This window comes from Streptopelia decaocto, assembly GCF_964273445.1.
Source record: "Streptopelia decaocto genome assembly, chromosome: 8".
NCBI classification, from domain to species: domain Eukaryota; kingdom Metazoa; phylum Chordata; class Aves; order Columbiformes; family Columbidae; genus Streptopelia; species Streptopelia decaocto.
In genome coordinates, this window is record NC_138662.1 from 5,179,267 (window position 1) to 5,249,480 (window position 70,214).

The 70,214-nt window shown below is 49.7% G+C and overlaps 1 protein-coding gene across 1 annotated transcript; it reads left to right on the plus strand.

Moving 5' to 3' along the window:
• Window positions 1-28,645: 28,645 nt before the first annotated feature.
• On the plus strand, window positions 28,646-36,994 carry DUSP7 (dual specificity phosphatase 7). The gene is made up of 3 exons (XM_082059849.1): window positions 28,646-29,265; window positions 31,583-32,011; window positions 34,575-36,994. The coding sequence occupies exons 1-3, from the start codon at window positions 28,854-28,856 to the stop codon at window positions 34,880-34,882; spliced, it is 1,149 nt and encodes a 382-aa protein (XP_081915975.1). The 5' UTR covers window positions 28,646-28,853; the 3' UTR covers window positions 34,883-36,994.
• The last annotated feature ends 33,220 nt before the right edge of the window (window positions 36,995-70,214 follow it).

A 70,214-nucleotide genomic window follows, 5' to 3' on the forward strand; every position in this document is an offset into this window, starting at 1 on the left:
TCCTCCCCATCTCCAGCTCAACCAAACGACTGAGAGTTATAAACCCAAGGGATACTTTTCAGCCTGTTATTGGACCCTGACAGCATGAAAGTGAACATAAAAAGGTAAAAATGCCATCAAACGCACTTAATTTAAAATCAGTTCTTGGCTATTTCCACTGCTGATCTGGTTCCAGTGCTACTATATAGTCTTCAAGTATCAGTAAGTTTTGGCAACTTCTTCAGAGCACGAGGATGTCTGGAATCCAGCTTTTTTCCTGAATCTTCTCAAGAAGTTTCCCCCTTCTTCTAAATTTCACGAGTAAGAAGGTAAAGAGCGAAGATGCAAAACAAATCTTGTGCTGTAGTTGAGAAACAGAAGTTTCTTCCCTTTTGTAAATGATTTCCAATGGTTTCAACTTTTTTTTTCCCACTGAAAAAAAAAAAATGAAAGGAAAAAAGGGGGAGAAGCAACGAAAAGGCCAAATGTTTCATTTTCTGGTTAATCTCTTAAGAATTTTAAAGAGTAAAGAAGTGGTTCATGCTGATTTCTGGAAAAAGGAAGAGAAATTCCATTTCTGCATGTGATTCCTCCCCCATCCCTTGAAATAATTCATCCTGCCTTAAATTAAAACATTTTATTTGGAGTCTGGAGCAGAAGGTGAGTGTTTGTGGGTGTGTTGGCAGGGGCATCCTGAGTGGATAAAAGCTTTTGGAGGAGCAGCGTGAGCCCCAGCGCTGCAGAGTGAGCCATACTGGGACTCGCTGTGGGTAAAACCACAGCGGGTGTTGCTGGGGTGGACAAGGAGGTGAAGATGCCAGCCCAGAAAATCTTTAAATGCTTCCAATGCAGGAGCAGCCCCACTCCTGTTAATGTGGGGGCTCATCCCAGCTGCTCTCACTGGGGCTGCGGGATCCCCTGCTCCCCAGGTCAGTGGTCCAGGCACCCAGTATCCCCTGGGATGGCTCCCTGCCCTCTCTGCCTGGGTGTCTTGCTGGGCATTGAAGGGGCTGGAGGGAAAACCAGGTTGTAATGAGGAGTGTGTGCCCTCCTGCCCTGCCAGAGCCCCTCCAGAAGACGTTCATCACTTTTCACCGTTCTCTCATTCAGATGAAGGCTGATGTCTCCACTCGCATCCCTGCTCAGGACCATGCAGGTCTCCCCTGTGAGACCTTGGTGTCAGGGCTGATGGAGGCTTTGCTGAGCCCGTGAACTCCTGGTTTTCCATGGCATGAGGGTGCTCCCAAGCCAGGCTCAACAAGAGGGCCTGAGCAGGGTCAGCTTTTTCCTTCCTGCCTTTTCTGAGCCTTTTCCCACCAGTGTCACCCAGCTTACCAAACATCAGCCATCTGGTGCTGCTTCTTCACAGCACTTTACTTGGAGCAAAGGTGTGGGATGCCCGCAAGCTCTGTGTGCAGCGAGGTATCATTTGCTTGCACGTTGAGAAGCAAATCCTGCAGCAGGGGACTGCTGCTGTGCCTGCTTTCCCCAGCTGATGATGTTGGGGAGGAGAAGGCACATCGGGAGAGAATGACTTCATGGAGCTACTCCGGGAATCGGTCACCCCCTCCTCGCGCGAGGGCTGCTGGACAGGAGCCCAGGCGAAGCGCTGCCAATGGTGTCTTCATCCTCGTACCCCGTTACAGGCAGTGTTTGCAAATGCTGAGGCGATGCTCTCCATTGAGGAGCCAGCTTGGCTTTTGGTGGCTCTGCTCAAAGCCCTGAGAGCCTCACAGTGTGTTTTGGCTGGTGGGTCACAACGCTGGGTTTGCATGGCTCTGGCAGAGTTGAAGAGGTAAAAGCTGGCAGTTTGACTGATTTCCCTGAAGTAAGTGAACTGCCTGAATGATGAAGCTTGTACGGCTGTTTCTGGACCCCACAGCTCTACAAGATGAGGTTTTCCTCATTTACAGATGTAGTGATGTTCTCCAGCTGCACCTGAAGCACAGTGGGGATCTCATGCAGCTCATCTCCCTTGGGCTGAATTGATCGCTGGCAGGACATACCCAGATCTCGGCACGCTGTGAGATATCCCTGCAACCCATGGGCACAACAGAGGGGTGTTGCAGAAACACTTCAGTCCTGGTGCAAGGGCTGCGTGTGGCCAGAACCCTTCTGCTGGGCATTGTGCAGAGAGAAGCCCCATCCCCTGCAGCACGGGGCTGTTTTTGCAAGGGCAAGAAGTAGCTTTGTCAAAAGGCATCTCCACTGGAGTGCTAAAAATGCTTTTAAATGATCTGGTTTGCATTGGGAACGGGGAGAAATGCGGAATGGCTGGTTCCTGTAAGCTGTTTCATGTGAAACACCACAGGATGGGAGGAATTAATTCATCTCACTGTCTTCATTGGACGGGTGCAGGCCACAGCCCTGGGAAGTGATTGATGGGGCTGTGGAAGGCGATTGCCTCCCTTGCTTTGATCCAAACCAGGGCGAGGATCCATGCTGGCTGTCCGGAGACCTGGGGTCACACTGGCATCCTGCAGTGCCAGAGCCTGAGATGAGAGACGGCTTCTCTTTGAAGTCAGGATCAATAATCCTCCTCTCTGCTCCTCTGTTGGGGAAGATGTGGCAAAGCCTTTGCTAAGTTCAGGTTAGCACTTTAAGAACAGTGATGATTTCTAGCAGCCTGTCTTCTAGGTAAGGAACCTGTTTCAAGCCTGTGGTTAATTATATTAAAAAACTGAGATTTAGTCCATTTACCCTGCACTTTTTCATGCCCTGAGTGACCACGTCATGTCAAGCACAAGACAAAGCAATTAGGGGAGGTGGATTCCATGCCCAGCACCACTGCTGGGACATCACTGTGCCTTGGACCTGCACCAGCTCCTCTGCTCGATGACGGAGTGCTCAGAGGTGTCGAGGGTTATGCTGGCCACATGCTGAGCATCTCAAGCAGGAGGTAACACAGCGGTAGCATCCGGGGTGCTCTGGGAGCCCTGGGAAGCTCTGGTGTGTGGCCGGGAGCTGTTGCATCTTGCTGTGTAATGAAACCCTGCCGCACCTGTGCAAATATCCCCGTAGCCTGGGGCTTGGGTGGAAATGTGTTGGATCATTAAATCAAGCTACTTAAGAGCTACTTGAAGATGGAAGATGTGAAATCAGGCATATAAAATGGCAATCGTGTCTAGACGATTCCCCGAGCATCTGCCTGCCTCAAAACAGAGCTGTTGTTCACAGTGACTCTGGGTCTTGGCTTCTGCCCCTGGGGTGACAGGCAGAGCTTGCTCACATGGAAAGCCCAGCTAAGCTTCCGCTCAGTCTTTGCAGAGCGGTTGGGGCTCGCCTGAAAAGGCCAGCATGTCACCTCGCATTGGGGAACCAGCCAGTGAGTTCAGGTTGATGATGCCTGTTAGGACAGGTTCTAAGGGACATCGAGGAGAGGTGTGCGAATCTGGGATGCAGGGTCTTGAGGGAGAATTGGTCCTACTTTGTGGAAACATTCATGCTGCTTTTAGAAAGGCTCTGCTTTAGCTCTCTGCATTTGTGCTTCCTCCTGGTCTCCTCCTTCCCCTGGACTGAAATCCCAAGGAACTGGGAAGAAAGCTGGGTAGGAAGAGAAGCCTTTTAATGCAAAAGGAGCCACAGGGTGAACTGACACGTGCCCTGGCCTCCTGTATTTGGGAACTTCCTTAGAGTGGTGCTGCACACCACCCAGAAGGCCGTTCCGAGCATCTCGCTGCCTGTGTGCGTCCCTGGGGCGTTCTGTGTTGCTCCCTCACCTTTGCTTCCCAGGGCACGAGAACTCCTGATAGCCAGGGACCCTGCACTGGGGTTTAGTAACACAACAGCTTCTCCTTTGGTAGTCAAGACTGCAGGGCAGCAAGCTCCTTGCAGGGGGGATTTCATGCTGCATATTCATCCTACAGCTCCTCCGTGGAGAATGACATATCTTGCCTCGAGGCAAGGGGATGGATCAGATCCTGGGAGCAACAGTTTTCCCTTGGAGACTTGTGCAGAGCCGGAGCAGCTCCTGAGCTTGATGCCTGCGCCACACCAGGCCACACTGGTGCAGGGGTGATGGGGCACCCAGATTTTGGCTGGCAGGAGCAGCCAGCCCACCGGTGCCATGGAGGCTGCAGGATCCTGCTACGAGTCCTGCTCAACTGCTTCTTTCAGAGGAGCTGTGTGCTCTGGTGCAGGACAGGGCCGGAGACCATTTACTGGTGAGGAGCAGAGGAATGGGTTCAAAAGTGAATGTTTTGGGAGTGATTTAGCCGCAGAACATCTCTTTGGGATAGCTGTGGGGACAAGCTGTTGGTACCTTGATGGGTACAGTATCCCCAGCCCATGAGCATGTTTCATAAGGCTGTTTCTTTTGGTGCTGCCTGTTCCCTCCATGCAGCTTATTGCTAATGAGTCTCCACATCCTTCCTAGGAGACAGAGCTGATGCTGATGAGGCTTCAGCCAGCACTTGGGTGCCTGGTGGAAGGACTGTCATGCTGTGTCTGAAACCCAAGCGCAATTACGTGGCACCTGCTACGCTGCGAGGAGCTGCCTGGGTCAGGCGCAGGCTGCTTCCCTGCCCGCAGAAGATACCAGCAGCAGCCAGTAATCAGTTACTTCTTATTGCTGAAGCATCACTGATTTTTACCAGCAGGCTCTTCTGTCTGTGACTGTGGCACCGAGGCGCTCGGTGCGTGCTGGGCTGGGCAGAGGGAAGGGCAGCCGGCACGGTGAGGTGGGATGGAAGGGCAGCGGTTTTCAATGTGGACAAACAGGACATGGGAAACTTGTTTCCCTCCAGTTTCGCTGCTGGTTTTCTTCCGTCCCTGTGTGGTGAGATGTCAGGCTGGGATGTTCCCTTTGCCTCTGTTTGCACGGCACCAGGTTGGTCTGTAAATCCCTGACCCCTGCATTGGGACAGATGCAAACACTTTGTCACCTATTGGCTCTCCAGGTGACATTTGGCACACGCTTCCCTACGCTCCTGTCATCTCCTCACAGTTGTAGCTCAGAAGCTCCTCTAGGGCTGTAGCATCTGCTGTCTTTAGCTTTTAGCTCTGAAACGTGCATCAGCTTTATCACGTGTTTTAGCGCTGCTGACTGTGGAATGTACCTGGGTATTAAGTAACTTCCCAAGCTGTGTCTAGCTCAGACTGATGTGATTTAGGACTGTTTCTTTCCACTTAGGTCATGGAGAGCATTTGCATACGTAATTAGAAGAGACGCTACCCTCTGCAGCCTGCTGGTGGGAGAGGCAATAGCAGGAGGGACTTGTGGAGGTTTGCTTGAAGAAAGATAAAGTGCAAGTCTACGGCATATGTTTCACTGGGCCTGAAGATACCTTAAATATTTTGAAGACGACCAAAACTGATGCCAGGTAGTTGCCCATCACTGCCAGAGGGGGTATTTGGAAACCAAATGCCCAACTCTAGAGCTTGGTGTTTTTTATTGTCTCTTTCTTAGGCACATGGGACCTGTCGCTCCTCCACAGGACAGGGGCTGGACAGCCAACGGGGTGAATAACACGATGGCTGTACCCCCTGTCCAAAGTGGCCTTGGGCAGCTCCCATTAGATCACTTTAAATCCAGCCCCGCTTGGCCTCTGTGTCCGATTTAAACAGCATGACTGAATACTTGCCGATGGGGAAGCCTTGTTTGATTGTGGAGGTAATAAGATGATTCGAACACAAGAGCTGATAGTTTCAAGTAACTGGAACTTAACCTCGCCGTATAAAGCGTTATTGTCCTGCCACAGAAATCCTCTGTCTGGGAGAGCACAGCTGCAGGGAAAATAAATGCTGCTCTTCTTTTTTTCTTTCTTTCTTTCTATTTTTGCTGCTTGTTTGTTTAAAGCCCAGGGACCTCGGGCTGGTTTGCTCTTGTTGGCTGTGGTGGAGCGGTAGTGGGATGCGGGCGCTGAGCTTTGCCCTGGGAGCTGGGGCTCACCGGGGGACTGCGGGGTGAATTCCCTTTAATCCAGAGAATTAAATCCCAATCAAAGCCATTGTCAGTCGTGGATTTAGTCGAGATACAGGCCAAATCCTGGCCCCGCTGAAGTTGAATGGCAGCTTTAGCTGCTGATTTCAGAGGGGTCAGGGCTGGGACCCGCTGCCAGATGTGAAGCACATCTGTCCTATTGACCCCAGTGGGACAGGCTGCCCTGGCCAGGGTGAGCACACGGCTGGGATCCTGTTCCCCAGGCGGTGCAATGTTTGCAGAGCAGTAGGGATGGCAGCAGGTGCCCTGGTTGTTCTCTCCTTCCTTGTGCAGGTTCTGGCTCTAAAGCACGGCTGCCTGTGAAATCTCACCAAGTGGCAGCTGCTAATTCTTCATCTGTCTTCTCAAAACCATCTCCTGATACAGAAACAGCTCATTGCTGAGTGTAACCAGCAGGAATGCCAGGTCCTGCCAGCATCTGGTTTGGGTGTTGAGACAAATGGCTCTGGGATGACCTTATCTGTGGCTGGCAAACCACCACCACCACCACCAGTATTGCGCCAGGGCTGCTGTTCACCTGCTGCTGTCATGCCATGGAGCCAGGACAAGCCCTCCCAGACAGGCTGACCATCCTAGGTGTGTTATAAATGGGGTAAAAATAGATATATATTTGAATATGTATATGTGAGTGGCTGTTTTGGGCAGAAGCTGCAGGTCACCAGGTACTGAGAGCCTCGGAGGCAGCTGCTTCCATCAGTACTCCTGCCTCCCCAGATGCTTGGGGCTGGAGAAACCTCACCCAGCAGCTGTATTGCACAATTCACACAGCCGTGTTGCTTTTCAAGCAGTTTAGTCTGTGTTTATGAAGGTAAGAGGGTTTTTGTTGTTGTTGTTTAGTAGTTTTGTTGTTGTTGTTGTTTAGTTTTGCTTTTTAAAAACTTATTTTATCAAATTCTTTGCCCACACAAGTCAGTGGGGTGGATAGGCAGGGTCTTAGGCCAGTTGGGTTTGGGCATGCTCAGTAATCCCCACGGGGATTTTTTTTTCTGGCAGGGCTGGGATACTCTCTTCCCGCTCATAGCTACCATAAAAACATTTCCTCTGATTAAGTTGCGCTTATTTATTTGTCTGAACACACAGCAGCCCAAGCCTGTATTTGTGTGTGTGCTCAAATGTCTTCCAAAAGCCACTCCTACCACCCCTGCAAAATAGTTGGAGGGTGATACAAGAATGATGAATATCTGGCCAAGGGGAATGCTTTGGAGTGAATGAACGGGAGTTGTGAATGGGAACGGCTCTGTCCACAGAGCACCGTGGCAGTGGTGACTTCACCCCGCGTGAGACCGAAATAGCCGCGGCAATGACCTTGTGTCCCAGGAGAGAGGCAAAGACCCCGAGTGCCCGGCTCAGGAAAGTCCCTCACGCAAGAAAGAGGCTTCAAGAGATGCTGCATCCAAGCTTTTATCCTGGGCTTGATCGAGGTCTGGGTTTGTGCTTTATGGTTCACACTGAAATCCATGCTTAACTTGACATTGGCTCGCAAAGGGGAAGCAGTGATTCGTAATCTGTTGCGGGAATCAGCTGTCCTGTTATCAAAGCTTACAGCAGAGTCACAGGATATTTGTCGAAAGTGTTGTAAGAAATTCTGCTGCCTGGGACTGAAATAACGTCACTTTATTCTTAATATCCAGGGAAAGCCTTGGAGATTGTGTCCTTACTGAATGCTGCTTCATGTGCTAGTAAAATCCTGCTGGTGTGAGTATGTTTGTAGACAACTATGATTTTTTAAAATTTGCTTTTGGGAGCTAACAAAGTTTTATTATTTTTTATTATTTTTCAAGTGTCACCCCTGCAAGCTACTCAAACTTCTCCAACGGAATATCTTCGCTGTTACTACTAAGTAGGTGCTTTTTAAAAGGATTCGAAAGATGAAGGCTGAAATGAAATCCAGGAATAACCAAATCACGCCGTTCTGAAATTGGTTCTAAACGCAAACCTTTTTGGAGAAATTTCTGTTTGAAACATCGTGAGGCTTGTGTATCGACCCTTCTGACTCAGAGTCCAGCCACAAATCATTTGTGATTTGGATGAGAAACATGTGCAGCTTCGGTGGGGGTTGAATTTCCATCAGTGGAGACATTCTGGCAGGTGAAGGTATTACCTTTCTGCCCAACATTGGGTTCTTGGGCAGGGATTGTTCCCACTCAGTATTCCTGCTGCTGTCACCCTGGTGATGCTCAGGCTGCCCCTTCCCTCCAAATGATTTTTCATGGGGACGTCAGCTTTCCTCATTGACGTATCCCCAGCTCTGCCAAAAGCCTTTCTGCCAGTGGGATGAATTGGGTGATGGGGTCACTGGGTATGCTGTACCCCAGTATGCACCATCCAGCAGTGGAAGCGGGAGGGGACACCAGGTCCTGAGCCCTGGGCTCACCTTCTCCTGTCTGGTGGTGCCACCCCTCCCAAGAGCACAGGACACCCAAAACCATGAGCTGCTTTGCATCCTCTTAAGTTATTTTCTCTGGTTTGTGGGCATTTTCCTTGGTCTTTTTTGAATACTTGGTTTTTTGCTTAAAACCATTGCAATAATGGGAAGTGGTTTTGACAGAAGATCCAGCCCTTTTTCTTGCATGTCCTCAGCACAGAGGCAGCAACTGTTGGAAGAAAACCCTGAATATTTTCCAGATGACACGCTTCTCATCTGTCCCCATCATGGGCACTGGGGAGATGCAGGAGTGCTTCCCAACACCCATTGCAGACTTTGCTCTGCCGGTAGGACCCTGAATCTGCCACTTGCTCTTCTTTCCCAGGGCAGCAGAAACTGAGTCTCCAAGCTTGACAGAAGTTTTATGGTCCAGTTTTCAGGCCCACACTGCCCAGAGCCCAGCCTGGCTCTGCGCCTTCGAGGAGCTGACAGCGTCGGGTCCAGGGACCAGGTGGCCCCTGCACCTTGCGTCTCCCCTAGTCCCCATCTACACCACATTTGTGTCTCCCTCAGGAACTGCTGATGTCCCAGTACCCCACCACTCCTTTAACCTGAAGTTCTGGCCCTTCTGTGCTTCTGTTCTTCTCTCTGCTGCCCATAATTAGGGGTAGATCTTGAGAAACAGACCTGTGCAGGAGTGGGAGCGGTGGTTGATGTGGCTCAGGCTGGCTAAGGAGGGCCTCAGTAATGGACTCAAATCCACAAGGACCAGGGTAGCTTTACTCCAGGATGGGTGTGATCTCCTCAAAGGCCTCCTTAAGTGCCCACCTTCTCAACTTGGAGTCCTTCAGCATGTACCAGACTCTGATCCCAAGAAGCTCCAAGTCACGTGTCACTTCTGCAAAGCCTTGACCTGCCCATCTCAAGCCAGATGAAAGCTCCTGTTACCTTCCACAGGGGTCCAGAGCAGGGACCCTGGTTCTGCTTGTGTCTCCCCAGGTAGAGGTGGCTCCAGTTGCCAGCCTGACATTGCTCTTCTCCACCAGAAACACACAGACAGGGAAACTAGACCAAAGCATAGACTTATATCTGCTTTGTCTCTTGAGAAATCTCTTTTTCTTCTTTTGTTTGGTGACCCATGCCTTAGCCCAGATGGAGAAGAACTATTTTATGACACATGGCTGGAAAAGAGAGGCTGAATCAGAGAGTTTTGGCTGTGGCAGGGCTGAAGGTGTGGTTTGAACATGGGAGCTGGGAAACCTGGAACAGCCCCCCAGGAGCTTCCCCAGCTGTTCCCAAACCATCTGCACCTCTGCTCGAGGCAACCCTGCTCCGACATCTGGATTTCTCTGCATGTGCCTTGATCCTGGGAGGGTTGCATGGAAACAGCCTAATATGAGAATCCGTTCTTTGCACTGAAGGGGTTAAAGTCTGCTCCCTCCTTCTAGGCTGACCATGGAAAATGCCGCTCATGCCAGGGACTAAATGCAGGATAGAAACTAGGGCTCCTAGGATACAATAATACAAATAATACTATTTGTTCCATGAACAGCGGAAACCAGAAAAGCCTTGTTTCCCATGGGTTTGTGTCGTGGCGCAAAGGGTGCATGTGGACTCTCACCAGCTGGTAAAAGCTGAACGTACACTCATCATCTCAGCAGCCGCCAAACTTCACAGAATTTACATTCCTGTAATAACTGGGAGCCCCTCTACAGTGTGACTGAAAGTGTCCAAACGAAGGAGAGGAGGGGTGCATGGATGGTATGGCTGCATAAACCTAGTTTCCATAAAAATCAGGTTGTAAAATGAAGGATGCAGGCAGCGCATCTTCTCAGGAAGTTTAATGATGTTTCCACCAGTTTTTGCCCCAAACTACGCATCTGCTTTGTGATGTTGCTCATTTTGCTGGAGCCTCAAAAGGCAGAGGTGCTGGGTGACACAGCAACCAGGCTGGGGTGCTTTGAGTCCTCCTTTATCCACAGGTGAGTGGAGGTGTCCTTCTGTTTAGCAGTCTGGCTTTTGGCCTTCAAACAGGAGAAATCTGTGTCTGACTTCCCATTTCAGCCTGGACTTGGCGTTTTCAGCACTGATTGCCCCTGTGGCTTGGACCCAGGGATGTCTTGGGGTTGGTGGATGCTAGAAGCAGAGCCCTGCTGCCTTCTGCACCAGGCATGGAGTAACTCTCTGAGCTGTATCCAACACCGGGAATATGCAGCTATCACATAACCAGCTTCTGGTGGACAGGTAAAGAAAACAAAGAGGTGGTGGATACGCCATCCCTGGAGAGATCCCAGGCCAGGCTGGATGGGGCTCTGAGTAATCTGATCTGGGTGAAGATGTCCCTGCACTTGGCAGGGGGTTTGACTAGTTGAGCTTTGAAGGTCCCTTCCAACCCAAACTATTCTATGACTCTATGAAATGCTCTCGTCAGGTCCCTGGGGTGGCCAGGAGGCTGCTCCACGTTACTAGGAGGCCAGACCTGAGCTGTGCAGCTGCAGGAGGATGACACAGGCTGACACGACTCATTGCTGAAAACGCATTAGTTGTCACTGGGGTGTTCTGTAACATTAATGGGAAGGGAGGAGAGGGTCTTAAGGTAAACAGAGCGAAGCTGGCAGATCTGCGCCATCTATGCGCAACCTCGTCTAAGCCTATTTATATAAATCATGTGAAACCCAAATTAGAACTTCACCCATCTGCCGTGCTGTAAGTCGCTCTTCTACCAGCACAGCAAGCCAAGAAAATGCTCTCAACTCTGTAAGATCTGCCTCAAGCGTGAGAAAGATTCATATAAAGCCCCAGAGCTGGCGGGAGGCCTGAGATGCTGCATGTTGCAGTGTTCTGCAAGGCTGCAGGACAGGTTGTAACCAGTTCCTCCAGTAGACAGCAGTATCTTGACATCAAGGACAAGCCGGGAAGAGATGTGGATGTTCAATGAGAAGCCTCCAAGACTCCTCACCATGTGTAGGAGGACAAAGGCTCACCTCTGCCTCATGCGTGACATAACCATGGGTGAAAGTGTTGGGCAAGACCAGCACTGCCCTGCTGCTGATCCTAAAGACAGTGCCCAACACTGAGTTGAACTTGTAGTGGTTTAGCACAATGAAGAAGGTTGGAAAATGCCCCCTGTCCTTTCCCGTGTTTCCTACAGGTAACAAAGGTGGATTTTTCAGCCTTTCCCTTGGGGAGGCTGTTACCCACTCATTTGCTTTGCAGATGTGCAGCCTCTGCTTGGGGCAGCTCCTTGGGGGAGTTACACTACAGGCAAATGTGACCACAGGTCCTCACCTGCCTTCATCCGTGGTTGCTAAACTTGCTGGGAGCGCATGAACCACAGGAGCATCCCGCGGGCTGGTGACAGGGCCGGGCTGGTGACAGGGCCAGGCAGCTGCTGCCCCGGCAGTCAGCAAGTGTGGCCCCGCTGCTGCAGCAGAGTCACTCCTGGGAAGCACATCTGCCTGCACGCTCGGAAGGTCCTTGATGAAGATGGTGACTCACCAAGGGACCTTTCGACCTCTCTACTCAGCAGTGTTGCAATCTGGCTTTCTTGGCATCTAGTGCTTTTCCTGTTATTAAAAATAAAAACCTTTTTTTTTTTTTTTTTTGTTTCCCCCTCACTGAATTGAGGATTTCAGCAAACAGTTTGGGGGTAAACAAGTGAAGATGATGCTGTGGAGGAACAGTTGGTCAAGTTTGCAAGAGATAGAGCCAGATCTAAATACGGCACAGCCTTGCTGGTACAGAGCAGAAGGAAGGTGGCATATGTGTCTGAGCAGTTGGATTGCTGCACGCTGTTAGGTTTCCTTAACATCAAGTGCATCTCTTCCCATTTTCTTTCCTTTTTAGCAAAAAAAAAGGAGAAGCAGCTCACTAAAAATGTCCTTGGATGGAAATAACGGAAGAGCCATAAGGAGGTGATGGACCCTTCGTGTCCCCACTGGCTCAGCTGGCAGGTGGAGGCAGATGCATCTGGACAAAATGATTCTCTGCAAGGATGAGACCAGGAGACAGTGGCCACCTCCAGCCAGTCTGTCTCCTTGCTGCTTGTGCTCACACAGAAATTTGGCCTGGCAAAAAAACATTTCCCAGGTGACCTCCATGCTGCTATCGCTGGAGGAGATGCTGCATAGCATCAGCCTTCCAGCTGGGCCTCTGCACACCAGGAGCAACCACCAGCAAGCCGCCTTTCCCAGGTGCTCTGGACTGGGTACTTGAACTGAGAGCCTTCTCTGATGTCACAGGGCGCTTCATTGGCCCAGAAAAGCCACTTGCCTATAGCAGTTCCACCTGGGAGTTGTATCCTCACACCCCATGCTGGTTGCATCCAACAAGTTTTTGAGTCCTTTTGTCCGCTGACAAAAAGCCTGCAGAGAAATCAGGATACCCCTGGGCTGTGTTCACTGCTGGAAAGAACTGAACAAGGATTTCGCTCTCCCTCTGCAGCTGACTCGAGAGAGAGCTGGAGGCCAAGCTGCACGGGGAGCAACACGCTCCTCGTGTGGCTCCTGCCCATGCTGGAGGGAAACCTGCAACCCCTGTGCTGGGGGGTGTAGCTTTCTTGCCCGCAGGATGCTCTTGCTGGGCTCTCACGTTCCTGGGAAAGGCAGGGAGCTGGGGAGGCGAAGCCAAGGGCAATGCTGCTGCAAGCAACTTCAGTTGGGACTTGACTCTTAAGCCTTCCTTCCAGTTACAGGGTTAGTTGTGGAGCTCTCTCCATCCCGGCGGAAGAAATACTGACTTGACTGTGAAGCTGTGCATTGGAGTCTCGTGTCGCTATGCTTGACCATTTAAACCAAGGCTTCCTCACAGCTTTTCAGCAAGGAGGGCTGACGTGGCTGAGGAGTGAAGAATTTAGCACAGATATAGTGGGTGGGTGACTTGTCTGACCATCGCCAGCAAGGGCAGGGCCATGCATGTGATGGATGGGAAGGAATGTGCAGTGTCCTGGACCTGAAGAAAACAGAAGCTGGGGTAAAACTTGGGGGAATGGGGACTTGTTCAATGGTTGCTGCTGCTGAGCATCTTCCCCTGCAAATGGCCTCACCCTGGCTCAGCACTAGTGCAAGGAGCAACCAGCTCCATCACCGGCAAAATTGGGCTTGGACCTTTCTGTAGGTGTTTCAGGTCTGGTTGGCCCAGGGTCCTGCCCAGGAGCTGGGGAGCGTCTCCCCAACCTGCTGCAAGCACCATGCACCCCCTGGCTCTCCCACACTGGGCAGATGTGCAGCCAGACCACGCAGAATGTGTCCCCCACTAAAATGTTAGTATTTTACAGCAAGTAATGTATGTTTTTTTTCTTTGGTTTAATTGCCTCAGATTCAGTCTCCATTTTAGATCAAAGACCCCAAAATCTTCAGCACAGTGGGAAGAGCTACAGAGAAAGAACAAGACAAAGGTCCTAGAGCAGCGGTTATGCCGCCTGGTGTGTTGCAGCAGTGTCTGCTGCCTTGGACACAGGTTTGTGTTTGCTCCTTCTTCTGCCCTTTGCAGACTCATGTGGAAATGACTCAGAAACAAAGTGCCCAGCCTGCTACTGGAAGAGCGAAAGGCTGTTGGTGGAGCATTGCTTGAATGGAGAGACTGAGGATGGTGCCGACTTTCTGCATTCAGATCCTGAGAAAACGGGTGGAGAACGACCGTGGATTGGTTGTCCATTGCTGAGCTAGTTCCTAATGCTGAACGTGTGAGTAAAAAAAAAATTACTAAACAGAAGTTTAAGAGCTTTAGTTACACAAAATGGATATGGCCACAGTGTTTGTGTAAGGGGATGTTTCATATGCCCTTTTGCAAGTGCTAAGATTCATCTTATTTCAAGGAGTAGAAACAGAAGAATATAAAAGCAGGATCTCCTGTGATGCAAAACTTCCGCTGGTTTCATGGTTTTCCTTAATTCATTTTTATGAACAGGTTTTTAATTCAGTTTAACTCAGCATCTTTTCTCCCCCTGCTCCCCCTATGCAATGCAAGCCCATTTGTGTCTAGGCTACTGGCAACCAGTATACCAAGCTCTAGCCAAGCATGTATTAAAATAAAGCTGCAATCTGCTGAAAAACAGGTTTTAAAATGGAAACAAATAATTAGAAACACACAAATTAGCCTACGTCCAACAACAGGTTGAGCTCTGCATGAATTGAAACAAAGCTGTAATGGCAGGATAGGAGCGATCCAAACCGGTGGCAGTGGCTGAGTGTTGACTTTTACAGGTCAACTGTAAAAGATGTTGGGAAGGAGCAAACGCGGGTGGGTTTGGGTAGAGCTGAGCACCCAGACCTGTGAGATCAAACAGCAACACTCAGGGCTTTGCATAACTCATGGGCTTTCAAGCACCGAGGCCTTGGATGAAGCACGAGCTTTTGGCTGGTGTGAGCGCGCTGCCGCTCAAGCACCTTGCCAGCGGCACTGGTGCTTCCCCTCTGCCGGCTGCCCGCACTGGTGCACGTTTGCTGGGCAGTGGTGGGGCACCAGAAAGCTGCTTCGGTGGGGAAGGTGTGGAAGTGCTTTCTGTGGTTTTGTACGTTTGGTGTCGGGTGTTTTTATGCACATAGGCTCAAGCAGTCTGGCAATAGCCTGGAGCCAGGCTGCCTCCCCGGGGCGAGGTGAGCCTGTCCCGCAGCCCTGGGCTGGGTGATGGACAGCAGGTCCCCTGGGAGCTTTCTAGCAGCTATCAAGAGCAAGTCTGTTAAATACTCTTTCACTGCCGAAATTGCAGACTGCCCATTCCTTGGTGTGCATGTGGGTGAGCAAGGCACACCAGCAGTATGGATAGTTCTTCTGTGACCATTGTTATGGAAATTGCTTTAGAGACAGTTGCCTCAATGTACATTTTTAGAAGCACAAGTGAGCTGTGCAGCAGGAAAACCGCTCTGAGAGGAGGAAAACCACCCGCCAGGCTCCCAGCTCCCATTGTCCAGCGGCACGGTGGAGCACTGACGGCTCTCTCGGTAGGGATGTGATTTAGGGTGTTTCTTTGCCTGATAAGGCAGAGAGAAGGAGCCTCTGCAGGAGAAGCCCCTTCTGCGTCAGTCTCCAAGGAAACCCTTGGGACTGCGTGGCTCAGCCTTTGCTGCGCGCCCAGAGTTTGGGCCGCGGCTCACGTGTCCCAAACTGGTGCCTGAATCATGCTGCCGTCTGCCAGTGGCGTTTTGCTAGTGCGAATGGTCCCATTTTAGGCGAATTGTGGGGTTTTCCTACCCCTAGATGCAACTTTATCCCAAAGATACTAATGGCTGGATTGGTGTGCAGGAGAAGTGATGTCCTTCTGTGAGATGGAGTGAAACTAGCTCTGTCTCTGTTTCGATTGTACATTCCTCATGGTTGAGTCTGAAAGGAGAAGCCTTTTAATGCTCCCACACCTCCCAGCTTCTTGAGAGCAAGCCTGGGAGCTGCGGTGGTTACGGGGAAGCTCGGGCAGCAGGTGCTTCCAGGTCTGGTTGCAGTGCCCGAACCAGAGCGAGTCACCCCGAGCTGCCGGGGATCGGGGCTGTGCCCACTGCCTGAGGAGGGTGAGCAAGTTGGTGTCTCGGAGGTTTCCAACACACCCTTAGGCTCAGGGCTGGCCAGGTGCACAGGCAGTTTCACCGCTCACCTCCTATTTGCACTGAAACATCCAGACGTCTCATCCCAGTTTTGAATGAAAAAATCAGATCTTCTCGCCTCAGTTAATCACAAACATGGGCAAGGTTTTGCTTCTCTTGGGCTTTGCTGGTGCTCATTGCTGCTGCCTGCTCCAGAGCAAGACCAAACCTCCAGCCTGTGCCCAGCAGCTTTGTGCAGCCCCAGCTGATGAACGAGAGAGGCACAGATCCAGTGACCTTTGTTTGCATAACTGCTGCCTGCAGCCCCGGCTTGACATTTGAGGAGCAAATGTAAGTGCTGGGGGAGTGCATGGTGATGGGGGTGCTGGGCAAAGCAGATGAACCTCATCCTTGCTGGCCAAGTATCAGGCTGAGCTGTGGTCTGTCCTTTCTCTCACTGGAAGTCCCAGTTGACTTGCACAGTGGTGTCTCGCCAGAAACCAAGGACAAGAAACCTGCCTGCAGCTCCTCTCTGGCCAGGCAGAGAGTTTGGCCACAGTTTGTCTATGCCCAAGACTGTTTTGCTGCCTACAGCAGCAATGGAGCTGGAGCTGGGTGGAGTGTTAGGCTCTGTGGGGTGGTGCGTCTGTCAGTGACAGTGCCGTGGGGTGAGATGGAGCTCGCAGGCTGGAGATTGGAGGGGACCTTGTCGTGAAAACAGGGATGCTGGGTGGGAGTCACAAGGTGGTGACAAGTTGCCACTCAACAGCTTGACCCATGCTGGTCTGGTGGGTCTCCAGCTTCAGCCCCGTCTGCTCTGCTGCCTGGGGCTGCTGCAGCAGTGGTGGGGAGGGACAGCTGTCCCACACCTGCCTCCTTTGGCTTGTGCAGTCGGGCTGCTCTCGGTGTCCCCAGGCTCTTTGGGCAGCGCAGTGCTCCATGCAGGACCAAGGTCTTGGGCGCAGTGGGTGTATTTGAAGGTGCTGAGCATCCTGACCTTTGCGCTGGCAACTTGTCCAGCTTCACAACCAGTACAGATGAAAAGGCATTTCTCCCCAAACCTGGGAGACTCTATCACAAGGTCTCTTGTGTTGCTCACACCAAAAGCTCAGAAACATAATATTGGTACAAGCCCCCAGCTGAGTTTCTTTTGATAAAGAAAATTTTGGAGGAGGATTGGGAAGGGTAATTCTTTGTATTTTATGTTCTGAGCCATTTAAGCTTATTTTACTTTCCTTGCTACAATATCTGCTGGCTGGGATCTCCCTTTTATTCTGTTTTGTTTGCTTTTAATGTAAAACCAGAGATTTTTGGGGCAGGTAGCCGAGGTTTGGCTATAGGAGATGACAGCCCTGGGCCATGCCTGGCTGTAAAAGTCAGGTGTCTTCGCTGGAGGTCTGGCTGCTTTCGCGACAGATAGCGGGGAAGCGCACTTAAGTATTTATCCTGAGCTAAAGAAAAGAACTAGAACGGAGAAAAATACACAAAGTAGGCCATGAAAACAGGGTTTATGAGTATCTGAGATCCGATTCTAATTAATAGCAGTTCCCATCCCAGAAATCATACCATTCAGCAAAAGTTAATCATCTTTGCTCATACATACAATACACTTGAAGGGAGAATGACTCACCCTCATTGAAATGTCTAATGTTATGAAATCCAGTGTGACTGATGTAACAGACCCAGCTAAGCTCTCCAAATTTGCCAGGAGCACCAGCAGCGAAGCAAAGCCCATGTGTAAGTTGACCTCATTGAGTTCTGCTCGTTTGTACTCAGGCTGGATTTCACCTTTAGTTACTAAAACAGACTTGCAGGGAAGGGGCCTAGAAGGATGTGGGTGGGCAGGGGAGCGGGGCGGGAGGGCTTGGCATGGCCAAGCCTGGTGGTCCTCAGCTCCTGGCCTGGACCTGCCCATCCCCACCTTTGGGAGCCCACAGAGCAGCTCTGCACAGAGACCCCGCTCCTGCAAATGTTTTGACACACATGTAATTCACAGCTCTATTGAGGTGCCTGGGACCAGCACTTCAATCACATCACTCTGCGTGTTCAACCATTTGCAGCCCCAGCGATTTATTCTTTATTTTTCAGTTCAGACAGGAATGTAGGTTAAATTCAGCATTAAGATTCTTCCTTGATATCAGCTGTTCCCTCTTAAATTAAATATTATTACCTGCAAACATTTCCTTTTAGCACTGGGAGCCGTTTGCTTGGTGTAGTTTGTTTAAATGTCACCATATGAATTACTGAAAGTAATTTAAATATTTAAAGACATATACTGCAAGTCTAATTTTATTTTGAAATACTGAGCCAGACTAACAGCTGATGCAGCAGATAGCAGCTCAGCCTGGCACCTCTGGTTCCTGTCCCAGTTCTTTAAATTAATAATTTGCATTTCCAACACCTTTCACCCGATGAGTCTGAGCCCTGAGATATATATACATATATATATAGATATATATAATTTTTTTAGTCAGATAATCTTCTCTCTTTGAGGCCTTGCAGCCCCTCTAGGATGGGTGTGAATCCCTTGGTGGGCTCCTCTCCCATCCATCCTTGGCTGCCCTTCTGGGTCATCTGCCCCATAGGGCAAACCCTGGAGAGATAACATCAGAAATGCCAGGGCCCCAGCAGAAAAGACAACAGTGCTCTCATATTTGATGTTTTCCAACTAGAGAAGATCCCCCTTCTGACACAACCTTTTCATCTCTTGTTATCTTTATGAATAGCTTAAAAAAAAAGTATCATTTCTGGCATGCTGGCCACACTGCTGAAGAGCTGTTCCTCTTCCACCTCCTTCTTCACCCACTCAGATGAAAAGCTACAGGTAATGCTGGGGAGTAAATGAAAGGCTTTTCATGAGGAAATGAGCTAAAATAGTAAATAAAAGGCTAACTTGTAGAAATAAAACAGCTGAAGATGTCACCAGGAAAAAATGGTGATGAAACACACCTGGTCCTCGGAAATTACCTTCCATGCTGTTGGAAATTACCTTCTGACTCAGCCGGCTCAGTGCATCTGATGCCACTTTGCTAAGAGCTTTTACTTGACCTGAATACCCATGGTTTTCAAGGAAATAATGTTCCCTGTGAAAAATGCAACCACTCAGACCCAAGCCTTCCCTCACTTTACCGAGAAAAGCCTGGGCGAGGTGGATGCTGTCATTTCTCTGGCTGCTGGTGCACTGTGCTCCCACCACCACATCCCGTGGCCAGCCGGGGTGCGGGGCTGAGCGTGGGGGCACCCAGAGCCCACCCGGCTTTGAACTCCACCTGCCACCTCAGGTGGGTCTCCTAACACAAGGTCAAAGTTGCCTTTAATCATGCTGTGGGCATCTCCCCAGAGCGTTGGTCTTGCCTGGTGCCCTGCCTGCCCCTCTCCCTGCAGAGATGAGTCTGGCTTCTTGTGCAAAGCCGGTGACTCATCCCCTGGGATGTGTTTGCTTAAAAGTTGCCTGGTCACCTCTTTCTCTGATCACTGCCTCATCGCTTTTCAAACTGGGGGTGAAGAAATGGTGACACACAGGCAGAATGCATGTGCGTGCTGAAATAGCACAAGCTGCTTGCAGGCTAACCCTTTCCTTATGCCCTATGTGTTCCCACCTGTTGCGGTCAGTGGTCAGATGTAGAGAAGCATATGTCTCAAAGCCCACCCTGTTCTCCCTGCCCCGCCACTTGAGCTATTAAATGATGGGAGCTTTCCCTGTCCCTCAGCTTCACAGTGTCCTTGGGGCCATCCCAGCTGCAGCAGCTGCCTGTGAAAGACAGGCTGTTATTGCAGTTGGGAAGGTTTCCCCCAAGTCTCCTTTGGCCACCAAAGCTGGCCCCTCCAAGCCACCCTTGAACAAGCTCCAGACGTTGAGAACCTTTCAGAAATGATGCTGCCAGCAGGCACAGCAATGTACATGGTGTTTTGGGCAGGATCTAGCAAGTGCCTTCGATGACAACTGGTTGTGCATTGGTTCCCTGCACCAACATCATCCAGCATCTTGTTCACTGTGTTTGCTGGAGCTATTGGCTGGGGTGAGGGTCCAGCAAAGCTTCCAGGCCCTGACTGTTGTGAAATAGATAAATTGCTTGATGCTGCACCAAGAGGCTTTGAGGACATCTGGGGAAATTGTGTTATCCCCAACGGTCATCACTGGGCCCATTATCGTTTAGCTTCTTTATTAATGACCTGAATGATGGGACTGAGTGCACCAGCTTTTAGAAGATACAAAACTGGGAGGAGAAGCCATTCAGAGGGACCTCAATGGGCAGAGAGGAGCTTCATGAAGTCCAACCAAAGACAGTATGAAGTCCTGCTGGTGGGGAGGAATAACCCTGCACACAAGTACACACTGGGGCCAACCAGCTGGAAAGCAACTTTTCAGGTGAAGACCTGGAGGTTCCTGGTGTAAAACAAGTTGCCCACAAGCCAGCAATATCAGGGGCTGCACTAAAAATAGCATTGCCAGGAGGCCAAGGGAAAAGGAGGAAGGTTTTGATTCCTGCTTCGTCACCAAGTGCTGCTGCCACTGGTGGAAGCTGGACTTGAACTTGATATTTCTTGCCAACTCTTATGTCCAGCCAAGTGCTGCACAAAGGGGCTTTAACCCCATTTCAAGGACGGGGAAGCAGGACACAGACAGAAGGACACAGACCTGCCTGGCATCACACAATTAGGTCAGTGGTGAGCTGGGAAGGGACCGGCCTCTTCATCCAGTTCCCTCTGTGCTGGGTCGTGTTCTTGCAGGGCGTATATGTGTATCCGAAGGCTGCGAGCGTACCCAAGGACATCAAACGGGCTCGACCGGTGACTGGCAGGGATTTCTGAACAAGTTCACAGAAAATTGGAATTTTGTGAAATACATTAAATTTTAAAAAATTGCAAGTGAAACAGATATTGTCCCAGGAAACACTTTGTGTTCAAAATAAAGCTTTGTCTCCTGGAAACTAAACTTTCAGGGGAAAAAAAGTGGGGTTTAGCTGAATATTACTAACAACTGGGAGGAAAAGAGACGTAATTTTCCTGTGCTGTGAAAGGGGAACCAGCCCCTTGCTCGCTAAACGCTTCACGGAAGTGGCTTCTTGGGTTTTGTTCAGTTTTATTTTAATCTCAACGAGGGGTTGCAAAACCGGAGGACTTGGTGCAAGAGAAAAACCTCAAGAACCAGATCATCTTCACAGATGGCTGGCAAAACTTCTCAATGAAAAAGCAGTGTTGTCAAAGCACAGGTGGTGAGACCTCGAAGTGGGGCAGGAGCCTGAGTTGCTCGTCCATTAGTATCCACCAAATACATTCAAACCAGAACTATGTGAATGAAAAGCTGAGTTGCAGGGGGACATGCACTGGCTGGGACACCTGCCCTGCTCATTGGAATAAAAGGATATGAACAATAATTGACTTTGAAGCTATGCACAGTAAGAAGTGGCAGCACGGTGCAATCGCCTCCCCCAGTATCTCTGCATCAGCTTATGGGCTTAATTGGTGAGGTTTGGGGTTTTGTTGATAGGCAGAGATGCAGAGCACCAACACATTGCTGAGTCTGCCTCTGATCTTGTCATGGTGTAAATCCCAGATAGTGCTGCTGAAACCATCTGATCCGCCACAGCAGAGCCCAGCTGGGCTGCCTCACCCTTCCAGCCGCAGGAGAAGTCCTGGCAGGGTTTGCATTTCAGAGGAGCACCCAGAAGCCATGGTGCCTCGCAGGAGCAGACTGAGGAGCAGTGACCCTCAGCTCGGCAGGGAAGAAAAGCCTTTCATGGTATTAGGTGGCCCTGTTTGCAAACAGACGCAGCAATGTAGGGAGAAGGAGACCTGCAAAGGCTGGTGAGCCGAAGCCTGGCAAAGTCATCGCGGCTTCTCTCAGCTTCTCCCACTGGAGGGACCGGCTGGGACATGGGGCCACAGGCACCTTGCCCCGAAGGTTCCACACTGCCTGCACCCATCTCAAGTTGTCCCCACCCCTCTGCTTCCCCTGCCCCAAGCCAGCATCCCAGCAGCAGTTTGATAATGGTGGGCGAGGGGCACAAAACTCACCCCATGGGCATGTACGGGGGAAGCTGGGTTAGGGATGCGGAGCTGGGTGCCGCCTGCACCCACCCTGCTTGTGTACAGCCCTTCCTGGTGGGTGGTGAAGCTGCTTTCGCAATTGTTTCCTGTGAAAAGCCCTCACCAGGAAGCTCGCCACTTAGCCTCCTTGAAAAAGAACTATTTCTCTGCAGGAAATTGCTGCTTGAAAACAGCCCGGCCGCCTGGGAGAAGCTGCCAAGGAGCTGACGTGTGTGCGGGGCGGGCGGCCGAGGATGCTGAAGCTGCAGAGCCGGGCAGTGATGGAGATGTGAGCGGATCGGAGGGCAGGCGCTCAGGTGGCACCAATAGGTCCTGCGCTCCCTGTCCTGGGCCGTTCCTCTCTTGCCTGTTTTCTAAGGAGGAAGGTCTTTTTATTTGGCATACAAAAGGAGAAATGATTATAAATGGGGTATGTAGATATGTATTAAACTACACAATGTTCAGTCTGTGTCTAATACATGCATGAGACAAGCTTGAGAGTAGGTGTTACTGGCTTTTTAAGTCCCATAGATATCCTGTCCTGCTCTATCACTGCAGTGAGAGCCTGTGGAGGGTCTAATGCCACAGGGAGCATCAGAGCTGCCCTCTCTACTAGTCCTCCACAGGGAAGGATTTTTGTAAAGGTGGTGGCACATGGTTTCCATACCTGCTCATTTAGAGCCATTGCTAAAAGGATAAATAATCTTAAATGTGCTCCATTTCTTCCTCCAGAAGGAGCCTGGAGCCCAGGAAGCAGAGGCAAGGAAGAAGGGAACTGGCCATTGCTCAACGATGTTTTCTCAGTTTAGTTAGTTTGGAGCTGCCCTCCATTGCTGGTGGAGCCCATGGGGGCTCTTGGCTCCTGCTTAAACACAACCCCGCTTTCTCTCCTGGATTTCAAAGCAAGCGTGGGGACCTCTCCAGTTTTTGTGTAACCAGCTACGCCAGCCAAAGCATCATGAAAAAAGCTGGGCCAGTATTTCCCAGAAAAATTACTTTTTGGCTCTGCAGATTGGATTTTTTTGCACTCAGGCAGAAGCACAACCCTTTCTGTAAAAATGCAGGTTTCCTCAAACCCCAGATACGGAACCAGACTTTTCTTGGGTGCCCAGTGAAAGGCTGAGAGGCAATGCGAACAAACTGAAGCATGGGACATGATGGTTAAGCATAATAAAAGACTTTTTCACTGTGACGGTAGTCAAACACTGCAACATTTTGCCCAGAGCTGTGGAGTCTCTGACCTTGGAGATACTGGGATTCCCAACTGGGATGCAGTACCTGCTCTAACAGATGCTGCTGTGAGACGCGGGTTGGACTGGACACTCCTCAGAGCTACCTCCAGCCTCAGCCCTTCTGGGCTTCTGTGACCACTTAGAGATGATCACAGAAAACAGAAAAATGGGCTTCTTGGAGCCTTGATTTTTGCTGCAGAAATGTTTAAAGTGAATGTTTGCATTCCCCAGGGCCTGCAGCACTCTGCAAACAGCTTTGCTCCTCTCTGGTTGCCACAGAACTTCTAGATCTACCTGGAGACCTGCATGGTGGAAAGGTGAGAATGTTGATGTGAAAGTCTCCAGCTCTGCAGCAAAAGTGCATCTCGGAGAGGCAAATGATGCTTTGCCCATTTAATAGAGGAAAAATAGCACCACCCAAGGACCTGGCAGAGCAGGTTGCATGTACTTGTGGCTGCCTCATGCTACACAAGATGCTCCACAGAGGTTTCTTGTTTCTCCTTGTGGCGGTTGTTCCCCAGCCTACATCCACCTGCCTTTACTGGGGCAGACCAGGGAAGATGCTTCCCAGGGCTCAGCTTCCTCGCAGGATGGAGCACACCGGAGACTTTGCCCTGAAGCGGGGCTGCGTTGGGAAGGGGGATCTGTTCCCATCGCGGAGCTGGATGCCTGCAGGGCCAGAGCGGGTGCTCCACGGGGACAGCTTGCTGCAGAAAGGAGAGCACTGCACTTAGATCCCCCTGTTGAGTATTTGTGGGTGAAGCGCTTCACCGGGCCAAAGTCATCTGACATTTTTTGTGGGGGCGGGTGAAGCTAATGAATCCAGATTAGGCAGTGCGGAGGCTGGGAAGCTAGAATTCTGCTGAATATATATGAAGACAAATGTAAATTCTAAACTTTCTAGGGAGTATTTTTACCCTGGCTCAGTGTTAACATTGATAAAAATAGTCACAAATAAGTGCAGGAGTAGAAAGAAAATTTGGGGCTTTCTTTTTTTTTTTTTTTTTTAATGTTAAAACCATGCATCTATTTCTCTACCAGGAGTTAACCTCTTACATGCATGAATGAAACACAGAGTAAACCATCAACAAGTGACCTTCCCTCACAGAATAACTCCTATCTCAATCCAGCCCGCCTGGCTTGCTCCCTGGCACCCAAAAGCTTGCAAAGGTGTGGGGGGACACCAGCCCCATTCTGTGGATGAGAATAGTGCCGTATAGAAAACTGTGGTTTTGCTCAATGTGACGGAACAAACCAGAGGCCACCTCAGGAGCCCAGGTCACCCGAGCAAATTCCCAGCTCACAAAATACTGCTTCGAGTTGCCAGTCCAGCGTTAAACTTCCAGGGAGGAGCGTCCTCTCTCAGCACTGATGGATATTTGACCATAGGCGCCTGAAACAGGTGAAGACTCCTGCTAGAAGGAACTTAATAGCTTTATGGATTGATATCTGGGCCATAATTCATACCTGATACCTGGTATTAGATGTTGCAAACAGCTGACTGAGCAATGAGAAGACAAGTCCTAGGAAGGTTTAGCTGCTACAGCCCAGAGTCATTGTGGGGAGGGCTGTTTTGACAGCTGAGACTGGAAGGAAAACCCTTTTACAGTGCATTGTTGTTGAGAAAATGCATGTTAAAAAGAAAAACAGAGACATGCTTTTCAGATGTTCATTTTTAAGAAGAAAATGTGGTTTAATTTCTGACCAGCTTCTGACTGCAGATACTTTTGCTTTACTCTCCAAATCCTTGGGAACCCTAGCTCGCCCCTAAGCTGTAGTTAGTGCCATGGGTCCCCTCGTGGCTGGACATCATCTGCCCTTTCCTGAGACTTTGGCTGCTCCCTTGGCTCAAATTAGTGTCTGTCACATCCTGGGGAGCAATTCTACTGCAGGGGCTAAGTTGGGACCCGGAGTGAATTTTGGGTAGACATCTGCTAACAATGCAATTACCTTGTGTTCTGCCATGATTCATGGTTATGGTCTTTGTTTCTAAAACAGAAGACAAAGAGCCGGGTGGAAAAGAGACATCAAAACACAGCCTGCGGGTTTGGCAGTCAGAGAACTTGGGAAAAGAGAGGTGGTGGTGATGGGAATGAGGAACAGGAGATGGCAGCTGCTTTGGCGTCACGGAAGATAGACCAGGACAGACGAGGACAAAAGCAATCTGAAGCCAAGCCAGCAAGACGTGACTGTGGGCACGGGGAAGTTGCTGGTCACCGTGCTGGGCATTGAGTAGAAAGATTATTGGAGAGAGCCCTTTCCACAGCAGAACAACAACCAGAAAGACACACACAACCCTGTGCGTTAGAAACCTGAGGCCAGTGGCGGTGTACAGCACAGAGACAATGACCATCCACATGTAGAGGAGCTATCGCTTTTTGCTCTTCTTGTCGGAAGCACTTGGGACTCTGTGGAATTGAGACAAAACATGCTAGTTTCTGGAGACATTCTGATCTTCTAGCTGCCAGCAAAGCCACATACATAGCGAGACAAACACCACCAAGACCCCTGAGTCCTGGCCAGTGCTGTTTTGCTGGAGGAGGTGCTGGCACGCAGCATCCTGGCTCCAGCCTCCGTGCTTCTGTCTGCCACATTTTGGGAAACCTCCTGGGTGTGAGGTCCCACCTCCTTGGGAGGCCATTTGAGGAGGGTGCCCACGGCTCCCTGCGGAGCAGAGATTTCCTCTCTCGCGGAAGAAATTCCCCCGGATGGCAGGCGCGGCTGCTGCGGGGAGGATGCAGGGCCTGGCGGGGAAGCTGGAGGATGAGGACTCGGGCTGGCCCTGGGCTGCGGTGCATTGCGGGGCGGCGGACTCCAGAGGGCAGCACGCGGACAGGCTGGCACCCGCCCTGCCCGCTCCTGCCAGCCCTGCCCGCTCCTGCCAGCCCTGCCTGCCCTGTCTGCCCTGCCCGCTCCTGCCAGCCCTGCCTGCCCTGCCTGCCCTGCCCGCTCCTGCCAGCCCTGCCTGCCCTGCCCGCTTCTGCCAGCCCTGCCTGCCCTGCCCGCTCCTGCCAGCCCTGCCCGCTCCTGCCAGCCCTGCCTGTTTCTGCCAGCCGAGCCCGCTCCTGCCTGCTCTGCCCGCTCCTGCCAGCCCAGCCTGCGGGGCCACACGGGGAACTCAGCGGGATGATCCGCACTGCTGAGGGCGGGAGGTGAATCTCTATTGCTCCCCTCCTAGTGTCCACCAGCTCCTGGCTGGGCGGGCAGGGGATGCCACACCAGCATTAAGTTACGTTATTTTGCTTCCATCCTTTTCAGGGTGAAATCTGGTCTTGCCTCTGCAGGTGATGCGCCTGGAGCCTGTCCTGAAACTTATGTGGTTGCTAATGTGACCGCAAAATGGAGGTGAAACATTTCTCTTCTGGTTTCACAGCCACCGCGCACCCGCGGTTACACCTGCCTCCCTCGCACCACCCGAGAGGAGCCACAGAGTCCCTGTAACATTTCTGGGCACTGTTTTCAGTACAACAAGAGCTTTAGACCCAGACGTAAGTTCTTTGCCTAACCTGCTGCTGTTCCCCTTATGAATTGAAGGTGGTTTGATAAACATACTGAAAGGTCAGCTATTTTCACTGTGGCTTGCATAAGAACCTCAACATCCCCTGCTGCAAGAGCAGCCTTAGTAACTTCCTACTGCAACACTGAATCACAATAGCTTCCCACAGCAACCAGTGGTAAAAATAAACTGGGCAAGGGGAAGTGGACAGCTTCTGCTGTTCCGCTTTCTCGGGCACACTTGAGTCACGAAAAAAAGCCATGTAGAACAAGGCGTTTATTTTGCTGATGCCGATGAAATCCACAAATGGTTCTGAGCGCAGTCCTGCTGAAATCGGTGTGTTTTGCAACGGGATGCTCAGCGTGCTCAAAGTTAAGCATGCGCTCAAGTGCTGTGTCCAGTCTGTATTTTTCATTAGGATTTGGACTTATGAGTTGGACTAAAAGGAGACAGGGACCTCAGCAGAGCCAAGTGCTGCTTTTGTACTAAAGACAGAGGAAAACGGCCTCCTTGGGATATTTTATGTGTCGAGGTCATATAAAAGACCACTGAGGAGACAGTGGCTCTGTTATGGTTTCAGTAGTAGATCTTAGCTTTGAGAAAAGTAGGTCTTGAATGGATAAAAAGTGTCCTTAAATACAATACAATTTGTATTTTTGCCTTGACATACCATCATTTGAACAGCACAATTTTAAACAACATTAAGACTAAGACTCTGTGTGTGTGTCTGTGTGTGCACGTTTGTTTGCCTGGGGAGGGGGTGGGGGGTGTTTTAAAGAACAATATCTTTCCTGTTACACAAGATCTTGAAAATCAGCCAGCTGGGAAAAAACCCAGTTGAGACGTAGTCAGGTCGCTGAGCCTGGGAATCTGCTGCTGAGACAGACCCTGACTCTTCCCTTTGTGACAGAGTTTGCTGAGGAAGTTTATAAGAAGAGGCTAAAGAGAACAGAAGTTACGGCAAAACAGGAACGGCTCATCTGTCCCAGACTGGGGAGGAGGAGCTGTTCCCCCTCCCACTGTTGCCCACAGGAATTTGAAGAGCACGGGCTTGTAGGATAACCCAGGTGAGAAGGGACTGCAGAAGGGCTTTAGTCAAACCTCCTGCTCAGAGCCGGGTCAGCCCTGAGGTCAGCCCAGGCTGTGCTGAGTCGAATCTTGAAAACTGACAAAGATGGAGACTTCACAACCTCTCTGAGCAACCCATCAATATTTGACTACCTGCATAGTGAAAATGGACTGCAATAGAAGCAGCTCATACAAACCCATGTTTTTAATGTCATCCTGCTCATTAAAAAGATCAAATCTGTTTTGTAACAGAAACAGTTTGTGTGAGGCATGGAGAACTTCTGGTGCTGGTGGACTGATTTGCATTAAAGACAAGTAAAAGATGGAAGGAAACCAGAAGGATGCATCCAGTTAAATTTCCTGTCTTGAAATTTCAGTATTGCAGCACAAAAGTTTTGTGTTTATAGTAGTGGATATCAGTAGGGAAAATATTCTAAAAATAAATTAGGTTGTACAAACAAAATAATCTATTTTGAGGCTCATTCTGAAAATGAGAGCGAATCTGGAGGCTTAATGAATCTCAGTCTTATTTTGCAACTGCGCATTGCTGTCAAAGACCGAGGCAGGGCCGGGCACGACCCGCTCAGCCGCTGGCCTGGGGACCGTGTCACTCCCATCCTTTTTTCTTAAACTTTTGGCTGAAACCTGACGGGGGGGCATGGGGCACGGGGCCGCTGTCCAGGGGGGCCGGCTCTGCCCCGCAGCGTGGCCCGCCTCCCGCGGCCCCCGCGCGCCTTCCCGCGCTCGGCCCCGCGCGGGCCCCGCCCCCTTGCCCACATTAGGCTCGCCCGCTTTGCACGCCGCGCCTCATTGGCGCTGGGGGCGTGGCGGGAGGCGGTGACGCGCGGCGGTAGGCGGGGTCTCCGCGCGGGGCCGCGCCGCTCGGGGCGTGTGCGCGCTGCCGCTCCGCTCCGCGGCGGGCGGGGCGTGTTGCCGCTCGGCCGGCCCCGCCACCCGCCCCGCCTCCCGAGGCATGACACGCCGAGCCGCCGGCGAAGCCCCGCTTTAATTGAGGCCGCCGGGATGGGGCGCACCGCGTAGGGCAGAGCGGGGGCCGCCGCGCTCCGGGCCGCAGGCAACGCGAACCCACGGCCGTGCAGAGCGGCGCCGCGTCCGGCACAGCGCAAGCCCATCCCGGCCCGGGGGGGAGCAGCCGAGCGGGACCGCGTCCGGCCGCCGCGTGGGTGGCCGGTGGGCCGGGCGCTGGCGGCCGCCGCTGCCGAGCCCCATGAAAACGCAGGTCTGGGGGAGCTCCCCGCGGGCGCCCATGGCTGCGGCGATGCCGTGCAAGAGCGCGGAGTGGCTGCAGGAGGAGCTGGAGTCGGGCGGCGGCCGCTCGCTGCTGCTGCTCGACTGCCGCCCCCACGAGCTGTTCGAGAGCTCGCACATCGAGACGGCCATCAACCTGGCCATCCCCGGGCTCATGCTCCGCCGCCTCAAGAAGGGCAACCTGCCCATCCGCTCCATCATCCCCAACCACGAGGACAAGGAGCGCTTCGTCAAGCGCTGCAAGGCCGACACCGTGCTGCTCTACGACGAGGCCACTGCAGACTGGCAGGACGGCGGCGCCGCCACCTCCGTCCTGGGGCTCCTGCTGCAGAAGCTGCGCGACGACGGCTGCAAAGCCTATTACCTAAAAGGTGAGGTGCCCCCCCCACCCTTCAGCCCTATCCGGTTTTCGCAGTCCTTGTCCATGTGTCCGTCCCTGCCCCCTAAGCATCCCCCGGCCGGAGGTGGTTGGGTTGGTTTGCTTCCTCCCTCCACCCTCCCCTTGCCTGATTTATTTTTATTCTTTTATATATTTATTTTTCTCCCCTGCATCCCGCTTTAATCCCCCGCACAAAATGGTTGCAGGCTGGAAGCGGCCGGGAGCGCCCCGCTTCTTCCTGCGTCGGCTCCCCGGCAGCGGCGGCAGTGAGCCCCCGACCCCGCCGCCGGGGCAGCCCCCCCCAGCGCTGCCCTGTCCCAAGCCGACCCCGGCTGGGCACCGCCGCCCCCCCTGAGGCGCCCCTCGCCTCCGCTCCCCGGAGGGGCCTTTCGGGGGCTCCCGGCGCCAGGCTCCTCTCCAGCCCCTCCGGGAGGGATGGACAGATGGGGGGGGAGGGGGAAAGAGAGCACAGCCCCCCCTCTTTTATTTTTCTTCCCGGCTCTATCTCCGAAAAAGCGGGCGCTTGGGTTTTTCTCCCTCTTTCGCTGGAAATGCCGGCGGGGCTGGGAGGGGGCAGCGCGGCTGCTCCCCCGGGGCCGGGCGATGGAGGAGCGGGGACCCGAGCCCTGCACCCCGCACATCGTGAGCGCTGGGGTGTTCTTATGGTTTTGGTGTTGTCTTTTTTAAGGGAAGGGTGTTTTTTGTCCGTTTTGAAAGATCCCAGCAAGTCTCCGCAGCGGGCTGAGCAGAGCCCACAGCTGGGCTGCTGGGACCCTTCCCATCCTCCCAGCGCTCCCAGTCCGGTCGCTGGGTGGCGGGTTTGAGGCAGAAATAACAGGAGAGCGGAGGTGGTGGGGGGAGAGTGGTGGAGAAAGTTACCGCTCGCAGCCCTGTGAAAAACACTGCTGCTCCTTGGTAGATCCTTTTCGGGTAGCCGGGGGAGCCCCGGTACGGGGTTGGGGTGGCAGGGGGACAGGCAGGTGTTTGGGGACCAGCCTCCGGGGCTGAGCTGCCTGCACAAGCCTCCTCCAAAGGTAACGGGGCAGGGAGGGAGGGGGAAGCCAGGCCCCAAGCACAGGGTTTGATCCCACTTTCTCACCCATCCCTGTGCTTCCCACCCGCGCCGGTGGGTGAGTCCTCCACCCCATCCTGGTTTGGGGTCCCGATGGGCTCCGTTGCACCTTCGCTTTGTCTTCTTGATTCTCTCCCTCTTGTCCTCGTCCTCGGCAGGAAAGAGCGGCTTTGAAGTTACTCCTAAGCTGTCCCCGATGGGCAGGGGAGGAGCTGAGTCCCTTTCTCTGCCTTTTTCTGGGAGCCTCGGTGGGAAATGTTTCCAATTAAAATTCCAAAATGGCTCCTCGGCGCTGTCTGGCAGCGCCGGGGGGAGGAGGAGGATGAGGACGAGCCTTTTTCATGAATGGATGTGGCAGGAGCTGTCTGTCCTGCTCAGTGACCCTGCCACAACCGCCGAACCCACTAACAAAGTTTCCAGGAGGCCTTTCTAATTAAACCATTTGTCAGTGTCAGATACTGATGGCTGAGCTCCGGTTTAATATTGCCTGGAAAGGAGGTAGATTGGTGGGGTTTTTTGGTTCCTTGCCTCTGGCATCCTTCCCAAACTGTTGAGCTGAGGAGCTGGAGAAAAGGTCTGAGGGGCAGACATGAAGGGCCCCATCGCTCCTCAAGCCTGCTGTGGTTTGGGTGAAGAGCAAACCTGTGACACCGCTCTCTCACCAAATGTGTTTGTAGTGATAAAATAGGTGTGAGGATCGCTCTTTGGCAAAACTTACGACCTTTTTTTCCTGCTTGAAGGTGAATTATTTTGTTGGGTTTTGGTGCCTGGGCTGGGTATGTGGTGGTTGTTCTTGCTTTATCTTTTGAGACACAGATACTTTTGTGCTTCTCTGTCTAGGTGGCACAATAGCTCTTGCCTAAACAGCGCCAGATTCTTATTTCCGAGAAGCTAAATGAGAAGAGATTGTCTCTTGCCATTGATTTTATTTTTCAATGTTTGTTTCTTTTGCAAGTGAGATTTGGCCCCTATTTTTCACAAGTAGTATAGAACTTTGTAAGAAATTCTCTTTGGTTTCTCCGGACCTGTTTGCCCAGTAACAGTCTGCCCAAGGAAGATGAGGGAGCAGGGAGATGCCTTTCTTGGCATGAAATTGAAGATACACCAACTTTTTAACTGGCAAAGGCTTGCTAAGCAACATTCGCACGTGTTCAGTTAGAAGGATTTCCCATTCTGAAGAATAAAACATGTTTTTCTCTCTGTTTCTCCCCTTCCCTCTCTCCTTCCCCCTTCCCAGGTGGGTTTAACAAGTTTCAGACTGAATACTCGGAGCACTGCGAGACGAACCTTGACAGCTCCTCGCCCAGCAACTCTCCCCCGGCGTCGGTCCTTGGCCTGGGAGGGCTGCGGATAAGCTCTGACTGCTCGGATGGCGAATCCGACAGGGAACCCAGCAGTGCCACGGAGTCGGATGGGAGCCCCATCCCGAACAATCAGCCTGCCTTTCCAGTCCAGATCCTACCTTACCTGTACCTGGGCTGTGCCAAAGATTCAACCAACTTGGACGTCCTGGGCAAATATGGCATTAAATACATCCTGAATGTGACTCCCAACCTGCCAAACATGTTTGAGCACGATGGAGAGTTCAAGTACAAGCAGATCCCCATCTCAGATCACTGGAGCCAGAACCTCTCGCAGTTCTTTCCCGAGGCCATTGCTTTCATTGGTAGGTAGTTGGCAGAACATCTCTTTTCGTACTCACCGCTTGGGAATGTGGCAAGCCGCTTCCCAGGGCTTGTTGCTCGTCTCTGGCCTCACCTCTCTGGGACACAGCATCAGCGCTAGCTTAGCAGCTGGGCGTCACGCTGCCAAGGTGACACTTCTGGTGCGTGTCACCCAGGCTGGGTTCAGGAAGGCTTCCCCTTCCGAAATTCGTCCCCCTTGCAGCACTTCAGCTAGGTTACCTGCAAGTGGCAGGACTGGCCCCGCGGGCCGCGGCCCTGCTGTGTCTTGCCCTTGTATGGGGATTCGCACTTGAGTGAGATGGCTGCACCCAGGCGCTGGGAGCTCCTCCACCTGATTTGCTGGGAGGAACGAGTGTTGATGGGAGTTGCGTTAATGTGACTGTTGCCAGCAATTCCTTAGCCCCAAGTGTGGTTAAAATCTAGGGAGGGGGGGAATGTTTTCTTTTCCTGAGGGGATTTGCTAGTCTCATTGTGATCCTGCTGTAAGTTGCCCTAGCATAACTAACTCCTTGTATGGATACTTCTCCTAAGGTAAGTGTCAACACAATGAGTTAGTGATTATAATTACACTGCAGAGCTCAGCTGGAAAAACTGCTGTGCAGACAGCCCCAAGACTGCTCTGGCTGGACGTGGGGAGCGGTGCAGAGGGTAGATCTATTCTCCCAGGCTGGTGTTGACTTTGAAAATTGCTTCTTCTTCTGTGAGAAGTGGCTGTCGGACTGAATAGGGATGTACACTTCCAGCATGACCTGTGCTGCCTGCTGGTGACGGTTGTTAGTCTAATCAGTTCCGATTTATGGGGGCTGACTGGCACAGGTAGTCATTACTACCTGTTAACTATAAAAAGCCCTATGGCTTCAAGTCTGGTTAAAAACATTGGTGTAGGTAAAGGCGATGGGGCCTTTGCCTTCAGACTGAAATCTGCGCAGCCTGTTTCCATGCTGCCTTTTTGTCTCCCATTTTGGACCTTGCTGCGTGCGCTTTCTCTCTGTGCTGTGACACCTGAAACAGGGCAGAGCAGTCCAGGTCCCTGTCTGCTCTTCAGCTGTCGGAAACCCTGGTTCCCACGCACTCTCCTTTGCCCCCAGCTTCTGTCCTCTAGTGATGTGACCATGGTCAGAAGCAGCTGCTTCAGTGTGGCAGCAGGGACGTGTCTGATGCCCCATCTGCGCTTCCCGCACGGAGCGTGGTGTTAAACATCAGGGGTGAGGTGCGGGGTCCCTGCTGGCGTGTGGCATTTGTGATCTGTCTGCTCCAGTCAGACGATGTCCCTGTGAACAGAGCACCGTGCTTGTGCTTTCCAGTTAATGACAGGAAATGGAGGATTACCTCACTCGAAAATCGAACACCAAGAAATGCAGTGCAGGTCAGATGAAAGGCAAAAACGTCTCAGAAAAATGTCGAACGGAGAGAAACTGGGTATGCTGGGGGGTGATTGCCTGCTGTACTGGAAATTCTTGCCTGGTTTTGGAGGCTGGGGCAGAAAACCTGTTGTGGCTTGGGTCTGGGTTTTGCTTTTTGCCTGCGTCTTCTTTGCCCTTCTCTGCGCTCGTGGTGCCAGAGTGTCTCTTACCTCCAGCTTGGCTTGAGGATCCTCTCTCTCCTGCCACCTTCTCTCTCCCCGCCAAGCTCTCAGTCAAATGACTGACTTCAAATGGGGCTGCTCAGAAGTAAGCAGCGCTGGGTACTTGCATGTATTCAGTGCTCTCGGCAGCATGTCCCTGCTTCAGCACTAAGATGTCAATTCATAAAGGGATCACGCTGTTCCGGCTGTGCAAGAGACAATGAGTGTGTGTGTGCTTTTCAGTCGGTGGCAAGGGAGGGGAAATTTTGTCACTGTTCTCTCGCCATTTTTTGGTCCAGCCTGCATTCCTGCTCTCTGCTACCATTCATCCTGAGAGTCTCTTCCAACACAAGCGCTTGTTTGTAGTGAAGTGCATTTCTGTCGATCCTAAAGAACAATTTAACAATAAGGGAAGTTCCTGCACTTCAGACTCTGCTTAAATTGGCTTCGACTACATTCAGATAACTTTCTAGTGGGAGGAGGATAAGAACAGCGTAAAAGAACAGCTTGTGTGGTGCTGGGCTGTGGCCTCGCATCACGTGCGCAGCCTTCCCCAGGTAGCTGTGCTGAGGTGGGTCGCTATGCCTGACCATCAGCATCTCCCTGGAGTGTTTGTCTCCAGCTCCACCTGCCTTTTGTGGGTTACTCCATTTCTCTGTTTGAATAGAAGGTATTGATGCTCCCTAGACAAGGGATGTGTTGCCAGGCTTGATTAATACTTCTCAAGCACATGAGATGTTCGGTCTTGCTGTGCGGAACAGGGATGTGCAGCTTCGCCGTGTAGTGGGGATATCTCCGGAGCCCTTTGGGGAGAGATGTGGATGTCAAAGGGACATGAGATGGTGTCACTAGGAGCAGGGCATCCAGTTCTGGCAGTTGTCCTGGTCCTCGGAGCCTGCAGCTGCCACCTGGCCCTGCTCCAAAGCTGTGCATTTTTGGTGCAGAATAATAGACACCTCCTTCCCCTTGTCTTGTTTCAGATGAGGCCCGTTCCAAGAAGTGTGGGATCCTTGTTCACTGCCTCGCTGGCATCAGCCGCTCTGTAACAGTCACCGTCGCCTACTTGATGCAAAAACTCAACTTGTCCCTGAATGATGCCTATGACTTTGTGAAAAGGAAAAAATCCAACATTTCCCCAAACTTTAACTTCATGGGCCAACTCCTGGACTTTGAGAGGACTCTGGGACTCAACAGCCCTTGCGACAACCGCTCGCCCAGTGAACAGCTCTACTTCACCACCCCCACCAACCACAACCTCTTTCAGCTGAACACTCTGGAGTCCACATGAAGGGGAATCCACCTGGTCGGGAACTCGAGCATTGAATCGCTTCTCTTGAGCATTTCAACTCTTACAAAAACATCTGTCTTGCCAGGCAGCTCTGGAACAACTCGCTTCTCTGGGCAGAGGTGCCTGATCGCTGCTTTAAGAAGGCTAATGCTGATCATTAGTATCCTGATCAAAGTGGTTTGAAGAGGTAGTCTTTTTACAGGGGGTTATTTAATACGGGCGATGTTACAGCGTTTTGAACGCAGCTGTTACCGGCAATAACCGCTTTCCTGGGTGCATTGGGACTGTCAGAACACGCACACGTGTGAAGAGCTACCAGGGGTTAGCTTGCTGTGGAAAGCGAGGAGATTTATGCACTTGGAAACCTTGAACAAAAGGTGTTGGGCCAAGACTGTTTTAAAACCCAAGTTTACTTTTTTTCTTGATTTTAAAAAAAGAAAAGGTAGATCTTACTCGAGCTTTGGGTTCAAACTCTTTTTAAATATGTAAGTTCCTGACTGTTTGTACAGACGAGGTTGCAAAACCAGTATTTTATTCTGTTTCTTGTTTGATCATTTATTATTTTTTTTAATCAAATGTTTATATTGACCAAATGCATTTTGCACACTTTGTGAAGCCTTGGTATGTCCTGGCATATTACTGGGTACTCCAGAGAGAGATACATGCTGCTGCTGTTGTTGTTAGCATCTGGTAGGAAGCTTTGTTCTGTGTGAAGGCCAGTTGGGCTTAAACGCAACCCCTTCACCACTCCTGCACTCACAATCACAACCTCTGCACTGATTCAGCCAAGGTGACTAAGCCGCAAGCTTTTTTCTTTTTATTTTTTTTTAATGCCACCCCTGCCAAAAATACTGTTTGCTATTGCCAGAGGTAAAACTCCTGTAGCCTCCAGAGTTAGCAGAAGCATGTCTGAGCCCGGCTTCGTTCTTTGCTGCCTGTTGACTGACTTAACGTCATCCAGCTGGCCCGAAACCATCCCAGCTTCCCGCGTACGGAAGGTAGCGGCGATGTTGGCGTTTCTTGTGCACACTTGATCCTTTCCCACGTGTGCGGGGTGGAGGGGGAGCACGGCGAGCGCCCGGAGCAGAGCGAGGATTGCGTAGCGGGATGGGACTCGATCGTCACGCGTGGAGCGTGTGAGCGGAGGGAAGAGATGTGGAAGTGATGAGAAGAGTGTTGTAACAGAATTTTTATATATATATATATGAATATATATATTAACTGGCAAATTCTGCAATGATTGGAGCTTTCAACAGAGCTTCTGATTCTTTTTTTTTTTTTCTTCCTCTTTCGAATAACTTTATGCCGTGCCTTCTATTCTGAGAAGACTTGTTGATATTTCTGGCTAGTGTTTGGCGAATACCTTATAGCAAGCCGGGAGGGGAGGAAGTGGTAATAATTTCTGGGAGGAGGGCAGAACGGATTTGGAGATTTCTTTATTGGCTGCAATGTAGTCCCTCCTTTCTCCCCCCCTCCCTGTCCACTTTAACTCTCCTGTAACTGAAAAGAAAAGAAAAAAAAAAGCCACGGATTTTTCTAAATATCCAGTTTTTTGTACTTTTTTCAAGAAAAAGAAAAAAAATGATTAAAAAAAAAAATCTCCATCTGGAGGAATGTTTGATGCTGTCATATCCTGAAACCGTTCTTTTTGTTAAAGATGTTACCAGAATGTTGGAATGAGCTTCTCTTTCTTGTTTTCTGGTTGTTTTTTGTTTGTTTGTTGGGTTTTGTTTGCAACAATGTTGGGATCGTGGGTCATTGGAAGGGAGAATGGGCATAAGTATGGTTGTGAGTGAGAAAATTGAGAATATCTTAATTGCATCTTACCTCATGGAGGAATTAATTTTTTTTCAGGGATTTTTTTGACAGTGCATCTGTATTGCATTACAGCTTAGCTGGTTTGTAAAGGCTTCCTGTGCTGTTAGTGGTCTTTCTTCTTTAAGGAAAAAAAAACCAAGATGCATCTTCTGATTAGTACAAATGAGAGCTTGTTAGTGAGGAATGGTTCTGCTTTCTGAGTTATGAAGGAAAATTAGTGACCCTATATATTCTGATCCAATATTGGGACTTTGTTTATATTGCAAATAAATATTATTTTTTCTTTAAAAATGATGTTTGTGTCAGATGCTTGTCTAGCCTCTGCCCGTATAAGGGCACGTTGCTCTTATCCGTTTTTTTATGGTCAATTAGTATTCTTCTGTGACCATGAAGAGCATTTGCTGGGCAGTGTTCAAGTGTGGTGTTTGGTTTCATGCACAGCTTAATTTTTAAGACCTGTGGTAAAATGGAGAAGGGGAGGCGGGAGGGCGAGGAGAGGGATATGGGGTATTGGATAAACCGGAGAACAAAGAACAGATTGAGAATGGGACCAGCTTTGACCCCAGCCATTCCTCTGCACCGAAAATAAATAGATAAACTAAAGACACTTTTGTTCGCTGTTTTAAGTGGGGCCTACAGAAGCATGGTGAGGCCTTGCCTACCACTGTAGTGACAGCGGAGTTTATTTCAGTAGGAAAGCAAGAATTTGTGGCCTTGGGGGCAGCCACCTGATGGCTTCTGGGTGTCACAGAGAGCAGGAGCCACCTCTTGCACTCTCAGGTGGGGCCAAGCCCTGGCTGTAGTGTCACACCCGGGCTGTGCTGTCCCCCTGTGCTCCCTGGCCGTGGGTGCAATGGGTTTATGGGAAACCGGAGGGGCTGGTGAGGATGCTTTAGGGTGAAATGTGGCTCAGAGTGTGAGAGTGCAGCCCAGCTGTGGTCCCCACGCCGCTGCTGGTTGCGAGGCAGGGCTGAGCTGGAGTGGGTTCCCCCCTGCCCCCTTGTTTTAACTGAAATGGCAAGAAACTAAATTCTTCAATCGCTCAATTCATCAAAGTGAGTGTGTGTGTCATGGTGTTCTACTCCTAGGGCCCAAGCACCAAAGTTACCTCGTTTGATTCCATAAGTTGCTCAGGCTGATGGGTGCAGTCTGTTGCAGAGCGGGGGGGCAGGCAGAGGCTGAAGCAGGAGCCAAGGGATAGTGTGTGTGTGAGAGAGAGAATTTGTTTACTCCTTGACTACGTGATGGAAATCTATATATTGATTTACAGGCCTGTTAGTGGCTCAACAAATGAAAATCTACCTAGTATGCAGGGAAAAGAAATCCTTTAGGTTTTTGTCTGTAATTACATGGTAGAGTAGCTCTTGAGGAAGACCTGAGACCATGCTGGAGGCTGGCTGTGCACCAGAGGAGTGCAGAGCAGCTTGTCAGGTGTATGGCTGTATTTGCTTCTGTCTAATTTCCTCTTATGATTTTCTGTTAAGGTGTGGAATAGGATATTAGCAGTTAGTCTTAGCTCTGTAAGTACATTTGTGTGGTAGCTGAGTTGTGGCTGGCTGGAACCGCACAGCTGCTATTTGTGACGGCCTGGGTGAAATTGCTGGCGTGCAGGCAGCTCCCTCGGGGTACCTGATCCTGGGAGATGCATCCCGCCACTGCTGCATTGAAAAGCCCCATTGCAAAGGGAAGGAGCTAACTTGTCTGAAAACCATCCTGCCACCTGCAAGTGCTCTGTCCTCCAGGACCCAAAAGAGCCTTTTCCGAGCTTCCTGGCCTCGACTGTCTGGTTCTCAGCCATCAGTGTTTTACAAATGTCTTGCTCTGTACTTCTTGGCTCGGAGGGGTTTCCTTGGATACCTGATGTCCTGCAATTTCCTGAGGAGACAAGGACTGACATCAGGAAAGGGGCAATGCTGGAGAAATAGTTACAGAGAAAAAAGAGCGTGGGGTCTGTCTACACTCCCCTGCAGAGGCGGGCACGAGCACTGGCTGAGCGTAGGAGCATGGGCTGAGCGAGAAAGCTGGTTATGTTCAGACCGGTGGAATTTGGCAAGGAGATACTGCTTCCCACACGCAGCAGGGAGAAGCTCCTCGGTTAACCCATTAATTCCAGATAAGCTGCTTCTCAGATGCTCTGTGGGCTCTGCTCTACAGAACCAGGTAATCTGCTTGGGCACAGAGAACTGCTGACCCTGGGTTTTCACTTGTGATGCCACAAGCCCTCAGGCAATATGATTGGGAATTTGTGTGTATATATATATATATATATATGTATATATATATATATATTTTTTTTTTTTAATGCGTCTTACCCCTCTGATATGAACAGTTAGAGGAACCAGAGGTCCCAGGTGCTTTCAAAAAGTTTCTCCTTCCATTTCGAGTCATGGCAGAAGCACAAAGGTCTGAACACAGGTAGAGTTAAACTTCTGCAGCTCCCCACCAGTGAGCCCAGGTAGCTGATTTTCAGCCCTTCCAGCAGCCCTCTGCACAGCACATCCCAGCCTGCGTCCCTCCGTGCTGCCTCGCAGAGCCTGGCTGCCCACCCCGGCTGGAGAGGCAAGGGCAAGGAGAGCAGGTATGTCCTGAACGTGAGGGTGACTGTTTGGCATCTTGTGCAACAGGAGAGCAAAGAGCAGCTTCCCAAGGCAGTGCAGTGAGGATTACTTGTGGTCGCAGACAATGATAGAGGGACAACACAAAGGCAGGAGAGATGAGCCCCAAACAATTGTGGAAAGGAAGACTGAAGGGGTAGTGGAAGCAGCTTCAGGAGCCCAACAAGCAGGACGTGAGCTTGGGGAAGGGGCTTTGGGGTTATTTGTAGCTTTCTTTTACACCTCTTCTAGGCCCTTATTTCTTGGTGTGGCATCAAACACACCTCTGAGCATGATGCAAGTCAACCTGTGCAGCTCTGAACTTGCCTGCTGTTGTGTCATCCAGAGATGCATGTGGGGAACCAGACTCTTCCTGCCACCATCTGAATTTGGGTGCTTACATTTCCAAGGTAACCAGGTTATTTGTGGGTTGTTGTTTTCCTTTTTTATCCCTTATGTGAGCAAATCAGGCTATTTGCAGTGTTGCGAAGGCATGTAAATAGTTCAGCTAATCAACACATCCCTGTATTTACAGCTGAATGGCACAGGCTGTGATAGTCATGCTCTGGGCTTCTCAGAAAGTGTGTGAAAGTGGCTTTCATCTGGATTTTTGTGCCATGCGGTCCTGTGCTTCCTCAAATCTTTCTCTTAATGATATTTGAGGTCAGAGTGCTGGTCTGGCTGAATGTAATTTGGGCTGAGAAGGCAGGTGAGGAAATGTTCAGTAAGCAGGGAGAGCACCTCATGGGAATCCCATCCAGCCTCCGTGTCCTGTTCCTTCGAGTTCCTCTATTAAACCTGCAAAGTTCCCCTTTCTAGTGGCTTTGTCTTTTGACCTTCTTTGCTGTGTCACCCAGCAGCACGGGCCCAAAGGGTGGGCCACAGCAAGGCCACCCCACAGTGCCATGGCCCAGGTGGGGCCTTTGGGTAGGAGACACAACCACAAGAGTGTGGCATGGGGACAACGGCCGTGCTGTATGCTGGCAGTTGTATTGAGCTCTGGTCACCTCGGTGAGCACCATTTCCTTTTTCTGGCCTGGATGTGTCACCGCTCTCACCTTTTCCTCTCCAAAACACCCGAGGAGCTGCGGTGGCACCTGAGGGGACCCAGACTGGTGGCTTGAGAAGATCTGAAAGACTCATGACCATCGTGAGCGTGACCTGCAGTCATGGTGGTACAGCAAGACAGCTGGGTCCTGTGAAGGAGTCGTGGGAGGATGAACAGCCCGGGGGAAGAAGGTTCTGTGAGGCTGGCAGCAGTGGACCCCTCAGCCTGTGGTGGCAGCAGCAGCCCCCAGCAGCCATGCTGGTCAGAGACAGTGAACTGCTGCCATACAACTCTGAGTTACTGGTGCCCCAGGCTCCTCCCTGACACCTCCACACTGCCTCGCTCAACCATGTCGCAATTGTGGTTTTTAGGTGGGAGCTGGGTCACGGTGGGAACTGCGGTTCAGCTTTGGCTCAGTCGAGGGTTGAAGATTAATTAGGGGCTAAGAATTAATCACACATCAGGTGCAGACACCCGGGCTGGCTGTACAGCCCCAGGCTGCTGGTGCCCAGCTGCTGTGGGCCATGCGGACCCCGCAGCGCTGGGGCAACACGGATCCTTCTCCCTGCCTGGTGCCAGCAGAGACCACCAGCCCTCCCTGGCCTTCCTTTGTCCCTTCTGGTTGCTTGTGCTCACAGCTGAACTGGCACTTGTTCTGCATTGTACTTATTGCTTTCTCTGGTTTCTCCACCACTTTCTGTTTCTTTGGATAGCTGGGATTTGAGGTGCTCTCATCCAGCAGCTGCTTCTGCAAAGCTGTGGTCATTCTGCAGGAGAACGGAGCTCCTACCAGAGACATTGGGCCATGTTGGAAATGGTGACTGGCTGGGCCATGGGGACGTTTGTTGGGGGGAAGTGTGATACTTCTGTGCTGTTCAGTGGTGCAAGTGATCCAAAAGCATGTAGGACCTTAAAAAGTATCTGATGAGGGAACCAAGTATGAGTGGAGGAAGGGGAATCAGACGGATTTATTTATTTTCCTACTTTCTTTCCCTGGAGAAACATCTGGCTTATGTAAAGCCATTTGCTGGGCTTCTCACTGCTTTATTTTGAAAGTCTCTGCATTCAGGCACTCTGCTCTTCTCATCTCCCATTACTGCCTGAAGGGCAGATTCTTCATGATTTGGGGTTTTGCTTTTATGAAGTTTACTCTTTGTTTCTGGTCTGTGTTTTTTTTCTTTGCTTTCCTTTTTCTTTTAAGGACTGCTCTAGTTTGGCTCATGGTTTTGCCTTGTTTTCTTCTGAGAGGTGAATTTTTGTGATAAACCTGCACAAAGCGGGAAGCAGCAGACTGGTGTGTTGGTGAGACCCTGGTCACCAATGCAGCATTAGTGAAAACCATGTGCCAGCAAGAGGCTGAGCTCTGTGCTTTGGTAGCGGCTGTTGACACCCCAGAAGCACAACATCTGTATGGAAGATACTGAAATGTATATGAGGGGATGCAGTGAGAAGAGTTGTGACCAGATTTGGCGTAAGCATTCTCCTTCCTTTCCCCAATGTGGCTCTGAATTGGACCTGTCGTTTTACTGTGCAATCCTGGCAGCTCAGTACCTAGTGGAAAATGTACAGCTCTTCTCCAGTGATACAGTTTGTTTGGTTCTTACTTTAAATTTGCCACTTCCTCTCCCTGGATGGCTGGTTCCCCGCTGCTTGGAGCAGGCAGCGCTCCAGGCAGGACGGCACCTCCAAGAACCAAGCAGGATCTTCTCGAAGCCATGCGAAGCGGGATGCTGGATGCGAGTTTGAGGGGATATAGGATGCTGAGCCTGCAGAAACTGCCTTCTCCTCAAGCAGAACAAGGAGCAGCTCTGCTATCCATTCCATGTCCTCTCTGCCATTCGTCACCTTCCCTCTGCCCCCTTTCAGGCTGTTGCCTTCGAATGATCCTGCACAAGAGGTTCAAGCAGGCTCCTGCATGTCCTGGCCTTGCATCCAGTTGGCAGAAAGCTGAGAGAGATATGTTTGGGAAAGTCTTGTTGGTTTGTTTTTTTTGTCTTTTTTCTTTTATTAACCTTTTTTTTTTTCTCTTTTTAACAAGAAGCTTCACTATTCGTTCATTCCCCAAATAGCTTTCCCTCTCATTGGACAACATCTTCCTGCTAGGACAGTCCAAGCCTGTTCTGACAAGCGGCTTATCTGCCTCGCAGCTCTGACTGCTTCCTCTGTCTCTCCTTTGTGTGGGAAGTGTTTTGTCTTTTCAAACTTCTGCTGACTTCAGTGGGAGCAAGCTTGTGCCCAAACATGCGCTGATAGTGTGGTTCAGTGCCGAAATTTGCCCTGATTTTTATTTATATCCATGCAGCATGTTGTGGGTTGGTGTGTGTTTGTTTGTTTGTTTGTTTTGCAAAGAAAAGGACTTAAGTGGTTAGAAGAGGGGCAGGAGGGTTGCTATTGAAAGTTAGTGAAGCAGAGGTTCTCCGCTGACCCCGTCTGCCTCCATCCAGTGAGTCTTGCAGCAGAACTTGCTGAAGGCACTGGTGTTGGGGGGTGTCATGCTGACAGGAGCCCAAATAAAGAGCTGAACTGCACATAAACTGCATCTGAAAAAGCCTGGAGCAGCCAGCTTGCTGCTTCCCTGTGTTGCCAGTTGCTCAGGCGGTTTTAGAGATATTCCCAGTCTAGTTTTAAATCTGGTAAAAGCAGAGAGACGTGTGTGTGTTTTCCTGTAGTGAGTTTACAAATGTCAGTATTTTTAATAAAACCAATCCAGTCATGTTTGAAGCTGCAATCTGCCAGTGCGCCTTCCCAATACAGAATCAGTGCTTGTGCTGAGATAGTTTCCAGTCACCGTGGTGGGACTGGCACTTGCTATCTGTGGCTGGAACCAGCAGTAGCCAGGAAAGCCCCATCTTGTCCCCCATCCACGCTCCTCTTAGAGTGTCTCTATCAGTCTGGTCTCTGCAGCCTCTTCCCCCAGCCCGGGCTCACCAGACCCCTCTCAGATGGGAAGGGAGAGGATAGATCCTCTTAGGAGCAGGTCATCCATCTTGTGAAGAGCACTTCTGAATCGCATGTGCCGGCTGCCCAGGGAAATGGTGAGACCTTGCAGCTGGTGTTAGTTTGCCACCAAGAGATGAAGCACTTGGCCTTGGAGATGGGACTAGTGGTGAGTTGCACACAATAACTTGTTTCCTGCCTCTGTGTTAAAATCAATCTCTGATCTCTGGCAGTTCAGAATAACTCCCAGATGCCACTCTCCTGAAATATTCGTAGTTATTAATGAAACTCAAGAAAGCTAACCATCATGCAGAGTCTCCAAAGCTTTTGTGAGCCTGTTCCTTGTGGAGATACGTTTGGTTTTGTCTGTGGAATTCTTCACTTTTCTTCCCGAGCCATGGGATCCTTCCTGCTGGCCATGCGATGCCACCACATGTCCAGTGCTACTGCATGTGCAGCGGAGGCCCAGGGGTGTTTGTAGGTCAGGGATGACAGATACTCGTCAGAACTCATAGGTACTATTATTTAATTGCGTTCCAACAGCAGCGAAAGCTGTACCAAGAGTAATAAACAAATTATAATCTACATTATGACAAATGCCACCCACTCATTACCTGTCTTTAACCACTCTCATTGCTACCAAGTCTTTGTGGGAACTAATCTTGCTGCCGAGTGTCTGACTTGTTCATTTAATGCCATTATCTGAAGCAATCGGCCGCTCCTTGTGAAAGAAGAGGAAGGTGCTTTTCCTGAGGCTTGTTCTCTGGGTGCTGAAACGCGGGCAGCTCTGGGGTGGAGGAGGCTGAAGGAGCAATTTGCAAAAGCATGGTGTGGCGGGGAGGTGAAGACTGAGATCCAGAGGGACAATCTCGGCGGGATGGCCGGCTGGCAGCATGGAAGATTGTCACTAGCAGGAAGAGGCTGTGCTCTATTCATCTCCCAAGAATTGAGGAATAGGATCTGGCAAAGGGATGTTAGGAAGAGCTATGTTGTTTTTTTCTCTCCAGATGTTTTCCAGGGTTTGGGAGCAAGCTGGTTTGCTGAGTAATGACAGTTCCCTTTGTGGCTGCTCCAAGCCCATGGCATTGCAAGAGGAAATCCTGGTGGTGTTTCTATGGGGATCTGTTCAAGCTCCCCCCAGGAAAAAGGCACTGAGCTCCAGTAATTTCTGGCAGTGGTCTGGCATAGCTGGAGTTCAGCAGAGCCAAGGATGCACGCTCAGCCTCCTTGGTGCCTGGCTGCTGCCACTACGTTATGTCTGTCCGTACCAAATGTCACAATTGCTCTGTGCTTGGGGTGCAGCTCTTCTCCTTTCCTCGCAGGCACAACCAGGAGCCCCCTTGGGGGACATTTTGGGGGCAAGCTGAGAAGTAGGGCTGAGAGAACAGATAGGGAAATAGGTCTTTTTCAAGCTAGTCCATGGGTGGCTGGACCCTGGCCAGCCAGTGGTCCTGTTGTGCTCTCAGGGCTTCAGGACATGTCATGGGGGTCTCTAATGGGTAAATAATAAGCTCAAAGATGGGAAACAAAGACTGAGAGGTGAAGGGCCAGCTGTCCAATGGAGACTTGACATCAGTCAAATGCAACAAGGCCCTGTCAAAGGCCAGAGCTGTTGAATATGTCTGTTGATGATAAAAAGGAGTAAGTGGCAGATGATCAAGTTTGCTGCTGAATATTCAGAGCAACAAAACTGAAAAACTGTACCAAATAGCTGTAGGAAGTCCTCACTATGTGAAGTATTGAGGTAGAAGCATATGATACTAAGAAAAGCAAAGCAATCCAGGAGGAAAAAGGAGCCATCTTAATCTAAAATGCAGTGCAGTGGGCTCAAAACAGGATATTGTCACTTGGGAGAGAGATGTCAGGAGTGCAATTAACTGGGTTATAGAAACAAAGCTTGATTCTGAGTATGGTCAAAAAAACCCCCAAACCAATTGACTTTTAGGAAAAGAGCTGACAACAAACTATATAAATGCACTGTATGAATCTGTGGTGAACAAAAGTGTCTTTGTAGGTTTGTAGGAGACTGGAGTAACTAATGCAAGGAAGATCCATTGAGTGCTTTTAAATATCAGTACATAGTCTCTTGTTAAGAAGGTTATGCAGCTGCAAATAGCTGGAGCTTGGGAAAGTATAATGAAACATAGCCATGTGCTTGGCCTGTTTTTACACTCTTCCCTACATGCTGCTCTCAAGTAGCATTGAAGACAGGACACAGGGCAGGACGAAGCTTGATCTAACCACAGTTAGGGGCTCTGATTCCCCTGCTTTTCCAAGAAGATGCTGTCCTGGAGAAAGCCATGTGATTGTGTGTGTGTGAGGAGCTTTTATGGAGGTTGGAGGTATTGCACTCTCTGGTTAGTGAACTTCCCAAGTGCACGGCTGGAGGAGAAAACTCTGTTGTCGAAGGGACATTGCAATGTAGTCCAGGACAGCCAAAGCAGGGAGAGAGCTCTGTACCAACAGAAATTCTTATTCTTCCCAAGCACCAGTCACTGCAATGGACAGGTTCTGTAGGTGATGGAAAGCCTTTGCCTGGGTCAACAAACCTGCCTCTTGCCTCCTCTGAGGAACGTTTGGGCAAGAAAACAACTCCAAAAGGACTTGCTTTCTTCTACCCATCCTCTCCCATTGCTTAAGTACTGTCCTCCTGGTTAGGAGGAACCAGATGACATGGAAGGAGCTGGATGGGCCAGGGAGACTCCTCCTGCCCTCAAAGCCCCCGTGCGCTAATTTAACCCACACCATAGTGGGGCGAGACAGTGTGTGGGAGTGTGAGACATGTTCCTAATGTTCCTGTTGATCAAATGGCCCTCTGAGTCTCCTGATCTGCTGTGGTGATAAGTCATAAAAAGGACTCTCTCTTGATCCTCATTATCCTCTCTTGGTGCTTCCTGCCCACATACACTAGATATTTCCTATCAACAGGGAGTAACCTCCGTGGAAGATAGGATCAGATTCCCAGGAACCAGACTGTAGTAAGAGTGAAGGAAGAATGAGGAAACTGTCCTAATTTGAGGCTAATCTTATAAATACATGGCTGCGTACAGACAATAGGAAACCAAATGCCAGGAGAGCTTTGGCATTCAGTTAGGAAAGGATCATCTTTTGCCAGGAGTAGCCTTAATTGTAACTTATGATGTGGTAAAGTTGCTGTTTGATCTCAGCTTCAGCAGAGGAGAAGAGACAGATTCTGTTTTGTGTCACCAGGGGAGGAGTAGCCTGAGAAAGCAAGAGGGAAAAATATCTTTAAAAGCATTTTTTGTCATTTGTTTACTGATTCAAGCTGCAGTGAATGGATGGGGTGTTTTATTTCTCAGTTTTGATCTGGATAAAACACTAAATAAGGAGAAAAGTTCTGTGTGATTTTTTCCTGAAGCAGACATCCTAATATACCTATTGGGCGTTTAATGTTGCACGGCATTGCTGAAAATGCAGAAAACCACAAATCTTTTCTTCCAGCATAAGTGGGTTGGTGGAGTGGGGTGTTTCTTCCCCCTGCCTAGACCCACAGCTGGAGCCTGTACTGGTCAGAGACTTGGCATGTCCCTCATACTCACCTTTTATGTGGGCTGGGTGGAGTGTGCTGAAGCTGCTTGTGCTGAGGAGTTCTCTAGAGACAGTTGCTTTTATGAACCTTTTTAGACAACCTGTTAAAATGGAGAGTTGCCTCCTGTTGTCCCTGTCCTGTCCACATCACAGCACCATGCACAGAGCCCATGGTTCCTCTCCATTTCACCTGCGAGTGGGGTGAGAGCATGTGCATGTTTGTGAGAAATGAATTGCCTTTACATGAATCGCCTTAACCGCATATTCATGTGCAGCTGGTATTCCAGCATGATCCCATAACCATACAAGTGACTACAATGCAACAAGGTGTGAACACTGGTTGTTCATCCCCACCCTGAAGGTGATGTCGCAAGTTCCTGGAAAATACCGTCACGTCCTTGCGGGTTTGGACTAGTTTGGCTTTTTACTCCCTGTCCTGCTCACAGGTGCTTGGCCGTGGTGTTGGTGTTTGCTGTTTTATTTATTGCCCAGCTTGGGGCTGATCACTGCGTCTTCCGTCAGAACTTCACAGGCCTTGTCTTGGAACAAGTTTGTGAAGCTATAGTGATGTACAAAACCCGTGCTGCTTCCTATGAACTTTCTGTCTGTTTTAGGTAGTCCACTTGGACAGGAGATCTCACCAGGCTTGGCCTGAGTTGATACAGTAGTTCCCTGTCCCAGGCTTCCTGAGTTAGGGCAAGGGCTTTCAGCCATCCATGGGTCATCCATGTCTCAGTTTCCCACTCACTATAGGTCTGGCCATCTCAGGATAGTTGATAGATGCCTGAACGTCAGCAGAAGAGTCATGCCATGTGGACTTCCATTCCTTCCCCAGGTGGTTTTCTTTATTTTCTCTTTACCATAGCAGGCTATGTCTTCTAAGGGTTCTATTTTATTATAAACAGTTTGCCTGTGGTGGCTGGTTTGTTCTGTTTGTTTGGTTTGTTTTTTTCTTGTTGTGTGTGTGTGATTTTGTTTTCGTGGTGGTTTTGTTGTTGTTGGGGGTTTTGGGTGTTGTTTGTTTGTTTGTTTGTTTGTGTTTTTTAAAATACTGATGCATTTGGGCTCTGTTTAAGACGAACTCTGTCAGGGATCAGGGCTGTCTCAGGGGACATACACAGTGGTGTGAGCACACCAGAGTCTCCTTTGTGCTAAGTTTACTTTGATAAAGCGTTGCTAAGTAGTGCCTACGGGCTGTTGATGCAGCTGCATAGTGAACAGAGTGCTTGTAATTGCTTTTGCTATCTTCAGGGATGTGCTTCCAGCGAGTCACAACACCTGGTAACATGTTTGTAACATCTATTAACCTTGTAATTTTATAAGTGGAGCTTTAATTCTGCCTGGTTGCCAGTCAGGTCTGGAAACACCGACTGTGGCACTTCGTGGTCTCTGCTAAAATGCTGTGCCTGGTCACTGAGCTCACTGGATTTCACTGCCTCTGCCCTCTTCTCCTTGCCCGATGCTCCACTCCTTTGCACAGCCCAAAGCCTGTCCTTGTCTACCAGTTTTCTTCCCAAGCTATAGTGTGAGTGTCTGAATGTTGCTCCTTTGCTAACCTGGTGCTGCTATGTGATATTTTCCCCGTTACTGATGACAGATGCCCTGCAGTGAAGAGCTGGGAGGCTGAAGGCATCGTGGGGCACTGGGGTTTGGGAAGGCAGAAAGACTGGAGCAAGAGTTCGTTGCAGCAGCGAGGCTTGCTGCAGAAAGAAGACAGATGCAAGAACACTTGTTTTGTGTGTGCTGTTGGGATTTGATCTGCTTCAGAAAGGCACACACCAGCCACAAGGTGCTCAGCCAGGCAGGAGATGGATGGAAGGGGATGTCCTGTGCAGGCTGTGAGCAGACCCTGGGCTGAGCCACTAACAGAAGGTTGGTGGCAGAGCAGGGATTGAGCCCTGAGCTTTTAGAAAGCCCACTGTCACCAGAACCTCATGGCCCAGCAGCATTCTTCTCCAAGGCCTTGCCTAAGCATAGGTGTAAGGTGTCATGCCAGAGTACCCAGCTTCTGGGGTCCTGATCTATAGCCATCCCCACCTGGGAAGGTGTCCCCTGGGTGGGGACCCTGCCATGTGGGAAACCCTGAAGAAGATAAGGCTTGGCCAGGGGGACATGCAGAGCACATAGGAGGATCCTGCGGAGGGGTGTGAGGACAGGCTGACTTCCAGGCCCAGCTCTGGGGCAGCCCAGGTAAATGCATTTCACAGCACTGGGAGGGACTGGTGTTCAGTGAGCAGGGCAGGGTGGATGCTCCATACCAAACTCTTGCTTGTCTCCTTTCTCCTTAGGGCATTCTTCCTTCATTAAACTTGCTACCAGGGCAGCTTTGGTGGAAGTAACCAGTTTCCTGAAAGTGGAGCCCTTTCTGGAGTGAGCACCCAGTCTTGGGGTTTGGGTGAACTGCCCTGTTTGGAAGAGCAGGGTGGGGAAAACGGGGGAATTTTGTTGTGTGCTCCGTTACCAGTGACTGTGGACAAGAATGCGAAGCAACAAACACCACCAAAGAGCTGCGAGCCAGTTTTAATTGCCCACCATCAGATACTCCTGGTGAGCAGAACAAAGCTTTGAATGAAGAGCACAACCTACATCTAGTCTATATGTCTTCCTCCTTCCTGGCTCTAAATGTGACTTCAGGTGCATGGCTCCAAAATAAGCAGTGAGGGCCAGTTTATGGTGGGTGCCGTCTTTTGCCTTCCACTTTTTCTGTACCCCAGCCAGCAGGGCTGTGATGCCAGGCAGCAGCACCCCTGTTGCGTGGCTGTCATGTGAAATAATAAGCTGGCAAGTCCTCACTCCTTATTTATATTTTAGTGAAGGTTTTTATCGTGTTTCCTGCAGACATAGACTGAGAGGAATGGGTGGTTCTGCTGTTGGTGTGGCTTTCCGATAAAGGCCAATGGCTTATAGCAAGACTTACAGCTCTTGAGTTGCTATTTGGTCTCAGTATATCCCCTTTTGCTGCTTCACGTGACCATTTCTGCTGTGCCTGCTGGAAAACAGGTGTCTTCTGTGCAAGGGATTTTTAAGAAATCACTTAGCCTGTTTACTTTTCAGTTTTATAACTCTTATTCTGTTTGGTTTTTTTATTCTTCCTCTGCCCCAGCAACCTTTCCTTTACCTTCACCAAGTAAGGGGAATCTGTAATTTGTTAATTGAAATTTCTTCTTGCTTTGCATGGAAAAAAAAAAAATGCAAACTAAGACTGCAACACAATGGAAGCATAAACAGGAAAACACAAAAAAGGCTTCATTTTGGAGACATATTCCCTTAAGAATGCAAAACCCTCTAGGCCTGGAAAGTCTGTGAGTCAAGTATCAATTGGTGTGATCTACCAGAAAAGGAAATGTTTAACTTCTTTATTTATGTCCAGTAAAACCCAATTAAGCCTTCAGGGAAATATAACAACTGAGAAGGATTCAAAGGGAAACAGCACACAGGGCTTCCGGCTGTGTGTGCAGCGCTTTTTAGGAGTTTAATGGGAATGTTAATAGTTTATTCTCAGCAGTGTCCGTGGAATGAGGGTTTGTAATTTGGAAAGTTTTTGCATGACTTTCAAATTTAAAATAAAATAGAAATGTGGCCTAGATTTTAAAAGGTGGCTATGGAAGATCCCCCGAACCAGTGGTGAGGTCGCCCATAAACAGTGTCTAGGAAACCAGGTCCCTTAAGGCTGTCTCCACCTGGAATCCAAACTTCATAGGAGATTTAGGTGATCTTATGCTTGAAAGTCATCATGTGATTTGGGCAACCAAAGGAATAATTTGTGAATTATCTATTAGCTGAAGTGTATTCACATAAACGATACACTGAGTAATTGAACATGAGTAAAGTCATCAAAACTAAAGTTTGTTCATGGGTAATTTGTGAACTGACAAAGGAGCCAAATCATTTGATTTGATAAGCATTTGGTTCCAAGCTGTACACCTAGCTCTAGTGTCCAGCTGTGAAAGAGCAAAATGTTTAGTTAAGCTCAGTATAGATGGTTTATGAAGATCAGAACTATTTTTATTATTATTGCTTTATATGGGAAAGATTTCATAAGTCTTTGGAGTGCCTTTTTTTTTCTTTTTTAACCCCTTTTGGGGGGGTGTCACAGGTCAGAGCCAGACAGTTACCCCTCTGCAGTTGGTCAGACAGTTAACAAGCGGTTTGCTTCATCTGGAAATTTGGAGGGGTCCTCGTCTCTGCCATGCTGTGATCCTGCCAGGCAGGACAGCACTTTTCACCTCTGTAACTTGAATTAGGGCGAAGGAAGGACAAACTGTCACTATGAGCTGTTCCAACCAACTCCCTTCTGCTGTCAACTGCCAAACATGATTTTATGTTTAATTATTTGCATTACATCATTAGTCCTGTGCTAGGTGTTGTACAAAGCGTGTGATGTAAAACCTACGCTAGGTTTAGACGCTGTACAGGCTTCCTTGTAGGGTGTGTGTGCTAAAAGGTTTGAAGTGCTTAAGGAGGGGAAGCTGGCAAGATCTCCCCTATCCCCTCCTCTTGGAATAGGAAGGTATTTAACATGTTCATCTAGCTTGCTAGATGAACAGAATAACAGAATAAACAGAATATTCTTCCTCAGAAGCACATCCCTGCACTGGTTAGAGTCTCCTTTAAGCTTTCTGTGCCATGCATCCAAGCAGGAGATTTCTGAGAGAGACCCTGTCTCTTCCCACCAGAGCAAGCCCAGGATGGACACTGCGACAGGCAGTTCGGGGCGTATCAGATCAGTTATTTAGAAACTGTGGGCAAAGCAGAATGCATCAGTCTTGGCCCTCCAGAGTATAAAAGTCCACGTTATCTCTTCTGAAGGTGCCTGGGTAATTACAAGCAGATCTCCTCCCTTTCAGAGCCTGTGGTGAGGGTTTGCTTCTGTCATTTCCCTGTCCTCACAGCCTGTGTGTACATGCATATTTCCACTTGTTCTTTTATCATGTTCTCTTCTCTGAGCTTCCCTTTAGACTGTTGATAAACTGTCTGTATTGCTTAATATGGGTGAGGGTGTTGGATTTCGGAGGGTCTGGCAGGGTTTCTTACGGAGTACCTGGTTGCACAGGCTCTATTAAGGAGTGGTGTTGCGGTCGAACAGCCTGGCCGTGCAGCCTGGCCGGAGCGTGCTCGCTGCAGATGCCGGCTGGCACGGGGGGGGTGGAACTGGGAAGGGATGTTCTGTGTGCTGGTGGTAAATCTCAGAGCAAGGGGCGCTAAGAAGGGAAATGGGCAGTGCTGGCGGCAGAGAGCCTGACTCGCAGAGCCCCTGTTCCTCACTTGGCAAGTCTGGTTTGAGAGGGCAAAGGGGGAAATCATTTCTTCTCTCACCTCTGCTGGTGTGTGCTCCCCTGCTCTCGAACAGGGCTCTGTGTGTGTCTGTGGAAGCGGAGCAGGGCAGGATAGCTGGGGCCTCGATGCCTCACTGTTTCTCAGCCCCGTGGCCAGGCTTGTTGAGCCCAGTTCTCCGTCACCCGAACCAAGCCTGCCTTAGCCTGGTGGCAGCGCGGTCAGGGACTGGAGCTGAGGTGCGTCCTCCTGTTCCCACAGCCAGCCATGCGCGGGGACGCCCAGGAGCCGATCCTGCTGGGCTGCTCTGGTAGGAGCTCCTCGCCCTTTACTCCTCTCTGGAGCACTTGAGTCTGTCTACACCGAAAAATGCTCTGCCTCCAGAAGAGGAAGGATGGGCTCTGCTTCTGTGAGATGCTTCAAGGTGGCCAAACATCCTCAGCAGATAGAGATCATGTATTTCAGGTGGACCACTAAACTTTTAGGCAGCAATTAGGACTTATGCAGTAACTCTGAGTCAACTAATACATCTGGGTGTTGCCTTGGCATACTTCCGATGGCAAATCCTTCCTGTGTTGGCTTGATGTTCTTACATTCTCCCCTGGCCTCCCAAGGGCTCCATTGGGAAACCTGATCAAAAGCCTGTGGTGATGCCAAAGGGAGATGGCCCCTGGCTTTCCTTTGGTCCTCTAAACCTGCAGGTGATCCCAGGCAGTTTCTTTGATGCCTTCTTCCCCACTGGATGAAGTAATTATGACTTCTGAGTAGCAAGCTAATAGCTCTGAAGACTTTAGTCAGGCTGATTAACAACAACTGTGTTTTAATAAAAAATGTTCTGGTAAGTCCTTCTGAATTGCAGCCCTAATTACTCTGCAGCCTGATGTGCAGCAATTGCAAAGCTAATAGGATCACCTGAATCCTGTTAATGAATCCTCTGTTCTGGCTTGCTGTGACTCACAAGATGTGTAGTGTTTCTTTTGGTCTCCCCTGCCCTGCTCCATTCTCTGGTGAATATTTATGCTCTGCATTGCCAAAGGTAAGGGGGTGTGTGCCTAAACTTTGAATGAATTAAATATATGTGCATCCTTCCTCTCATTATTTCAAGGAACTGTAAGGATCAAGAGCCTGGGCTTTTTGCTTTGGTCTCAAGGTGAGTTCATTCAAGAAGTCACCGGAAGTTGCTATTACCTGATAGCTCTTTTCGGGCTCACAGGTTTTGGTGAGAAGTCTGTTCAGCCCTGTTCTCTGCTTCCCTGGTAGTAGTTTGCATCTATGCTACAGAACAAGGTTAGGAGAAACACATTTCCTCCTTGCTAACATTTTAAGGTAGTTTGTCCGGCATCAGGAAAAAAAAATGAATGTGAAAGTAATTTGTTTTGATGAAACACTTTTTATTTCCTTTTCAATCCTTTGTATGTAAACTTGCTTATGCTCTCTGCCTGTGTGCTTCCCCTGCCCCAAATTTCAACAAGGAAAATGGGTATTAACCCCAAATCCAAGTTCTTTTGTTGTTGGCAAGGTTGTAAGCTGATGATCTGGGTTTGGGAGACTCAGAACAGCTCAGGAGGGGGACTCTGAACAAGCAACGTGGACCTTTCTTTCCCAGTGCTGCTTTCATATAAGGGTCAAGCTGAAAAACTTTGCTTTTGGTTTTAAGGTGCCTTTTTCTTTTACAGGTGGAGGGTCTAGGTAGTTTGGAGCTTGTTGGCAGGCTGCTCTATTAAAGATTCAGCCTCAGTCAGAGATAAACAAAGATTGAAAGTGGCCTTTCAGAACTTCCCTCCTTGTTGGCATCTTGTTCTAAACATGCTGTGTTTCCTACATAGATATATAGCATTAACTCCTTGTTTAGGCACACTATAAATATGCCTCTAACCATGTACCTTATAACTACCATAATAGCAAGGAAGTCTGTCTGACGAATTTAGTGGCAGGAAGCAAAGTAAACATCTAAAGGATGTCATAAAGAGATTCAGGTGGGTAGGACACAGCAACATACCAGAGGAAAGACTTGACAGCAGCTGCATTTCTGGACCCATAGCTCCAGTGCAGTTCTTTACTGGACATAATGCAATGAACCATTTGCCTTAACTGCTCATGGAGTTGGGGCTTGTGTAAAAGTGCAGCTGTGAGGCCTGGGACTGGCTTTTCCCCAGCTCTGGGGGTATTTACTGTAGAGGGGAGGATGCATGGAACAAATCTGTCTCTTTCCCACCGTTCATACCACAGATAGTTTCATACATGGGTCAAGCTGAAAAACCCAGCTCACTGGGAAGGTGTTAGTAGAAGATATTGGACTGGGGGTTTTCAGATGATTAAATCTGTCTGGGAACCTGAAGATCTTGGGTAAAAGGGGGGGAAAAATGCTAAATGATTCAAGTGTTGAAGCAAGGAGAGATGAATAAAGTTACAAGGGGACTGCGCAAATATTTATTGCATGCTGACAAGAGATTTCAGCCTGGTCCCTTACAGCTGGGGGAGGCAATGGCACTATTTTTTTCTTAAGAAGATTTTAGAGAAAAAAATTAAAATATTTGGGTGATGTTTGGAAAGAGGAACAAATCAAAGCCCAGTAAATCTGCTTGTAAACAATAAGACAAGGAGGGGGAAGAGCAGCAGAGGTGGTGCTGGAGGGTTTGTGCTGGTTTCCTGGGCATTAAAAGTGCAGTATAATCTCTTTGGCTGCTCCTGCCTGGCTGGGACACGCCAAAAACCTCTTGTGAGCGATGGGCTGAATGTGCGAGGGAAGGGGTGCAGTTTATCTTGGATTTTTAAATACTGTAGTGTCAGACTACTGCATGTCTGGCTGTGCCCCGAAAGCTCAGGGCCTGCTCCCTGAAGGCTCTTCTCATTTCTGATGTTTGCCGGCGTCAATCCTCTGCTCTGTGTACGGGGCTTGGTTACTGGGAATGGATTAGGAACATAGGGGCTATAGCATGGGTAGATACTGGTTTTGGTTGCCTGTGGGTCTTATGTGGTGGTCTGTTGTTGTTTTCTTGTGTGTTTGTGTGTCGTTGTCATTGGTTTTGTTTGCTTTCCTTCTTTATGGAAGAAATGCGTAACGTGTTCTGGGGCCGGAGCTAGCTTGACTCCGAGATACCGGACGCTTTGGCAGACATTAGCTAGGTGGCCCGAAGAGAAGGGGAACGCTTGTGTTCCTTCTCTGCCTCCCTGAGGGTCAGAGGGGTTTTCTCTTGGTGGGTGGGAGGAAGTCACTTCTCACCTCCTCCTCAGACAGAGCAGAGGTCGGCTGTCTTGCTTACATTTCCCTTAATCTCGCTGATACAATATTTGTATTCTTGATGTTTTGGAAGCTGAGTGCAGGAAGATCAAAACTCATTCTTGTCAGCTTTTGGGGAGTGCAAACCGGCTGCTTCCCACATGTTGTCTGTGGGATTGCTTCACATGGCTGGCAGTGCCTTGCCCTTCCCTGGAAGATGCTCCGGCCCTTTGGGAGCTCTCCGGACAGGAGCTGGGCATGAAGGAGCATGGCTGTCTGCTGGGCAGGAGCAGGACCTGGGGACCAGAGGGATGGGGTTTGTTCTTGTCTCCATCTCATGTTGGCTGCCTGGCTTGGGTGTCTCAGTGTCACAGCCAGGCATGGCAGAGCAGCAGACTGTCCTCACTTCATGTCACGATGGCAGACCAGGTCCTGCCAAGCATTGACTTTGCCAAGTGCTGGCGCTGAGTGTGTCCTGTGTGACTGCTGCTGGCAGGAGGGCTGCGAGGGGAGATGTCGCACTGAAGCTCCATCTCCCTCTCTTTGAACCTGTTGGGTTTTTGGCATGCCCCTGAGTGGGACAAAGATTTAAAATCCTTACACTAACCTATGGGGAAAGTATTCAGGAGGCTTTCATCTTTGGAAAATGCACTGGCTTCTCTGGATGAAAGAGCTATTATTTACCTATCAACAACATAATCCCCCTCCCTCCTACAGATTGCAGGCAAGCTCCCGGGGCAAATGGCACTGTAATTAAGAACAAATATTTACTATGAAGGACTAGCTGAGGCCTGGCTGGGCAAGCAGCCATGAGCCTTGTCTGAACTTGCCTTCTGTTTGTTCCCCTTTGAAAGCAAGGAGTCAGTGTCTTTTGTCAGAGGAGTGTTTGTGAAGCACAAGAAGGTGGGTTGGGCTTCCAAAGCGGCCAGGAGCCATCAGGCTGTTTGTTCCAAGCCCAGGAAATCCCCCACAAGCAGAGTTACTTGCATCTAGAGGCACTTCACTTTTGGGGATTGCTCTTATGTAGACCTGCAAGTCATGGTGGGTGCAGAGACAGACTTGCATGCAGGAACTGCGGCTGGTGCCATGCTGTAAGCAAGTCTGTGGAAATACTTGTCTGCTCTAAAATGATGAATTAATTTAGGCTTCATTTGCATCTACTTTCCCTTTTGATTTCTGTTGCAATTCAAGAGTTTACTTCCCAGGACTCAAGCCCTGGTGTTTAGATGCAAGGGAGTTTGGCTGCTGGAGAAAGCGCGTCCTTACAAAATTCCTGGGACTGTTTCACAGCTCAAACTTGCAGCCTACTCACCTGCCCTCTGCCACTCTGATCAACAGCAAGGAGGGGTGACAGGGATCTTGCTCATCTTCTGGCAAGGCTCGGCAAGCTGAAATTTAATAAATAAGTCAATAGTGAGTAATAGAAACAATTGCAAGGATGTGGTGTGTGGTTCAACCAGCTATCACTGCTGTGGTAATGCAACAAGGCATGTGATCAGACTGGGAAATTGCTGTAGCAATAATAAGATTTACAGAATGAGTCCCACAGAAGGAGTAGACGTGGGAGATGTACTTAGATACACAGAGCTTGCAAAAGGAGGGAGCGAAGTGTCTGAACAAGGCCAGAACCAGCTTCCAGGGTGCTGAGGAAGGCAGGGAAGCAACTGGAGAGCTGCCCCCCAGCATGCTGGTATGTGTGTGTGTGTGCTGTAAAACTCACTGTTACAGTTTGTCAGAGTTTTTGAGGGATATGTCACCAACTGGTGTGATTTAAGAGAGATTTTTCATTTATCTTGTTGTAGGGATGATTGTGTATTCTCAGCAGTTTAACAGCTGAGAACTGGGCTCAGGGATGCCTGTGCTCATGGGCTGAGACTAAACCAAGCGGAGCTCTGATCTGTGAGAGCTGCTTTATATATTAGATAACTTGCTTTGGGTTTTTAAAATAAATTTACTTACTCCCAGGTGGAAAAGCTTATTTGAGTCATTACTCTGAATGGCATATCTCCTTCTGTTTGGGAGCTTAGACACAACACCAGGGAGAAGGCAGGGGATGTGTGGTACACGGGCTCTAGGAGGGCTGGGAAGAGGAAACATGCTCAGCCGTGAGCTGAGAAGTCACAGAAGAGCAAAGAAATGAGTTAGAGAGGCTCCACAGACTTGATGTTAGTGCTCCTTAAGAAGGCAAGAACAGCTCAGCAGTGCCTCCCGCTGTGGCTTTATCAGCGCCCACCTCCTGCTCCAGCCCATCTAATGTGTGGGGAGTTTTTGTTGTGCTAAACCCATGCCACCCTGTTTCATGTGTGCGTTTTTGACTTTGGTGTGCAAAATCAATGCCAGAAAAGCTGTCAGGTCTCTGGTTTGGCTTCAACAAAGTTGTTGTCCATTCTGGTGTGTCTCATGCATGTGGGCTGTAGGAAGGGAGCCCTGCTTTGTTATCTTTGCCAGCCAGCTGGACATCTAGCCTTCCTCTGCCAAGACTGCGGGAGTTTTGCTTGATTTTTAAAGGGAGGGGGTGAGTAAAGCTCCTTGGAAGATGTGCTGTGCTTTCCGAAAGAGCGGTAGGCTTTGAAATTCTGGTCAGAGAAAATACAGGTTGGTTCTTTGGGGGAATGATTCCTGCCTTGTTTTGTTGATGCCTGCTGCTTGTTCGTGGTCATGTTTGCTCCTTGGCAAGTTGAGGGGCACATGGAGTACTGTGCCCTGGAAAGGTGAGCTCCACTAAAGAGCCTGCCTGCAAGAATTCCTTAGATGAGACCTTGTTTGCCTTGGCTAGTATGAGATCCTGAAGCCAGGTAGGCTACTAGACAGAGGTTGTGTAGAGACCTCTGACACCCGAGCACAGCAAGCAGTAATCAGGACTGGGGAGACCATCTTTTAAAATTGTGTTTAGAGTTTCATATCAAGGACAAGTCTGGCCCTGGGACTATCCATACTGGAGAATTCCCTCATTTCTTTAAACTTACTATGTTAAAGAGGTGGTTGCTGAAATGCCTCCTACCTCCACTCATTCGTGGTAGAGACAAGTTTAGCAATTATCATTTGAAAAGGACATAGAAAATAACACCTTGAGTTCTTTCCTTATTTGATGTTACAAAGAGATATTAACACCTCATCTCAGGGGACTACCAATTGTGCAGGTACTCATCTTGTGCCAGTTATCAAACAAATAGACCAGGTGCTTCCTAGCACTGCACATACACACACAATGTTCTGAGATGGAGCACGTGAAAGGAACCTGAGGAAACTGAGGATCCCCAGAGAGGTGAGTGGGAGAAGCAGATTGCTGCGGCCTGCACAGTCCTGCCTGGTGCTGCTGAGGAAGAGTTAACTCATGTCTGAGCTGAGCCTGGAAGCAGAGGTTGGTTGGCTGAACACTGGAAATCCTCTCTTTGTGCCAGGTGTGACAAGGATCATCTGGTAAAAATGTGTGTCTGCCTTAGACATGCGTTGAGCACGAATGGAGTTTGCTGTCTGCTGGAGGAGCCAGGTCCCCAGTTGAGCAAAGCCTAACGGAACTTGGATCCAGTCCAGAATGTCTGGATGGCAATATGATATTTACTGAAATGTGGCATTGCTTGTGTAAGCAACACACCCTTCTCCCTCACTCTGGAAACCATCTGGGCTTCATGTGTGAGTGGTTAAAAAACGGAGCAGGAGAGCATCTGATGCTGTACGGCTCTTGTTGTTTCCCATTCTGGCCCCCTCCATGGGTGCCCCTGCACTCACAGGCATGGGAACCTCAGCCGTGCCCCAATGTCCTCTTAACAACCCGCCGAGGGTTTTCTTCCCTTTCTCTGCAGAGGCTGTAAACAGAGTAGAGGTGTATGAGGAGTTTGCGAAGGGCTTTACTGTCAGGGTAAGAGGCAAACCCTCCTGTCTAGGCCAGGATACAGTTATTATGCTGGCCAAACCTTCCTCCATCTCTAACTGGGTCCACAGCCAGTGGCTTTATTGACTCTACTGATTTTTATACCAGCTGCAGTCAAAGCTCCTGGGAATGAGGAAGGGATATTTGACATTTCTCTCTTTTTCCATAGTAAGTGTTTTTTCCAAAGGGAAGTGAGCACCCTTAGCAGAGGCTTGGGACCGGGCAGCTCTCCCTGTCCTTCACATAGCCGGGCTGAGAAAGGATTTGTCCAGCTGCGGTGTGGTATGGGCAGGAGGTGCCAGGGCAGGACAGAAAATTGTCCTCTGCCTGCCTACAGCAGTGCAAGTTTGGCTGTGTTTTTCATTAGCTTCTAGGATGGGGTTTAGTTAAAAGGTAACACCTCTGGGGTGGGGTTAGGGTTTCCTCTGCTGTTTTCAAGGCTTTCCTCGTAGCTTCTTCTCTGTGTGTGCACACTCTGTGGGTTTTGTTTCTTAAAGGGAGCGTCATATGACAGCCCCAGCATCTCTGATCTTTCTGGCAGACCGATTCCTCTTCCTTCCTGAGCTTGATAAACAGCCAAAAAACTGTGCCTGTGTGTGGGTGCATGTACGCCTCTCAGAGACCCGCAGCTTACTTCTCCACTTCTTGGTGTGGTTTTTCTGTCCCATTTCTGAGAATCTTGACCTGTGCTCTCTGGCCTCGCACCCTGATGGCCTGGGATTTCTGAGGTGGTTAGGGTTTTGGGCACTCCTGAAAAGACATTGCAGTGATTTCTGAAGTCTGCCTGTTCTCTGAGCATTGGCAGTCCCTCTGCAGCATGGATGCTGTAGCTCACAGGTTACCCAGATGCCCGGTGCTGGTAGGAGAAGAAAACCTTCTCGATGTTGCACTGCAGCGCAACAGAGCTCTGGTTCAGAGCAGCGGGACTCTGACGTGGTAGCACAATGTGAATCGTTCCTAGCCTCCAGCTGTCTTGGGCCTAATGTGGCTAAAATACAGAGAAGCACTAGAACAGTCTCTCATACTTCCAACCCCAGCAACTTGTGCTTTTGTGGCCAAAGGAACTGGCTCCAGCTGTGTCACCGCTGTTGGAAAGTGGAAACGCCCTGTGTGGAGACACCCATCAAGGCTTGAGGGGGTCTGGAAGCTGGATCTTTGCACTTCTGCTCTGAGGGTCTTGTGGGCTGGGACTTCCCGAAACCCCTTGGGGCTGTGTAATCTCTGAGGCTGAGAGGTGCATTTTCCTCAATTCCTGAATCAGTGCACATGTTTGCATCTCATTCTCCTTGCTAAATCCTTACCAGGTCTAAGAACTAGGCTGGACTAGCCTTATACTGTGTCTTCAGCTTTTCCAGCTGAGTCTGCCGCTTTTCTCGAGCGCAGCTGATGCTTGGGAAGTGACATGTGTTTGTTCCCATCCTCCAGGGTAGAAGGAAGGTTCCCACTTCTGTGTTCTCTTCCTCTGTTTCTCAGAGCCCTGCAGAGATCCAGAAGTTCAACATTCATCAGCAGCATTTAAACAGGTCACTTCAGTACACAGGTATCTTCTCTCCCCCAACCTGCCTCCTTTTTGCTACTTTGGCAGATTGCCTTGGCTGATTGACTGAATTTCGATTCATCTGTGATATTTAATCTCCTCCCCGGAGAAGGATGGGCTGGAGAGATGCTGTTGCTGCCCTGAGGTAGGAATCAAGAGCTGTAGAGTGTTATTTCATTCAGTCCGAAAAAGCCCTCTAATAACACAGAGGACATGTTGTGCTGTAGTGAAAGGCGGCTTTGAGAGATCATGTAATCTGCCCTCGCCTGGCCTTGTGCTGTCTCTTGCTGTGGGACTGGAATCAAAATACCATCTTAGATACTGCAGCCCAATTGATTGGAGCTGCTTCAACCAATCCCATCTCTGTGTTCCGGAGGAAGACGTTTCTCTCCTCTTTCCCCATCCTGATCAGATGACATCCAGGAAACTCCATGTCCAGCCAAGAGGCTCTTTCTCTTGCAGAGAGGTGACCCTGTGAAGGAAGCAGTCGGCTTTATAGCAAGTGGGGGTGGATGAGCTGAGGATGTTGGAACAGGAGAGTGATGGGAGGGAGCAGATGAAATGATGGGCCCCATCTCTCCCAGCCGGAAGAGTTGTCAGGGTCAAAGGGCTGGAATACAGATGAGCAGCTGTGAGGCAGAGGCTGCAAAGAGCTTTTTTTGTTTGTGCTGAATATCGCTTGGTCCGTTGGCTGTGTGCTGTCCTACAGGGGTGAGAGCTGTGCCCTGTTGTCCTTCCTCTGGCCCTGGGACCTCCCACTGGGTTGATGCCTCTTAAGGCTGAGCTACTTCTGAGGCTTTTCTTTTGTTAAGAGGCTGAAGACACTGACTGATATTGTGCTCTGAGCTTTAAAGCAGTGGGTTTTGACCTCTTCTCTCATCTCTAGAGAGGTGTTTCTCTTTTTGATTTGCCACCACAAGACAGAGGTGGGTACCAAGACTTGCTTGGGCCAGCTTTGAGTGAAAGAGCAGGGATCAGAGCTGTTATACAGGTTGAGTTCTGCCAAATGAGACTTTCTGTGCTCCTCCACGTTGCCTGTCTCTTAGCAGAAAGGGAATAGGATGGGAGCTCCCACTGGATGTGTTAGTTGCTCCTGGTCCATCTCTCTCCAGGGTCATTCCTTTGTGCTTGCATGCATGTGGGTGGTGCCTCTGCCCAGCTGAACTCTTGGCAGCCCCTCAGGAGACAGACCTCGTGTGACTATGAAATACAGAGATTTTATATGGCCATCTAAAATGCTACTCTTTACCAGGACACAACCTCCTGGGGCAGATCTGTGAATGAAGCCAAGTCCTGTTTAATTGCTACTGCCTACTGCTGTCCTAGTCCAGCTTGCATACCAAAGGCTTTTTGAGAGCAGGGTCCTGTGATTTTTTCTCTTTTCTCTTTTTCTCTGTTCCTGTTTGTTGGGAGTGCCTGGTCTCTTTGGGGAATGGTGGAAGGGAGGCAGTGCCTTTGCTGTGGCTGTGCCCCCTCCTGAAGCTCAGCGCGATCTTCCATGGCCCAGTGCTTCAAGGGAAGCTAACTGCAGCGTTATTTACATGACATGGGTGGGGACATAATAAAAGGAAATTAAGAAGCCCACACTGACAGCAATGGCTTTTGTTTGTCACCAACAATACTGTGAGTGTGGCCTGACTAAGAAGCAGAAGCTGAGTGGCCAGCTGCCATCCCTGCCTGGGCTCTGGCTGTGTGCTCTTGTCTGGAGAGCGGGGCAGGATCCGGCCCGTGCGCTCGCTGCAGGTCCTGCTGCACAAGGCGGTGGGAACGATGAGATGCTCTTCCCTAGGAATTAACGTTGGACAAGGCACGTGTTTAACCGCGGTAGGTCGGGCTCTCCAAGCGTTCCCAGAGTAAGACCCCCTCTTCTTTCCAGATGGTGTAATGTCTCTGAAGAGTTCTCACTCCGGATAGACTTTTTTTATTTAACTGCTTGGCCTCTGCCCAAGGGAGTCTGTGTGGCTTTATGGGAAAGGATTTTTAGTTGTGCAGTGATGGTGTTGTGCACATTTGAACATGTGTACCCAGTGGATTGTTCCGCTGTGGATGAAATTGCACCGCAAACGTTTGTGCATATGCATTGATTGCACTTACCTGTAAAGTTAAAATCCTTACTCGGTCAAAGCTTCTGGTATTATATGTATGCTTGTTATTCTCTGTCCATGCTCTGCAAGGCTCTGTTAAGCCTGTTACCACCTCCTACCCTCCCTGCCACATACTTGTCTTTATCATCTTGTGCCTTGCACCCCATTGGAAAGTGGCTGTGTTGCTGGGCCTCGCTGCCCAGCTCTGCTTTTGGGAAGTGATTTCCTCAGGGTCTGGTGGCCATTGGTGGTGGAACAGCAGGGCTGGGGACCCAGACCCTCCCCTTGGGGTCCAGAAAGGGTCACGATTTTTCTATGGCTCCATGAAAGGAATGTATATGCTCTGTATCTGCAGGGAGATAGAGCAGATACGACTTCTAGAAGAACAACAGATGAGGAGAGAGGAGGAGCTCTAAGAATTAAAAGGTAAGGATGGTATAAGACTGGTGAGGACCTGATATTAATCTGGGTTTTAAATTAAAGGTGTTTGCCGTTTACTGTGGTGCTAAGGCATGGAGCATCTTCCTGTAGGGGCAGAATGAAATCCAAAGTTGCTTGGTGGAGAGAGTTTCATAATTTTTGGAGGAGGCTTGGTTATGAAATGATGCTGTCTGTGCTCACAGGGCTTTGACCTCACGTCCTGGGAAGTCCTCCCGGGTGCATGTGTCTACCTGTACGCAAGTGATTTTCAAGGTCCGTTTCATGTCTCAAAAGCCTTTTGGCGCTGAAGATGGAGGAGGAGCTGTGTCAATGCAAAAGTAAGTATTGCCTCACATGCCATGGGACTGATGGGTGGAAAACTTCGGCTGCAAGATGGAACGGAATGATATTTTTATTCAGTGCTTTACTGGCCAAGCGAGGCCTCAAGTGCTGCTATTACCTCTCTGTCAGCTTCTTCCACTGGAAACTCCAGCTCCCTTCTCTGCTCTACCTTGGATAAGGAACCACTGTCTCAAGACCTGCAGGAATGCCAGACGGAAAGCGTTCTCTTCCTTCCAGACTCGCTGGGCACACAGGGCTCGTTTACAGCGTGCTGGCATGTGCTGGCTGTTCAGAGGGCTGACCGGGCACTGCCTCCTCGGTACGAGCGCAGTGAAGCCAGGCTCCAGGACACAAAGTAAAGGCGAGAGGATCTGCATGGCAGGTGAATGCGGCTGACGTGCCTGTGCAAAGGTGTTCGGTGAGCACAACAGGAGCAGGGCTGAGCCCAAGCTGCAGGAAGACAATCTGCTCAGCCTCATAACTATGTGCCTTTTGTCCAGGCCTCTCTGAACACTCATCAGACACCCCTACCTCAGAGCAGCCCTTGCAAACAAATACCTCAGGGAGGAAAATCTAACCTGCAACAAGTTTGAGGCCACAATGAAAATTAGTGGTGTGGTTTGTGATACCGCCAGATGTAGTTTCTCCATCCATGCTTGGGCACAGCTAGGTACCGCTGATTTTCTGGGAACAGATATACTTTAAAAGGAAAAAAAAAAAAACAACAAAACAAACCAAAACCTTTTTTACATCTCATCCAGCATCAGCCTTCTCTCCTTGATATAACCACTTGGAGTGGAAGGGCTTTCAGGAGGAATGGGGAGTTGGCAGCAGTGGGAATGCCTGCAGGAGAAAAGGCAGGGTGTGGAAACATGTTGGTACACAGGAGGAGCAATATGGATGGCAGCAAGGTGCCCAGGAGGGCACTTGTGTGCTCAAACCTTTCATGGGAACTCCAGCAGCCTTTGGTAGAACTTTGGCAGAACTGGAGAGGTAAAGTGCAGACTGGTCCTAATTTACAACCCTTGTGGAAGCAGCAGAAAGAGGACTTATCTGTCACTGAACTATTTTCAAGCAGCACAACTCTTAGGTAAGTGTTTCTGGTGACACGATGTGTTTTTCTCTTGCTCTGCAGGACCCCCTTGCCTTGATGAAGCAAATGAGTTAAGTGCTGGCTGGCACTGTGGTTGGAGCCACAGTCACCTTGGCTTCCTGCCGGGCAGGAGCCCCTCAGCCTTCCAAGTGGTAAAGAGGTGCGTTGGCATGTGGTGGGGAGGGATTTTCAGTAAGACCTGAGCTTTTGCTCAGCAGTCCCAGGCTTGCTGTGTTTGAGAGGCATCTACAGCAGTGATCGAGGCCAGGTGGGTGCTCAGACCTGGTTCTTCTTCACCCACCCTGCCCTCAGGTGCTGGGCTGTGGGCTTGGGGCAAGTCTCTGTGGGTTGGTGAGTTTAGCTCAGGTTCAAACATGGGGGGAAACAAGCTCACCCATTTCTGCCTCTTTGCAGCGCCCGGCTCTGACAGGCAGTGCTGTGCTGTCCAAACTTCAGAGTCCTGCTGCTGTTCCAGGGCCGCCAGCCTTGCAGAGGAGAAGATGGTTTTGTTTAGTTTGCTTATATGAAGAAAAAAGTCTGTCAAAATAGGGATTTAGAAAGGGGAGGGGGGAGCAGGAAGTCTTCCTGTTGGCATTTATTAGAAGGGAAATGAATGTTTTATGTTCAGGGGCGCTGCTGGATGCGCAGTGCTCAGGGACAGCGGTGTGGTGAAAGCCTTCTGACTTCTTGCATGCAGGGTGCCAATGTGATCTGGAATAAGCAAGAAAGGGCTAAATATAGAAGCCGCTGGCTCTCGTCCTGCAGTGGCGGCTCTGCCCTCGCTGCGGTCCTGGAGGCAGCAAGTTCTGCCTATTGTTCCGGTCACATTCTTGTGTCCCACGATGGGGCCTCTGTGATGGAATAAAATGAAGAGAAACAGATGGGAAAACAATAACCCAAGAAACAGGCCCTGAGCTTTGCTGGAAGCTTCCAAAAATCCATAAATCCCCAAATGCATTTGTGCTGGATTAGGGAACTGAAGGAAAGCAAGAGCCAAGTACTTGCCTTTCTGTATCCCATGTGCTCTTGTTGCACAGAGGCAGCTCTCCATGGGGGCTCTACCTTGCAACAAATGATTCTAGTGGCAACTCTTGTTTTCTTAATCTTTTAATTCTGACAACTTCCCTAGCTGTCCTTTCTCTGCACTCCCAGACCTTTTTGTCTTGCAGGTCCCGGAATGAAGTGACTGTGCAATGATCCAGCCCACCTTTCCATCCCTCTCATGTACGACGGAGCTGGCTGCAAGCAAAACATGCTGGAACCCTTGCCAGGCAGTGGTGCAGTCTGTCAGAGTTGCCTGTAGGTGCTCTGTAGAAAAGAACAACTATTAGTGACTCTCCTCTTCGAAGGAGAGAGGAGAGACTTGAGCCCTGAGCGGGGAATATGACCTGCCCAAAATATCATGTTGGGTGACCACTAAGGTGCCAAAGTAACAGGAAGTCCTGACCCAGCCACAATTAGCTTTTCGTTCGTGTTTGAAGTCAGTGTGTGATGTTTTCCTCAGCAGATTGTTATCTATAGTATCCCTTCCTTGAGTGTGTGTGTGCAAACCCCTCAGCAAGCAGCAGGGAGGATGGATGACTCTGGAGGTGAACGAATGAAGTGTGGTGCTTTCTGCAGAACTCTTGCAAAAAGCAAACAACTTCTTTACTCACCTACCTGCCTGTGAATTGGCTTTGCTTGCGCTCAGCCAAAAACGACAACTGTTTCTTTCCCTCACGGCTTATTTGCTGCTGTCATTTTGAGATGAAGCGGTTCCCCGGGGGATCAGACCGGTGCGGCAGCTGGTGCAGAGGAAGAGTGAGGTGGTGCTGTGGGGAGCAGGGGACAGCATGGGGAGTGAAATGAAATGAGCTCCTAGTTTGAACCAAGTGTCTTGTGAAACCTCATCTTTAGGATCTGGGGCAGGAAGAACTGCACATGCTGAAGCTGTGCTGCTGCAGCTGTGCTGTTACACCACGGGAGCTAAGTCATTTAAAGCCAGATAGGGATCTGTACACCAGCGATCTTCATTCTTATTAAAACTGCCCTTTTCTTCCCCTTTTCCTTTCCCCAAGCGTATATTCTTTCAGTCACCCTCCTCCCTGATACGTTTGCTCTTTCCAGCCGCTGCTCCATGTCAAACAGCTGCTGCTGGTCTGAATGGACAGATATATATCCTGTGCAAGCAAGGAAATGGTGAAACTCCTCATGTGCTGAAGTGGTTTGGTCCAAAGCTACTGAAACCAACAGCCAGGCTCACATTCTGTTTAATTTGAATTAGGCTTGATGTTACTCAGGCAGTTGCATTTACAGGATGCAGGTTTTCTGGGTGGCTGGTCACGATGCTAAGGGATATTTTGTACAGACATACGTGTACTCCGGGGTTGTAATTACATAGTTTATTAACTTTATTGGTCCTTGCATTTGAGTGGGAGATCTTTTAAAATTGAAATCATAGGGTGTTTATGCCCATTTTTTCTTTGTGCACATGAAACCACAAAGGAACCACCAAGTTGCTGGTAAAAAGCGAACTTGAAATCGGCACAAAACACCGTGTTGTGCAAAGGGAAGTGCATTGCTTCCTTTGACTGAGAGTTATGCTGCCAAACTCATTTCATGTCCTGTGCCCCCTGCTGCGCTGCAGCACTGCCGTGCAGCCGATGTGCGCCAGTGTCACTGCTGCTGCAGCTGGCCAGAAGGAGCACACCTGACAAAGTGTATTTCAAAGGCAAGGCCAGTCAAGTGCAACTGGCCCCTGCTCCAGTTTATGTGTTTGCTTGTGCCACCTCGCAGGACTGTCCTGGGAACGCGCAGGGGGACAAGGAACTGCTCCTGCCAGCCCCTGGTGCTGCAGGAAATGAATCTTCCTGTTTTCTTATCCACCTCGCTTCTATTTAGGGGGAGCCCAGCTTCCTGCTGAGAGTGGAACAAGGGACTCATGGAGGTAAATTTCATGAAAGACATGAAATATGTCTGTCTTTCTTTAGGCTTGGAGCCACTGAGAGGCTTTTCATGCCATCTGAGTGAGATGTAGGAGGAGGAAAAAGACTCCAGGCTGATTTTCTCTTTTAGGATCTGACTCCTGTTCCTGTTGTCTCAGGGGAGAGTGGTTTACACCACCAGCCAATGACCTTTTCTCAAATGCAAAATAAATATTTTCTCAGCAGCCTACCCATTGTGAAAGAAACAGTAGAAGGCAGGGAGGTGGCAGGTAGCTTTAGACATCTCGGGTCCAGTTCTGCGGAGCTCAGGTGGATAACACCAGTAAGGCCAGTGGAGCACTCCGACTTTTAGAGAGGCAGCTGTGCCATCTGGGCAAAGGTGAGGAGAGTGGAGTCTGGCTCACAAAGTGAAGAACAAGGAAAGAGAAGTCAGGGTCTTTAGTAGGTATGAGCTCATCTAGTTTAGAGGTGAAGGAAGGAGAGAATCCTCCTGTTTGCCTTGTCTGACTTCTGAGGTGCCAACCAGAGCCTTTTTTATGTGTGTAGGCAACAGTCACGGTCAAATACAGTTACTGTTAAGAGGAAAGGAAAAAAAAAAAGAACCCCAAACCACCACATAGTAGGGCATAAACAGTTGAATCCTCAATTAATCAGCTGAACACATGGAAGAAAAATGTTTGGGCTTGAATGAAGTATCGAATTCCATTTGGGCGGGATGGCCTTCAGTAATGCCACGCCGCAGTGTTTTTGTTTTGGAAACAAACCAGTCATTTAATCCTTTCTTAACATTGAAGCTATTCTGTAATTTGCGATTTTAAAGTGCAGCTTGGGGGAGCTGACTGCATTTGTCAATGCCTGTGCTTTGTGCTACTCACAATCCCGGCTGGCGTTTTGTGTTGGTGCTGTGGGAGTGGGTGGGAAGGTTGGTCTGCCTTTGGAAGCAAGTGAACTGGTTGACTACACAAGCAAAACTGAATGTGAGCAGAACTATTTTGCTGTCCAGTGCCCTGCAGACCCCTTGGCCCTCAGGCCCCCAGTCATATAGTTCCTGAGGGGAGCTGTTAGGGCTCATCGCTGTTAAGGATATGGGCTCTTGGCTAAGAGGCACTGGGAGTGATTGCGTAAAAGCAGAAGCCCACCTGGAGATGCTTGCATTGTATTGCATATGTGGTCTGACTTGCAGGAAGAAGGAAAATTTCCTCCTTTTGTGATTTTTAGATAGTATTAAGCCTGCTGTAGCTCAGTTCCCTGATGCCCACTCCATTTTTGAAGTCACGGTGGTATCTATCAAGTCCTCTTCCATGCAGTTTTGAAGTTAATTCTCCAAGAGTGCTTTTGTCTTTGGTGTGGGTGGGTTGGTCTGCTTTACAGCTCCACACCATCTCGGAACTAGTTTATCTTGATGCAGGAAGGATTCTCGCTGCAGTGCCTCAAGGCCTCATTGTGCTTGTCCCTGTGTGATCACGGTGCTTAGCTGGAGGCGTTCACTTTTTGGAAAGAGAAGCGACTTGCCCGTGGGCATGGAGGAGCTTGGGCAGGCAGCACAGAGCAGACCACAGGTAGCTCTTCCGTTGCTGGAGCCAAAGGCTCCACCATCATCTATTTTCCTCCCTGTTTCTTCATGGAGCCCACACCTGACATTGGGCTTGTGTTGTTGATGCCACTGTCATTTCTGCTCGCAGCCTGGGAAAGACCAAGCCTGTTGTTCCTTAGAGCAGTTGGTTGGCTTCTGCAATGGAGAGCAGATAAATACAATAAGCATCAACTTGTTTCTATAACTCTAAGCACGTAAAGTGCATGTGGCTGTAATGCTGTAGCAGGTACAGGACTGTAATTCAGTGCAGTGCTGAAAGTGGATTCTCTACTGGAGAAACCTTTTTTTTCTTTCTTTTGGCAAGTGAGTGATGCTTATTATGTTCAATATCATATTGATGCATATGTAGTTTTTAAAAAATAGTAGCCTCTGTCCAGTCTATTATAATCTCTTGTATGTGTGGCAGGAAAAGCAGCTGTGAATGACTTTACCAGGCACAGAGCAATGACAAATCCAGTTCATGATGTATGTTAGCAATGTGAATAGCTTACCCCTGTCTCCTGCTCCATGTCTCTCCTGACAAGAGTAATGGAAAGTTAAAAGTATTATTTAACATATAATAGATATTTAAAGAAACGCTTCTTCCTGTAAAGCATATGCATGGCTATCGACATCGTAAAGAAGAGCTTTTTGTCTTTAGCTCCTGAATGATGGGAACTCATAATGCAGTAAATTACACCAATATAAAAGTTCATGTACTCAGCTTTAACACGGATATTTTATTGTTATTAACACTATTGAAAGTGACATCCATCACAGTGACATGCACCCAAAAAGGAAAAAAAAAAAGCCTGCTGTAGTTGTGTCTAATAACCCCAATTACGAAGCTCTTCTAATGCCTTTTTTATAACAGTTGTGCAGCTCTGTATTACTTCCTATTAATGTGATTTTTCTCCTATCTATAAATTTCTCAGGATTGCCTCTTCTCCTCCACTTTCCATAATCGCCATTTATTATTCACGTGCTTCCCATAAAACAAGAGTATAGGTGACAAAGGGAGATTGATGCTGACCTAGATACAGGCCCG

Excerpts from the sequence above, each read along its gene's own strand:
- DUSP7 (XM_082059849.1), top strand. The coding sequence starts at position 28,854 with ATGAAAACGCAGGTCTGGGGGAGCTCCCCGCGGGCGCCCATGGCTGCG. Across the intron at positions 29,266-31,582 it reads CAAAGCCTATTACCTAAAAG|GTGGGTTTAACAAGTTTCAG; the intron begins GTGAGGTGCCCC and ends CCCCCTTCCCAG. Across the intron at positions 32,012-34,574 it reads CGAGGCCATTGCTTTCATTG|ATGAGGCCCGTTCCAAGAAG; the intron begins GTAGGTAGTTGG and ends GTCTTGTTTCAG.